General features: G+C 40.6%; 1 protein-coding gene and 1 long non-coding RNA gene across 5 annotated transcripts; both read right to left on the reverse strand.

The window, feature by feature from the left end:
* Nucleotides 1–836: 836 nt before the first annotated feature.
* LOC110889328 (conserved oligomeric Golgi complex subunit 3) lies at nucleotides 837–14,138 on the reverse strand. 4 transcript variants are annotated; one of them, XM_022136843.2, is made up of 27 exons: nucleotides 13,905–14,138; nucleotides 13,656–13,814; nucleotides 13,444–13,540; nucleotides 11,029–11,112; nucleotides 10,830–10,931; nucleotides 10,542–10,586; nucleotides 10,329–10,403; nucleotides 10,124–10,219; nucleotides 9,805–9,882; nucleotides 9,519–9,604; nucleotides 9,170–9,236; nucleotides 8,991–9,053; nucleotides 8,789–8,890; nucleotides 7,163–7,267; nucleotides 6,969–7,061; nucleotides 6,808–6,896; nucleotides 6,285–6,504; nucleotides 6,122–6,208; nucleotides 5,057–5,185; nucleotides 4,907–4,939; nucleotides 4,024–4,110; nucleotides 3,886–3,948; nucleotides 3,582–3,698; nucleotides 2,137–2,229; nucleotides 1,926–2,051; nucleotides 1,745–1,845; nucleotides 837–1,192 (listed from the first exon to the last, which is right to left on the reverse strand). In XM_022136843.2, exons 3-27 carry the CDS (start codon nucleotides 13,522–13,524, stop codon nucleotides 1,063–1,065), a joined length of 2,352 nt encoding a protein of 783 aa, XP_021992535.1. In that variant the 5' UTR covers nucleotides 13,525–13,540; nucleotides 13,656–13,814; nucleotides 13,905–14,138; the 3' UTR covers nucleotides 837–1,062. The 4 variants fall into 4 exon arrangements, with proteins under 4 accessions (XP_021992535.1, XP_021992532.1, XP_021992533.1 ...); XM_022136840.2 differs by having other exon boundaries at nucleotides 10,830–10,937; nucleotides 13,905–14,137; XM_022136841.2 differs by having other exon boundaries at nucleotides 10,830–10,937; nucleotides 14,025–14,131.
* Nucleotides 14,139–39,597: 25,459 nt separating this feature from the next.
* LOC110889329 lies at nucleotides 39,598–40,750 on the reverse strand. Its single transcript, XR_002563538.2, has 4 exons — nucleotides 40,433–40,750; nucleotides 40,077–40,167; nucleotides 39,903–39,995; nucleotides 39,598–39,820 (listed from the first exon to the last, which is right to left on the reverse strand). It is a non-coding gene; the product is annotated as an uncharacterized LOC110889329 (long non-coding RNA).
* Between the last annotated feature and the right edge of the window lie 31,339 nt (nucleotides 40,751–72,089).

Here is a 72,089-nt window from a genome sequence, read left to right on the forward strand (position 1 = left end):
CTTTGTGACGCTGCATACACCAACACTCGTGGATTTATGACTCCCTACCGTAATACGAGGTATTGGTTAGCCGATTTTCGACGACAACGTGCGTTAACTAAGGAAGAAAAATTCAATCATGCACACACACAACTGAGAAATGTTATTGAGCGCTCATATGGTGTTTTGAAGGCAAGATTCTCAATCTTAAAGCAAATGGCTCCATTTTCTTTTCCAATACAAAGAGACATAGTGATTGCTTGCTTCGCCGTCCATAATTTTATAAGGAAATGCAATATTCATGATCAATTATTTATGGCCTATGGTGAGAACACTTTGTTTTCCGAAATACAAAGTGGAGAAAATGATGGGCAGTTCGTTCAAGACATAGAATGGGGTTCACAAGGCATTGAGTATATGAATACCTTACGTAACCAGATTGCTAGTCAACTATGGTCAAATGGTTCAAATTAAAATTATACGCATAATATTAATTTCTATTTGGATTGTATTATGTTTCCATGAACTTTGAAGAATTTGTGTAACTTGAATTTTCTAGTATATTTTGTATTTTTTTAAGTTATTCATCGTTTAGTACAGAGAACTAAACAAACAGCTATATTTCATTCAGCACAAAGTAGTTCAGAGGGGTAAAAATGTCATTTTACACAGTCATTCAAAGGTGTAACCAAACAACACTTTACTGGTTCAGCACTTATTAGTTCAGAGCCTCTTACCCATTCAGACCTCTTATTCATTCAGCACTTATTGGTTCAAAGCACTTATTGGTTCAAATGTTGACAAACAGCCCCAAAGACTAACCAATACAAATTATTCTTATGTTGTCACCGTTCAAAAATCGGAACGTTTATACTATACGCTCTATATAAATTTCAAAAAATCAATAATGGTGACCATGTTCCAATACATATAGCTCCGCCCTGGTCTTTACTCACGTTAGAATCGACAAAGAAATCTATCAACATAGAAGAAAATAAGTTGATAAATTTAACTGATAACAGGAAACCGAAAATGACGACTTTTGGAACCCTAACAGTTAATGAGTTCCCAATTATCAAAACTTTATACGAGATTATTGAGTTGTGATTCTAGCTCCTGTATAGACACCATCTTAATGTTGGTTATCTCTTCCTCAGAGTAGTCTTGTTTTAGCAGTTTTAGTACTTGTTCATGGGCTTCTATGATATTTGTCCTGCATCATCACACAAAGAAAATTGGGTCAATCCGACCCCGCTTGTTTAGACCCAAATCAAATACTTTCATGTATATCTAATTGGTTTGAGTAAATTGCCATTTTCGTTCTTGAGGTTTGGCCAGTTTTGTGACTTTCGTCCATAGGTTTGTTTTTTCGCATCTGGATCCAAAAGGTTTGAAATCTTGCCATTATCATCTAGCTCGTTAACTCCGTCCATTTTTCTCCGTTAACTCAGAGGTATTTGACTATTTTCGTATATCAAGTGAAAAAGACCGAAGTGCCCTTTAAGTAAATACTTGTACATTATGTTAAATGCTTGTACATAAAGTGAAAAAGACTGAATTGCCCTTTAAGTTAACAAAAAAGACGAAAATACCCCCTGAATTAACGGAGAAAAATGGATGGAGTTAACGAGCTGGATGAAAAATGGCAAGATTTCAAACCTTTTGGATCCAGATGCGAAAAAACAAACCGTTGGACAAAATTGGCATTTTACTCAAATGGTTTTCTTGAGTTGAAAAATCAAGAGAATGTAGATAAACATCTTACTTGATTGGTTTGAAAAGTATTGTTCGGGTGGATGGATTTTGCAGATAAAGCTTCATTTTTTCCATAACTCTCGGCAACTCGTTCTGCATAGCTGCATTCACCTGTACAATAATATAACATTTGTAACACATTTTAAAATTTCTTTTATAAAGAAATTGGATCAATCATTTTAAGCATATACCTTTTGGACAATTTCTGCAACCTTATCTGGTGTAGCAAAAGCTTGATCCTTGAGTGGTTTTCCCATAGCTGACTCTAACTTCTGATTTTGAGCGCCTGACGACAATGCAACTTTGACAGCTGTCACCTTCAAGAAAAAAAAAACGATATTAATGAATTTTGAAGTCTTTTTTTTCAATATTTTCCGAATGAAAAAAGATGACTAAATTAACCTTTGTAACAAAGGATAGCATGGGATCTACAACTGATTTAGTTACTGACATGATGAACTCTTCACATGTGGCTTTGAGATTTTTCTCCAATTCCTGCATGCAAATATCAAAAACAGACATATTAGAAACTGAAAAAAAAATTAAGTGATATATATGTAGTTTACGATGTACATGTATGTAACCCGTCGATGTACATATAGTTTTTTCAATTTTCTTTTATTTAGGTAAAGATTAGCAACATATAAATAAAAGTAAGAAAAAAATTTAAAAATTTTGCTTAGTTGATAGTGGTTCTCTCGGTTCGCAAATCTCCCTTGGGTTCTCATTTGATCCTAATCCTATATATATAGGGAGAGGATCATGAGAATACTTAAATGTGAGAAAACTAAGAAACTACCAAAAAAGCTTAAAACATATTTTCTTTAAACATATTTTTGGCTGTAAGTCTAGCGTTTTTAAGATAAATTTTTTTTTTGAAAAAAAAAAATAAATTAGTATTAGGGTGGAGGGTATGATTCAAACACTTTAGGGTGTTTGAGTTACCGTCTAGCCAATCATCTCATGCCATGTCAACTCCCCCCCCCCCCCTTCACTCCCCATTTTCTACTCAAACACTAGGGATGATTCAAACACCTGGAGAGTGGTAAAAAAATTAAAAAAAAAATTATGATTGGTTGATAGGGGTTGGGACCCACCATTCACCCTCTCTCTCCCACCTCTCCTCTTCTTCACTGGTTCGGTGAGTATACACCGAAATTGCAAGTCCCCACTCACCATTCAAACACCAGCGATCATTCCCCCAGCGGCAAACTAGGTCCCCGATCCCACTCCCCGCAATCACTCCGACCCCCCTTACACATGTGCAACATATGTTATGTTGCACATGCAATTTAGCTTTAGGGTTTAGGTTTAGGTTTTCGGTTTTAGTTTAGCTTTTAAGGTTAGATTTTTGAGGAGTTTAGGTTTTAAGTGGGGTTAGGTTTTTCCGTAGTGTTACACATGTAATACTATTTTAAAAATGTAGATTTACAGCCAAAAAATGTAAAAAAAAAAAGTTTTGGCGTGTTTTTTTAAGCTTTTTTTGGGAGTTTTTTTAGTTTTCTCATGATCCATCCCCTATATATATTCTAGGGAAGGATAATAAGAAAACCCTATTGAGTTCAAAAAGCCTAGAAAACCAAATAAGAGTTATTGATTAGTTATGATCTATGATGAATATTAAATCACTTTTACTTTTTGGATAAAAATAGTTATCAGGTACAAAAAGGGTATATATCTGGATATTTTCTAAAAAACAAAGATTATAAAAAGTAAAAAGAAAAATAAATGGTAATTTAAGAACTGATTAAGACTGTTTAGCCAGTTATATCTTATCAGGAATACACACTAAATTAACCGATGATTGGTTTGGAAGCAATAATAATCAACTAAAAGAAATTGTATACCTTCTTTGCATCAATTTGACTTTCCAAAACTCGAGGGGACAGTGTCCTTGCCAAAGAAGTTGACCTTGACCAGTCGAATAGCGAGGTTTGACCTCTAAGAATTCGTCTCAGATGCTCCTGGGAACATAAAAATCAGTACAAGCTTCTAGATTCTTCTGTGGTGCATATATACAGCATAATAACTACAATAGATGTGATGAGCATTCCACAATAATTATGCAATCTTGCAATGTTATAATCCCTAATTTAATTAAAAAAAAATTAATCACATACGAATGAAAGAAAAGTTGAAGCAAATACTAACCAACAAATGGGAGAAATCCAGTTCCTTGTGTGTGACTGAGAATTCGATGTCAAAAGGTGCAATCTAAAAGTCATACACAAAACTTAGTACTAAGAAACTAATACGATAATATTTGGAAAAAAGGAGGTTGTTCAAGACCTGTTCTCTTAAGATAAGAAGATGCTTAATAAGAAAGAGTTGTCCATCCATTTGTGATGATCTTTTTGCAACAAGTTTGCTTGCTTTCTGTAGCAGATAAATTTAATGAGCACACAAAATCAATAAATAAATTTGAACTATCAGTATATGTAGTCACTAATTTTGAACAAAAAAGTGTTTCAGGTCAAATATAACCTAAAAAACTGGTCAAAGAGTTAAAAGTTGTCCAAAGTGGTACTTTCAATGCATAGAACCACCTAAATCGTTGTATTTAAAAATTAAATTTCAACTGAAATAATAAACTTTGTAACCGCATTTGCCACACTAGTTATATATAAGCAAAACCAAAATTATGGACAGTGTGTGTTTAGGATTATAGCCCAACTCAACCAGAAACGTTTTGACCAATACGATAAGTATCCGTCTTAGTTCTTAAACCATAACCCTACCTGCCCATTTTAGCTATAACTAGGGATGTCAATCGTATCGGGTTGGCGGGTTAACGGGTTGAAATGTGCAACCCGAACCCGACCCATATTATTATGTGTCAAAGATTTCAACCCTAACCTGCACACACATAGATTCGGGTCAACCTGAACATGACCCGTTTAACCCATTTTTAATGAGTCATACATGTTGACGCGTTATAAGCGAGTTGTTGGGTTGTAAGCAGGTTACCGTTAACGTGTTTAATGGCCTTTTTTTATACAGGTCAACCCGAACCTGAACTGTTTTTAATACGGGTCAACCCGAACCCAACCTGTTTTTTACGGGTCGTGTTAGTCGACCCAAAACATATTTTTTTCGTGTCGGGTACGCGTCGGGTCAAGAATTGCCTCCCCTAGCTATAACCATGCAAAGCTAAAGCAACTCAGTAACTTACTTGGATAGATACAGAGCAAAACTCAACCGCTTCCTGAAGGATGGAGAAAAAAAAAAAGCAATTGTCATTTTAATTAAAAATATATAGAATTTGAAAAATGTGGTGATGAAAAACATTCACATCACGAGACGCATAGGGGGTTGCTCATACCTGTGCTAATCCAGTAAAAACAGCTTGCTCCAGACAATTATACAATTTGGAAAGACAGGATACGGTTTTCTCAAGCGGAGGGTACCACGTCTTGAAAGCATCTAAACTCTGGTCGAGCAGCAAATTTACCTTTACATCAATTTAAAATTACTATTAAACAATAGAAAAAATAACAAACACTCTATGAAACAGAAGGTTGTGTGGTTTGGCAGGTACAGCTTCTAGTTATCAAGAGGTAGGCTGCGTCTATGAATTACCCCTTTTCTTTCCCTTTTTTAGAGTAAAGTACACGGATGGTCCCTATGGTTTACTAAAATTTTGGATTTCCCTAGCTTTCCAAAAGTACACAGATGGTCCTTGTGGTTTGCACTTTGTAACGCAGCAGTCCTAGTTTTTTTTTCCAAAAGTACATGGATTGTCCCTGTGGTTTGCACTTTGTACCGCATTTAGCCCCTAACTTAGATGTGCTAAAGCCTTTAGATTTGTTGGTTGGGGACTAAATGTGTTACAAAGTGCAAACCATAGGGACCATCTGTGTACTTTACTCCTTTTTTTAAATTCCTTGTTCCTTTGGTTATGATAAAATCAAATAATTTTGCGAGATAACTCGCTTTTCTTTTTCAGAATTTTCCTTTCTTTTCAACTCCTCTTGGTATGACAATATTAAAATAGTTTTGTAAGAAACTTTTTCGAAAAAAAATTATTACATAACTAAGGTTATATGTTTGAATAATCAAACCAATCTATCTGTATATCAATTTGAAAATAACTGAACAGTTAATGCTTTATTTTTCCTTCTCTGACCACCTAAAAAGTATAATTACAATTTTTTTTAATTACAATTTTTTTTACATATTTCCCCTTGTAAAAGTCATTTCTTACATATTTCCCCAATGGGATTTTTTTTCTTCATATATAATAATGCTAGGTGACTTGTTTATCATTTTATTCACTTGTTACCTACATCGATACTACTGTAAAAGTTGGGTTCACAAATTGTTTTTTTCTGAATATTTACTAATGTTAAGTGGGATAGATGTGGTAACATGAATTTAATAAACTTACAGAACTGGGATCAGATTTGGTCTCAGCGGATCGTTCCAGCTTTCCAGGGTAATCTAGATCTTCATCTACAGGCAGATAATTTGCTATCTGAGACAAGCACACACAAGAGTTCAAACAGCAGAAAACGTATCCAACCATATGAAATTATGAATATAAGACGTACCTCATCACGAATGTGAGTTCGAGCACGAAAGGTTAACCTTTCGTGAATATCTGCTAAAATTCTGTCTAACGTAGGACGTATTCCAGCCAAAGATTCACCCCGCCTGCTGAGTTGTTCTCCTATGACTTCTATTTTAAGAATATCCACAAGTTCACAAAGAATGTCCAAATTCATTTCATGAATAAGCTTCGGTCGTAGGGTATCATACAAGTAAGTACATCTGCAAAGCATTTACTAGCATAAGATTCCATGAACAGAGAAATATAATGCAGGTTTGCTAGACATTTGAACTTTATAACTTTATGAACAACATTTATTTAAAAATAGATTTTGATAGAGCCATATTACAAGTGAATCTACAGGTTATAATGGCATTGTTCTTCTAGATGAAACACTAAGTTTGTTACTAATTTTATAAATGAAAACCAAAGAGACGTAATTAAGTGCATAGGTCAACTGTAAAGTAATTAAGTGAAAGACATACAATACGCCAAAGAGACGTAGGTTATGCAATGGAACTTACAGAGGATCTACCAAAGGAGCCAAACTTGAGATATCCTCTGAAGTTGACGGAAAGAAATGGTCAAACAGTTGATGTTCCAGCTGGCAAACCTGTCAAAGAATTACGTACCATGTTATTCCTTTTGGCTTGCGAAAACAAAATATAAAGATCCTCACAATTACCTGCATCAAGTATGCACACCCAGATCTCGTTATTGAAGGTAATGTCTCCTTTTTGGAATATTCTGAAATCCTTTCCGATACTATGCCTTTTACCTACATGATATAAAACAGAGGAATAATCGTAATAGCATCAAACAGAGAAGACGTGATAAACTGACAAAAATAATACATAAACGAAAATTTTATCCACTGACCAAAGATAGCCGCTGTTCACAGTATATTTTGTGACATTCTGAAAGAAGTTGAACATACTCTTTCCTTGAAGATCTTCTCTCAATTTCCTCTAGTATTGGTTTAAGCTGCATATCTAACTAATATTAGGCTCATCCAAATGCAGTTAAAAATGAAGTTATGAGGTTTGTTTCACATTAGCAGACTCTCCTTTTCATTCCGACTGCATATAGACCACAACACAAAACTCAAATTGTACACTAGCACGAGCTTAGGTTCATCTTATATATATTAAAACTAGTTTTTTACACACGCCATGCGTTGCGGCGGCGCCGTACGCGAAATGATAATGTATAGACTACAATTGGCCAGACTTGTTTCCGAACTAAATTTGCTTCAAAACGTATGATAACTCAAATTTATATCGTTGAATTAAAACATATTACATGTGACCCGATTTGTTTCCAAACAAAATCTACGTCAAAACGTAGTCCAACTCAAAATGTACATAAACAACATTTTATGATTGACCCGACTCGTTTTCAAACAAAAATTACCTTAAAGCGTAGGCCATCGGGGGGCATATATGTGTGGTATGCGCATATAACGTATATATGTGTGGGCCATCGGGGTGCAAAAGTGAAAGTGCACTAATTTTAACGTTATTTTACTAATTTCGTGAAAATAACGTTAAAAGCGGGGGACGGTTAATCATGCATCATGTGGTGGCGTTGATAGCTGAAAGACAAAAGGGTACATGCACTAATCGGTCTTTGTCCCGATTGCTGAGTGTTATGCGCCTTATGTCCAAGGCTTGATGCAAAACTACTATCGAGCCGGGGTCTCACTGGAAGCAGCCTCTCTATTCCTATTGGGTAGAGGTAAGTCTGTCTACATCTTACCCTCCTCAAACCCTACCTTAGCTTTGCTATTGGTGGGATTTATTGAGTATGATGATGATGATGATGATGATGACGTCCATAAAAAAACGTAAGAAATTAGTTTTAAGGTAAGCCTGAAACTTTAGAAACTTGAGGGGTTAAAGTGACATTTAAAAAACTAGAGGGTTGCTTTTGAGATCATAGCAAAGTTTGGGGGTAGAATGGGTTACATGCCAAAAGTTTGAGGGTTAAAGAGAAGTTAGAAAGTATGAGGGCCTTTTTTGTCAAGTAAGTAAGAGGATCATTTTTGTCAAGTAAGTAAGAGGATCATTTTTGTCAAGTTAGAAATTTGAGGGGTGAATTTTGTTAATTTAGAAAAGTTAAGGGATGATTTTTGTCTAATCAGAAAGGTGGTCGGCACCGACCTTTCAATTTAAGATTTATGTAATACACAAAAATCATTCAAAATTTTATTCAAGTTATTCGCTAACGGCGATGCTAGAACTAAAGCAGAATCTCAGATAGATAAAGGTACCCGTGGTTAGAAGATACTTGGTAAAAAACCATATAATACACAGATGGAAAAGTTAGTTCAGAGCTTGAGATTTCCTAGCATGATAGCTTACATTTGTTTTTGTTCTTCTACCAAACATCAGATGGATATGATTTTTTTGTAAGGAGTTGCAAATATCTAAGGTTGATAAGCCCCTTATGCTGACATAAATTCTTGAGCCAATAGATAGGATCATACAGAAAGTAAGTGATTACCTCACTTGCAGCTGCCTTGAAGCGAACATAAATGATAGAAGCCTCAACACCCTCAGAAATAGCTGATTTGCTGCCACCGCTACCCCGAAGGGCTGTTTGGACCTGTCCAAAAAGGGAAATTATAATATTATCATATTAATAATAATAAACTTTGATTTTTTTCCATTACATTAAAGTAAAATCGATATGAGAGATATTTTACCTGAGAAGTGCTGCTTTTGAGAACAGATAGAACATGAGCACGTATCATTCCAAGAGCTCGAGACTGTAATTACATTAATTTGATATAATCTTAAGAATGTAAAAAACATAAAGCAAATTCAAGATTTCAAATTGGGGAATTAAGAGATACATTTATAGAAGAGAATGTGTGTTACATACTTGAAGTTGACGAAACTTGACTAGATAAACATTTGACTCTGCGTACTGTGGATTATTTTCAACATACCTAAAAGAGTATAAGTGAAGAGGAATTCAAATAAACTATAGCAGTATAATATTAATAGTTATATTTTGCTAGACATTCTATTTTAATTAGGATTAATTTAGTCTCTTACAAGAGAATTTTTTAGTTTCCATTTTTAGCTCTAGTTTTGTATATAAATAGATGAACCGCCTCACAAGTCACAATCAATTCATTTTTATTTTGGGGTTGACTAAATACATAATCAACTGATGCACAAGCTTATGCATAAGAACTGGTATCCTGACCATTGAGAAATTTACTTACGAGATGCAATCATCAAGCTTTTTAAGCTGTGGAAGAAAGTTTTCACTTGCAACATTTGTATTTGAAGAATAAAAGCTGGCAGCAACCTGCAATACGCAGAGTATGACCAAAATCGATGCCGTTAGCCATGTGTATGGATGAAGACTCGGTTTAAACAAATACTTTCTTAGAGTTGACTCGGCTATAAATAATATTTATACTATATTAGACATTGACTCACACAGACCTACGTTACAGAACACGGTGCTGACGGCTTACAAGAAGCACACATAGATTCATGACTTACGTTTTCTAATTCATCAAAATAACTGAGTTTACTTCGAAGAGAATCTGCAAACTCGATCAATCTTTGCTTCTCTATTACCTGCAATGTAGACATGAAAGTACAAGATGAATTAAAAGATTCTCTATTTTTCATTAAACTAAAAACACAAAAACATGAGTTTCGTAGTGAGGAAACTTAGCCTATGAGCTTGAGAGAGTGAGGAAAAAAGTTAATCTCACAAAATACTTATCAGTCACAAAAGTTTGCAATTTGCATTGTCACGCCCAAACAAAAAAAGTAAAGAAAAAACAAGCTTTAAAGGGGAGAAACAAGACCACACCATTCGATCGCATGCATCATGAAGAGTTTTGGTCTTCGTTGCTACAACTTGATGTTGCATTTGTAGCTCACTGAACAGATCAAGAGTTTCATCCACCTGAAAGTGTGGTGGTTAAGTTGACTGGTCAACTATGTTTTCCTAGCAAAAAATAGTGGTATATTCCACTTGGAAAATTAAAGAAATGAAGAGATTTATAGAAGTATACCTGCTGAAGAATACCATCACATGTTTGTATCCTCTCGGTTAAGGTGTTCACATATTGCTGATACTTCTCTTCTGTCTATGGAATAATACAGATCAGATTATAAGGGATAAGAATTCGGCCTATGAAATAACGTAAATCAGATAATAAGGGAAAGCCAGTGGTTGCTAAAAGACAAACAAGAACGCAGCATGCAAAAGAGAAAATGTTACTAACCTCTGATTTCATTGCTGCTTCAAGATCTGTAAACCACTTGTAAAACTGTATCAAGGTGAATGAGCATCCGTTAAGTCTTTATTGAAGTACCTTCACATTCGGTTTACGAATATAGCTTTTACAAGCTTTCTATACATCAGAATGAAATGGATATCTTTGTTCTCACACTACTAATCCAACAAGTTTTATTGTAAATAATTTACTATATAAATTTATATTCTTTGTCTAAGGGGATGCTGTTATTATACACATCAAGAATGAATAGCCGGTATGAGACGTGTTACATACCTGGTTTGTATTGACCAGAACACTATTTATTTCTCCGGATTCTTCCACAGTTCCAGGCTTTGTAGAAATAGTTAAGCCATTATTTTCTTTGGATATATTTTCCTGCGACTGTAAATCATTATATTGATTTCAGTGTGAAACAATTATGCTATAAACGTAATCCGCATCCAAGTAAAATTTTACACACGCAAAACCTTACCAATACGGAAGGAAATGGCCGCTCCACAACTGCATGAGAGAGTGCTATTATTGCTGCTTGTTGCTGCTCAGTCAGTGGAGCATTCTGTCCAATAAAAACAAGCATTGGGTAAGCACCAATAACCAAAGAAGTGGTGAGAGAGAATACGCTATCGCATACAGTCTATACATATACATACAATATCGCCAACAGAAACAAATATTCCAAACTCTATCTAGATTTGAGAGTTGACAAGCAGATATTTATCTCTGGATCAATGTGCAGCTATGTATGAAAGATGCTGTAAATTTAGAGGGATTTCCCATGCTCAATGTATAATGTATCAACAAGACAAGTAAACATATATATAAACACACATGCAGAAAGTCGAAAGCCTTATCCCCATAAACTATCTAAACATAATATGTCATGTTCCACTTCCCTCCTCTATCATCTACCAGTCAAAATGTGTAATAGAGTCGAGTGGGGTCCCAAACCCACCATAAACCGATTGTTTGTATATATTTATAACAGATAATCGACCCTTTAATTACATACGGTTCTGGTCCATGATTTTTACGGTTTGGGTCCAAGGTTCCGGTGGGTAAGAACCCAAAACGCTCACCCCTAGTTATGGATAAAATAAAATCTAACTGAAATTTTGACCCGTTAATAGGTTACCGATAATTTTGCGTCCATATGAATGATACATCACTAGGAGTCGCCATTTAGCTTGAAGATGGTTTATCAGCATCCTATACAAAGAATAATATTGGTAGCAGGCACAAGTGTGTGCAGGTATTATTGGCTGCTAAAAAATAAAATAAGTAAGTATACAGACAGGTTAATAAAATAAGTGTGTGCAGACATTTTTGGCTGCTAAAAAAACTATATAAAATAAGTAAACAGACAAATTTAATAGCATGTGAGTATATTGATGATCCTGATTGCTTCAACCATTATCTTGCATCTTGATTATGTTATTTATAGACATGTATTACCTTACTATTCCGGAGAGGAAGATGGTAAGTGTTTAATACTTATACCTCACAGTAAAAAATATGTAGCCCACACCAATAATCAATTCAGTTGATGCATGTCTAGCATATAACCAAAAACCTCTGTTGTCAAGGCTCACCCAGGCGCAGGCCTAGGCCCACTTTTCAGGCCCAGCGCACCCTTCTCGCTTCGCTTCAAAAAGCCCACTTTCAGGCCCTCAGGCGCATTTTTTAGGCCAAGTTCCAACGAAATTTGGCCAAAAATCGTCCGAACAGGCTTGAACAGGTCTGAAACAATTATATTAACCATTCCAACTTAAAACAACCTAAACTAGCCCTAAAGAAGCCTGCATGTTTAAAACCCCTAAAAACTGTAACTTTAGACTATACAACTTGCCTAAAAAAGCCCTTACTTTTTACGGCCCTTGCACTGAGGCCCAAGGCTCACCATTGTGCCTTGAGTGCGCCTTGTGCCTTTGAAAACTATGCCAAAAACCTCTCTCAAAGTTCCTTTGCAACAAAACCCTTAATTTTATGTTCCCATGCCAATGTACCATCACCAAGTTATCATGTTCTTCAGTTCTTCTATATACATGGGGTAATAGCATTTTTTCATTATGTTTCCTAGACCACCTCATTATTTGTAGAGGATCCGTAAACTTATATTGTGGAACCAAAAATATATTTATGAGCTCCTTATATTCTCAACCCTATACACAAATCTTCCAGACTTCCTACGAAACTCAACACTGAAATGTTAGCACTCTGCAGTTGTTAAATGTTATGACTAAGATAAAGTTCCCTAGGTAGTTGGAACAGATTGTGCTTATGCATTCCGACAACATATCCAATTATTCAAATGTTCTTCAACTTCAACTTCTAATAAGATATCACTGATGTTATACATTGTTAAGCTTCAGACTCCCCCCAAAAAGAAGGACACACAGTACTAGATTCCCACATGTTTACTAATTACAATTACATATCTAACCAATCTCTACAACTTCTGGAAACCGATGTTCAACTTCACAATTCCTCACTCCGCAGAAACTGATCATCAAAGAAACTGACCCGAAATGAAGGCCCATATACCGCCACTCCATCACAATCCAACTATCCTACTTCAACCACCTAAATACACATAACAAACTCACACCACCAAAATCCAAATCCTCGACGGTATATTCAGCCTGCCCAAACTCACACGCACTAAGCAACACTGACCGCGCACAACGGTTTCTATACATAAATCCAGTAAATCACCTCACCTACATAATTTCAGTAACCAGAGCAATATTCTATGCATAAATCTAGGAAAACAAACTCAAGTTCATGCATATAAACGTTACTAACACATCAATTTCAATTCAAAACCCTAAACTACACAAGTGTAACTTCAATAAACGATCAAATACAATGCAAATTGACAAGATCAAACCTGTTCCCACGTAGATGCGAAGTTGTAGCCTCTGGAAACAGCTTCTGAACTCGGAACACCTGATCTGGTGGCTGTAGTCATTTCCGTATTTGTTTACCTGATCAACATTATCGTCAACAGTGAGATTTGAGAGAAAAACATATGAAATGTTGAGAATTGCTCAAGTGTAACTGAAATTTCATGAAGAAGTCAATGAGATCTGTAGTAATCACCTAATTCGCGCACAAATCCGATTCCAGATCTCGGAAAAGATCGAGTTTCGCGGCCAGATTTCTTGATTTTCTTAGGGTTCTTTTTTTTTTTCCTTATGAAATTTAACTTGGTTAGCGTATATTAATCTCGTTAGCGTATGAAGTTACCGGAAGTCAGATCTGAGTATGACGACAAATTGTAAAAATTGTTGTATAATTGGTCTAGAATAAGTAGTTTCAAAATAAGTAGTTTCAAAGAAATTAACAAACCTGGAACTCGAATTGAAATTGTAAAGTTATGATAAAATCTGGATTAATTTCTAAATAGTATTTGCGGGTTACACGTAATGATTTATCTGATGAGACAGAGACCACTCTTGTGTGTATCACCTTCTGTACGAACACACAAAACCAGAAATGATTCTGTAATATTGAATGTGATATCCCCTTGTAACCGTATATGTTCCTTTTGTGTGTATCACCTTCTGTACGAACACACAAAACCAGAAGTCACAAAACCGTAATGAATTGAATAAACTTAGGGCATGTTTGGGTAAGCTTATTGAAATAACTTATTGACTTATTGGTTTCTTGGAAAAGTCAGGATTTTGTGACTTATTGACTTATTGGCTTTTCTCCCTCACATACACCCTATTTGCCAAACATCATTTTAGAGCTTATGACTTTTCAAAAAGCCAATAAGTCAATAAGTTGTTTTAAAAAGCTTACCCAAACATGCCCTTATTCTGTGATATTGTGTGTATCGAGTGAATAAAGTAAAATAGAAGTCACAAAACCACAATTTCAACAGCCTCGTTATTCAGTCATATTGGCACAAAAGACAAAACATTTAATGGGCTGACCATTATTAGTTAATGTGATGGACTTTTGATAACTTTTAGTATAATGACTTTAGTTTTAAAATAGTTAAGCCCAACACAAATATTAATTAACAAATTATATATTATATATTATATTATATATTATATATTATATAACTATATTAATTCATAACATAACTGAGGAACAGTGAAATAACGGTAACCTCGTTACATGAACTTTATGGTTTTACAACTTCACCCTGACACTCTCTCTGACTATTCATTACCTACAAAATAGAGGGACATAGATTTCTAGAGAGAGTAAAACAAAGTGATGGAAGAGAACCCAACCATGGCCTCCGGCGGGTCTCCTCACTTCGCCGGTTAACGTCACTCCAACACCGGAAAAAAACCGATGGTGGCTAGGGTTATGGTGAGAAGAAGCCGATGATTGTTAGGCACACCCTCTAACGTCGCACCACCACGAACGGGTTCTGATACCGACAACACCACCGTCGGTGTCGAGAGTTCAGGCTTCCAGTGGCGGCTACGCTCCTGCGCCTCCGCCAAACGCCTCGCCGTCGCTGGCGTTTCTGCACTCCAGTCACCTCCTTCCTTCCGACAGTTTTTGATTGTATTAAGTGATGGAAAAATTAATTTTTAAGACATATTAATAAAACTGAAACCTTTGGAGATCTTACTAAAACTACATAATATTATAACACATTATACAGAAAGAATAAGTTTCCAACCCATCTATGATTTGTCCTCCGCCACTACTTTCCAGCTAAATTTCTGTATAGTTTCAAAACACTTTTATACATTTACGTTATAGTGAACAAGAAGGAAGGAGTCACCGGCGGGAGACAAATGAAGACAGGACAGCGGTGGTTAGTTGGTGGTGGTGGTTTGGTGGTTGCGGTGGCAGTGCTTGAGGTTGTACAGAGAGAGAGAGAGTAATTAAGGTGCTTAAGTGATTTTTCTAATAGCGATGTGAGCTCATGTTTTCTATACAGAGAGAATATTGATGGTTTTATGCTAAGCACATGGTTTTGTTTAATTCAATAAAATTTCTTTTGATGGGTCTAATAAAAGCTGGTTTTGTGAAAGTGTGAAGCAGCTGTAACATGTAATTCTATTACTTAAAATGGTAATAGTCAAATACAATTTTAAGATCTAAACGAGTTGTTGGACTTGGTTACTAAAGGAAGTTGAACCATGCAAGCTTGCTAACTTTTGGTATTTGTACATAAGCAGCTAGCCTTTATACTTTATATATTAGAACTGATATATTGTTTATTCAAAATAATCTTTGACATAATACAAAGTTGTATTAAATTTGATATCGTTAGTTATATTGAATACTCGTACTTAGAGATGAGATTGGTACAGTACTTGTATCCGTACTCATTCCGATACCGAAAATACCAATACTGAATTTGAATAAAACTAAGTACCAAATACTGTACCGAATATATTGGTACGGTACGTGATGAAACAATGGTTAACCAGGCAGGATTAACTCACTGATCTCGTCAAGAAGGGTTAATCCCTTCCTCTCGAGGATCGCTGGCTGGATCACCGGTGGGTTGATCTCCTACACAAGGAAACAAACCGTGACTCGTAACAAGGAGGATGGGGTGGGGGGTGCTCCTTGTTACCACTCTCTGGCGTGAGAATCAGTAATCTGCTTGGGAAGCAAAGTATGGTAGTAGTAGTAGTGAGAGAGTTGTGAAGCGATACCTCAAACCTGGTTTGGGGTTGGTATTTATAGCCGAGGAGTGAAGGAGGAGGATGATGGACAGACTGACGACGTGCTGCACCTTTGCAGGTGTGTCAGGCTTGTCGGGTGTGGAGGTTACGCCACGTCAGTCTGTTACTTACGTAGCCCTGACAGATGACTGTCATCGGTGCTACTTGCACTGTGGTGTCAGTCCCACTTGTTGGGCGTATAGGATGCGGTGCGAGCCGCATCGCTGCCTGCGGTAACATCTGATGTTACCGCGTCCCTTGCATGTGATCAAGAAATACGCGAGACGCGGTGCCAGCCGCATCGTCGCCTGTGGTGACTGTTGCAGCTTCCTTGTATTGATAGAAGTGTTCACTGGACGCGGTGCCAGGCCGCATCGCTGTGAATACTTCTGTTTTCATACACCAGATGTGATGCTATGCCGCATCACCCTACCGTTCTCATATTCCAGGTAAGTCCTCCTCCATCACTGGACAGATTGGATTCAACCACTGTGTCGATGCGTTCCCGCACGGACATAAGTAGGTTGTTAGCTAGTGGGGGTTTTGACAAGGGTAATGGTCACTCGCGGTCGATGCTGACGCGAGATCTGGGACCATACCCCTTCAAGTCCCCCCAGTCTAGTGTTGCTGCCATATGCAAGTTGCATGTGGGAGGAGTACTGGACTATGGTGTTTAGAAGGTAGTTTGGAGTCTGGAGAAGATCCTAGACCAAGTGGACGGTCTTTGCTCTTTGTAAATCAAGCTGGAGGTCTGGAAGGGTCATTTGATGCCCCTTCCGTACCGATGAGAATGATTCGTATGATGTGAAATTCTCAGCCTCGGGTTGGGTGCCACCTGTTGGTGTGTCGAACCAACCTGAGACCTTGCTGGGCGTATGCACAAACTTCGAACCAATCTCTGAGATGGTGGTTGAAGGTGTGCACAAACTTCGAACCAACCTTTGAAGTGGTGAATGAAGAAGAGAGTTTTCTGATGTCATGATTGGACATCAAATGATGATCCCTTTTGTGGGGTATTCATGTTCTTCCAGTTAGCTCTCTAGTAACCGCACGTCTTTTGCGGTTACCTCATTGCTTGACATTGTTGGCCACGGTTGTGGGAACAACGTTGAGTAATTGCGTCATTGTTGGCCATGTTTGGTCGAACAATTTGATTCTGGATAATGGTCAAATAAAGATGGTCATAGGCATGGTAGTGCCCACCATTGTTTATTCTATCCATCTTACAAGTAGGGTAACAAAGTCATAAGCAGACTTGTTACCGCTTGTTCGATCGCTTGTTGTTCGACGAGATCTTGTATGATCATTGGGGATCTCGTCCGCATCTCTTCCTTAGGCACCTTCCTTCACGCTCCAATACCGAGGAGTTTTCCTTGAAGTAGTTTCGTTCCTCGATGTGAAGACTTAGTTGTGGCTCTTCCGTAGCAACCGTTTGCGGAAGCTATGGTTGTGTCCGCAGCGACTCATGAGTGTCTGCGGTTTTGTCACCCCATATTCGCTTGAAACGGGTGTGTTGCTCGGATGTGGCTCTTGAAGGATCAGGAGTCAGGATTGCTGATGTGCGTACGCGTACATTCCCTTCCTTCTTCTCGTTAAAGAAGTTGTTTATGCACCCTCTGTGGTTGTGAACCGGACAGGAGGGATTTGAAGCTTGAAGAGAATGAAGGCAAGGCGGTTTACCTGTTTCTGAGATGCGGTTCAGTCCAAAAAACAACGCTGGTTCTGAGTATCTGACACACCTGTACGGGCTCGTGTGTGTCATCTCCGCATATTCCACGTGTGCTCGTGGGTATGTGCGGTCATGTTTATACCCCTTAACCATGGAAAGATATAATTTTTTGGCTATTTTATGGGGTATGTAAAAAAAACGACATGTGGTATGGGTTATGGTACGGTATACCAGAAAAACCGCATGCCGCTTATAATTTGGATAATGTAGTCGCTTTTTGTTGCATACGTGGCTGATCACACGTGTGAGTTAGTGGAAGTTGGTGAGATCTTTCTGGCATGTGCTGAAATGAAAGGACATTTGCACTGCCCGAGGCATTAAATGCACTGTAGCAAGGAGTGTAAAGGTCTCTCTTGTCAGGCGCGTGGGCGGCCACACGCGCGTGGTAACCGTCAGCGGAAACGGCGTTTGACACGTGGTGCCGCGTAATTTGCTCTTTTTGAACGTGATGATTCAGTTTCTCCCTCCGCATTAATTGCGATGGGTATATAAGGGGAAACCGTTCGTGGTTTCCCCTCACTCATTCAAAAATTTGAAAATTTTCCGGTGAGAGAAAGAAAGTTACTTTGTCTTCTCCGATCACTTGTTTGAAGTTGCCGGTGAGGTTTTTTGAGTTTTTCGAACTCATTTTGTTTCTCTGTCTTCTTTCCTACATTCTGTTAATGGCTGAACCATCGGATGTTCACCATGCTGAGGGTGAAAACCCTGAATCCTCGCCGCCGGTGGTGGCGGAAGAAGAGGAAGGGGGGCTCCCGGTGGTGGTTTACCGGTGCTAAAGTGGCCAAGGTCGTCGTTTAATCGTCTGATCCTTGACGTCCAGATGCCCTCGGAATATGGGGCCCTTTATCCATCGGAGGGTGACACCGGTGCCGATGCTCCGGCCGGTTACATTACTATGTGGGCAGATTTTTTTGGTGACTGTAATTTTCGGTTACCGTTGACTGTTTTCGTTGTTGAGGTTTTGGAGTTGTACAAGATCCACATTTCCCAACTGGGTCCGTTTGGTATGATCCGGATTCGAAATTTTGAATCAACTTTTCGTGCTCTTGGCATAGAGCCTTCTGTTGGAGATTTCCGACGTTTTTATCAAATGACGGTATCCTTGGGGTTCTTTTCTTTCCGGCAACGGGATGGTAGCCCCAAACTGATGACTCATCCCAAGTGTATCACGAAGTGGAAAATGAAGTTCTTTTATATCAAGGCTGCTGCAGTTGTTGCGAATATGACGTTTCGGAATGTGACCGAGACGATCATAACGGAAACCATTGCAGTCCCTAGTGTAAAGACGGTGGAGTGGTTTCCGCAGTTGCAGACCATTGAGTGGGTGAAGCTGAACAACACACAGCTATGGGTGTTGCGCATGATGCTGACAAGGATGAACAAGAAGTCAAGGCCCGTGGTGCGGGAGAAAAGTGTTGTTTTGTTCGATTTTTCTTATTCCCTTATGCGTTACTGACTTGCAAGTTTGCTATCAGAGGATGCTGCCCTATGGAGGATGTTTGCTCCGGATTTCGAGGGCAAGGTTGAAACAGTTGCTTGTGCGGATGATGAGGATGGGTTTAATGTCATCATCCGAGATAACTTCCGGGTGCCTACTGAGGCCGCGTTGGCAGTTGAATTGCCGTGAGGCAAAGGTATATTAAGGATTCTCTTTACTTGTTATGACGAAAATGGTTTCACCGACCCACCTTTTGGATGGTTTCCGTGCAGGTGATCTTGGGGCCTTAGGGGATCCTGACGCGAAGGGTGTGCCCAAGAAACAGGTGGTGAAAGGTGTGCGCTTTCGCCAGAAGAAAATAACAGAGGTTACTGTTGTGCCTCATCTGGTGCCGCAGGCGGCAGGTATCTCTCGCTCTTCTTTCCGTAGATACATGGATTACGTGATAGTATCTGATACCCTTGAGGGTTTGGGTGCTCCAGGTGGTGGTGCAGCTACGGGTGGAACCTCTGCGGGTTCGCAGTCTGCAGGTGGGAAGAGGCAAGTAGAGGAGACGGCCGCTGGTGCCGGTGAACCGAAACGTCGGAGGTTGCAGTCCAAGAGGGCTGGTCCGACACCAAAGAAACCTGCGGTTACTGTTGGTAAGTGTTTTATAGCTTGTCTCAAGTGTTATGCACACTTGTTTTTTTGATAGTTATTGATTTTTTTCTTTCTTTTGCAGAGCCTCAAGATAAAGATTTTTCTATCTTTGACGCTCCTTCGTCTCCCCCGCATACCACGGGTGCGGGTGCGGGGGTGCCTAAGGAACCTTCGGCGCCTTTTGTCAAGGTGGTGCCTGATCCAACCGTGCAAGCGGAGAGGACTGCGGAGAAGGTAGCGACCCAGATTTTCGATACCGTTGATTCCTCCAACAATCTGATCTCTCCAAATGAGGGTGACAATTTGGATCTACGGTTTTCCGATTCTGGGAAGCAAAAGTCTGACGCAGAGCCGCAGAAAACTGATGCTGAGCCGCAGAAATCTTCTGCTGGTGAGAAGGTTACCGGTACATCTTTCGGTGGTGCGGGTTATAATGGGCCTCCGATTCAGCCTGGGGAGTCTGAATTGGAGTATTATTACCGCACCTATACACAGGGTCGAAGTACAGTTTATCACCGACCCCGCTGGACTGTTATGCAAGGGGATGATATTTCCAACGATCCCTCCGCGTGCAAGGAGATTCTGGGTGGTCTGGGCACCCCATTTGAAGTTGAACATGCCCGTTATGCACCCCGTGAGCTGCGCATCAACCAACTTTCTACCATGCTAGTAGGAAGTTCCATAGTGGCGAACGCCATTTTGGAAGATTACAAGGCGTTAGGCCGCAGGGAGGAGGAAGTTGCTCGTTTGTGGGCCGAAGCAGAAGAGTTGGTGAAGGCTGCTCGTGCGGGTGCGGAGCAGCTTGAGAGGGATAGGGCTGCCTTTGAGAAGCAGAAACAGACGGCAGAGTGGGCTGCAACTGCTGAGTTAAAACAGGTTCGTACTCTTGCCAAGTTACTTTCTGAAGAGCGCAAGAGTTGGCAAGAAACTCTTTCTAGTGAGCGTAAGTCGTGGAAAGAATCTTGGGCCAAGGTGAATGAATCACTGTTTCGTGTTCGTCAGGAGTTGACGAATGCCAAAGCCGCGAACGCTGTTTTGGGCAAGGAGAAGGCTGTGGCTGAGGTGATTGCGGTTAAAGCCCAACAGGCGGAGGCCCGGGCTGTAAAGGCACTTGAAGAGGCCAAAGAAGCGGGGGCTGGTGCTGCAAAGGCCCTTGAAGAGGCTAAAGAGAGGGAAAGCCATGATTCGAAGGCTCTTCAAGAGGCGAATGCCGAGCAGACCCGTTTAAAGCAGGTTGTTAGCAGCCTTCAGGTATGATTTGTTTTTCCTGTTTTGTTTTTCCTCTTGTCCTTTGAAAATGTTTACTGATTTCATGTAAACTATTTCTTGCTTTTGAAAGGCTGAGGTTTAGACCCGCGAGGGTAAGCTCGCGGATATCACTGCCCGCGCGACGGTAGCGGAAGAGCGGGCAAATGCAGCTGTCGAGGCGAGGGATGCCTTGACGTCTTCGTTTAACCAGCTTGAGGCTGATCGTGAGTGGATGCGGTGTCACGGCATTGCACGTGTAAGTACTCCATGCCTTTGTGTTTACTTGGATTAGCATGTGAGTCTTATCATTCTTTTGTTGCAGATTGTTCAGGCTATCATGGATGCACCTGAGACCGCAACTGGTTTGGACTTGGTCAAGGAACGTGCCCGCGATGCCGGTTTTAAAGCTGGTTACAGCCGCTGTATCGGTCACATAAACGTCATGTCTAAAGGCGGTTATACTGAAGAGCGGTCCGGGTTTCGTGACGTGGACACCGAAGCGCTCCTTAACGCGGCTGTTGCCTCCTTTTACGATACGTCCCTCTCTTGCGTGGAGAAGCTGGACGAATGTTTAGAAGCTGCGGATTATGTAGACCGGTTGCGGATGCTGTATGCCGATGCAGAAGAGGAGAATCCTGCTGGTGGCGGCCAAGATGGCGCGGGTACCAGTGGTTCAAAATAGGGTTTAGGTTTGCATGTGTGCCCCTTTTTTGTTTTCCTCTTGTATATGTTGGAAACTTTATGTAAATCCGTTATGCACTGCGTGGGTGCCTGAATTTTTTGAATATAAAGTTTAACTGCTGCTCAATTTATACAAGTGTTTTTTCTTCTTGCATGTTTGAACGTATGTATGCGGAACTCTACCCATTGTGAATGGGGTTGAGTATACTCTATACCTTTGTCGTATAAGTATGCGTCAATTCCGTCATTTGCCCCCATTAGGGTTTTAGAATTGTGTAAGTTTTGTAAAAACTTGTATATCCGGAACTCTACCCATTTGTGAATGGGGTCAAGTATACTCTATACCTTTGTCGTATGAGTATGCGTCAATTCCATTGTTTACCTTTTTAGGGTTTAGGAATTGTGTAAGTTTTGTAAAAACTTGTCTATCCGGCCGGATAGACACTTAATATTCTGCCTTTTGCTGGCCTATTACAATATTTGTGTGTGGTTGGCACTTTGTGTGGGTATCGCGAATGAAGATTTTGCCAATCTGTTTTTGCGGATACCGCAAAGTGGAACACGCATTTGTAATAGTAGTAACAAACAATATTGCATTGAATTGCTCGTTTATTTAATTGCAAATGGCCTGCGGCCCGATAGGTTACATGAAAATGTAAAAACATGGCTTACATGTAACAGCGTCTAAGCTGTTGTGCATTCCATGTACGTGCGATAGGTTCGCCTTCTAACGTTTGCAACTTGTACGCGCCTTTTCCCGAGACCTCATTGATGAGGTAGGGTCCTTCCCACTTGGGGGTAAGTTTTCCTGGGCGTTCAGCATTAGATGCTTCATTGTCACGGAGGACGTAGTCTCCCGGGTTGAAAGTACAAACGCGGACACGCGAGTTGTAGTACTTTTCCGTTTGGATTTGTACTTAGCCTCATTGATGGCAGCGTTTTCACGCCTTTCTTCCAAGAGGTCTAAGTCAATCCTGCGTTCCATACTGTTGTCTATTTTTTCAATAGCCAACATTCTGGGTGAAGGGAGGCCTACTTCCGCGGGGATCACCGCTTCTGAGCCATAAACTAGGCTGAAAGGTGTCTCCCCATTGCTCGTTTTTGGGCTTGTGCGGTGAGCCCATAAGATACTTGGGAGTTCATCGACCCAGCCACGCCTGGCTGTTCCCAACCTTGCTTTGATGCCTTCGACTAGACTTTTGTTGATACTCTCAACTTGGCCGTTTCCTTGCGGATGTGCCACGGATGAGAATATATGTTCAATGTGTAGTTCTTCTAGCCATTTTTGAAATTCGTCGACAGCAAAGTTGGTGCCGTTATCGGTAACGATGCACATTGGTAGACCGAAACGGCAAATGATGTGTTCCCATATGAATTTCCGTGTTATCATAGCAGTGGTTGAGGCGAGCGGTTTCGCCTCTACCCATTTTGTGAAGTAATCAACCGCTACTATGATAAATTTGACCACGCCTGGTGCATCTGGGAAGGGTCCGACCACGTCGATTGCCCATTTCTGAAAGGGCCAGGCAGTGGTGACCAGGACCAAGTTGTTCTTGGGGCGCAATGTTTTTGGAGCGTGTCGCTGACAGTTAACACATTTGCGCAACTCTTTGACGGCGTCCAGGTGCATGCCGGGCCAGTAATACCCAGCATTCATGATTTTGGCCACTACCATGCGTGGTCCTGCGTGTATGCCGCACATACCCTCGTGTATCTCTCTGATGAGGTATGTGGCATCCTGGGGGTTGACGCATCGTAGGAGTGGCCCTAGGTATGATTTGCGGTATAAGATACCGTCTCCCATTTGATAATGGCATGCTTTATATTGTAGCTTGCGTGCCTCTGACTTGCTTTCGGGAGTCACACCTGATTGCAAATATGCAATAATTGGTGTCATCCAAGATGTTGTGCCGTGTTGGATGACATTGACCTAGCGCAGGGGTACTGAAGGATTTTGTAGAATTTCGATGCGTATCTCCTTTGCCAGGTGTTGGAAGCTGGTGGATGCAAGTTTTGAGAGTGCATCCGCGGATTTGTTTTTACTTCTGTTAATATGTCGGATATTAAATGAAGTGAACTTTGATGTTAGTTGCAGGGCTTGCTCGAGGTAGAGGATCATGATATCCCCCTTTGCGGCATAGTCCCCGCGTCTCTGTCCTGCAACCAACAAAGAGTCGACGTGTGCTTCCAGATGTTGCACGCCGAGTTTGACTGCTAAACGTAGTCCTGCCAGTAGGGCCTCATATTCTGCCTCGTTATTTGTGCTTTTGAAATCGAGGCGGATTGCATATGTAAGTTCTTGGCCATCATGGCTGACGAGTCGCAGACCTGCGCCTGCGCCTTCCTCGTTGGAGGCACCATCTGTAAAGAGTGCCCAAATCTCCGAGGAAGCTGGTGTTGGCGTAGGATTTTGTGCTGCTTCGCATTCTTGAATGCGATCGGCCGGTACCTCGGCGGCGAAATCAGCTAAGACTTGGCCTTTAATCGCGGGGCGCGGTCTATAGTTCAGCGTGTGGGCGCCCAGCTCAATTGCCCATTTTGCTAACCTCCCAGAAATGTCAGGTTTGGATAGGATCGGGCCGATCCTGTAATTGGCTAGCACCGTGATGACATGGTTCGCGAAGTAGCGTCGCAACCGTCTTGATGCGTGCACTAGTGCCAATACCAATTTCTCCATTATTGAATACCTTGTTTCTGGGTCGTTGAGCATCTTGCTGATGTAATAGATGGGCGTTTGAACTCCCTCCCGCTCCACTATTAGTACCGCACCTACTGCGTTGTCTGCGGCAGATAGGTATAGTATGAGTGGTTCATCCTTGCGTGGTGCGGTTAAAGTTGAGAGTTGCATCAAACACTCCTTCATTTCTCGGAAAGTGTTCTCCGCCTCTGCGGTCCATTGGAATTGTTCTTTCTTTAAAAAGTTCCGCAGGGTCTTGATGAAGGGATAGGACTTAGCTGCATGGTTGGCTAAGAAACTATTTAGTGCGGCTAGCCTGCCGGCCAGCCGTTGCATGTCTTTCATCGTTGAAGGCGATGGCATGCGCTCGATCGCCTGAACTTTCTCCGGGTTTACGTTGAATCCATCTTTAGTCACGATGAATCCAAGGAATTTGCCTTCTTCCATTCCAAACGAGCATTTCCCTGAATTGAGCTTTATGTTAACGCTTCGCAGAGTCTGGAATGTTCTTTCGATATCTGTGAGCATGGTATCTTCCTCCATGCTCATGACGACTAGGTCGTCCATGTAGATTTCGACACTTTTGCTTATTTGCCCGCGGAAAGTGTCGTTAATCAGTTTTTGGTAGGTTGCGCCCACGTTGCGCAACCCAAACGGCATTTTTGTATAACAGTAATTCCCGGTAGGAGTGCGGAATGCCGTTTTATCTTCATCCTCGATTGCCATTTGTACCTGGTGGTAACCTTTGTAGCAATCGAGGAAACACTTCCATTTGAATGGTGCGAGATTATCGACCTTTTCGTCGATTTCTGGAAGTGCGTAACAATCCTTGGGACAGGCTTTGTTGAGATCTTTGTAATCGACGCACATGCGCCAGCTCCCGGATGGTTTTTCTACCATGACTGGGTTGGACAACCAAGTCTGGTATTTAACTTCCCGCAGGATGCCTGCGGAGAGCAGTTCTTCCACCTGCTCTTGCATCGCCTGGTTTTTAGCGGATCCAAGGTGGCGTTGGCCTTGGATCACCGGCTTGATACCTGGCAAGGTATTCAAATGATGTTGCGCGATATCACGTGGGACCCCTGTCATGTCTGCGGGTGTCCTCGCAAAAATGTCTTGGTTCCTGAAGAGAAGCTGCTTCAGGTGCGCTTTGGTGGTCGGGGACAAGGCGTGACTCAATGTAACCTTTTGTTCTGGGTATCTCGCGTTGAGAACCCATTTTTTTGGTTGGTTGCTGGGGGTGGGCCTTGCGACCTTGGTTGGACGCATTTCGTCCGACATCATGACGTCTCTGCGTGCGTAGATTATCGCGATCCCCGATTCGGTTGGGAAACCGACCGCAGAGTGGGGGACGGACGTAATCATATTGAAATCGCCTTGGGATTCCCTCCCAAGGAGTACGTCATATCTGGAGGTGTGAGGTAAACCCATAAAGTTTACCTCTTCTGTTCGTGTGTGCCTTCCGCTGGTAAGACGCACAGGAAAGGTTATCTGGCCCAGGGGAAAGACAGTTTCCCCTGCGAACCCGGCCAACGGGTAATCTACTGCTTGCAACCGATCTTTGTCCTCCTGGTCGAACTGGTTGAAGCATTGTTCGTAGATTATATCAGAAGTACTGCCCGGGTCGATGAATAGCCGCTTGGTGCAGTAATGCGCCAGTTGGCCTGTAATAACGACGGCGCGCCTGTCGCGCGGTCCGCCTCGGACTTTTGGAAAGACGACTTGCTCGTCTTTCCAGTCATTGTCCGGTCTTCTCGCCGCCTTACGCGGCCTACCTTTACCTCCGTTGATCATGTGGGTTGAGGCCACATACATGGTCTTCTTCCCTGAGGAGGTGCATTCGCATGAGGGGTGATGCGCTTGGTGGGTTTCTGCCCACCCGGCAAAAGATGTTGTAGTTTCCCCTCTTTTAAGGCTCGCTCAATCTCCAGCCAGAGACTGATGCAGTTGTTTGTGGTGTGGCCCGAGTCCTTGTGATACTCACAATAGAGTGTGAGATCCTGATTTTTCTTGGACTTCATCGGTTGGGCCGGTCGCAAGAGCTGTGCGTCCGTAAGAAGGACTTCGCTTGGCGACACAGTGATCTCGGTCCAGTTGCGGTCCCGAGAATCTTTCTTTGGTGCCCGGTTGTCCCGTTGGGGGTTGTAGTTCCTTGGGTCAAACGGGGTGGTCCGCGGGAAGTATGGTTTGGAAATATCGCGATTTCCAACGTCCCGGTTGCGTTTATTGTTACGCTTGGACCCTTGGTGGGAGGTTTCAGCTTGGGGCTGTGCCTTTGCCACATGCGGTTCAAGAAACCGCTGCGTCTGGGCGTATGTCTTGACCGCGGCCATGACATCTTCCCATTTTTTAGGCAAGCCCTCCTTGCCAGAGATGGTCATGACCATCTGCCTGTCCCTAACGGCCTTGATGAAATGGTTCCGTGCCATCTGGTCTTGCACGTCACCTATCTCTAGGCACTCTTTATTGTACCGGACGACAATTGCTCTAGAGATTCGTCGTCCCTGCGCCAGATATTCATGATGTCTAACGAATCACGTACGTGACGTCGTTGCTGGCTGAAGTGAGCGAGGAACTTTGCATGCAGATCCTCGAATGAGGCCAGTGATCCCACTGGCAAAGAATCGAACCAAGCCCTGGCCAAACCCGTAAGGGTCTGGGGGAAAAAATTGCACCAAGTGGGTTCATCCCATAGGCCGTTGCACCCTGCGCCCATGGAAACATTCATGTGGTCGTCCGGGTCGGACGAACCGTTGTATTTCCCGACGTTGAATGAGAATTTTGTTGTGGTGACATGGGCGTGGGCAATTCGTGGGGCGAATTTGGAGTTTTCGGCCGCAGCTTTCGGCCTGTATGGCTGGTTCTCAGGGCGTTTTGCGGCCCTGAGGTATGTGTTGCGGGGGTGAGTGGGAGGGACATAGTTGCGTCCTCTCGGTCTGCTGTTGGTGTCATGCGAATCCTCGATATATGTATGGTCGTCCGGGTCGGTACGACCATATCCTTCGGTATACGGTTGCGGGCCCAACCGGCTCTGAATTCCAGAGCCATGTCGGGATGCGGACCGTCGCCTGTCCTCACCGTAAGGACCTAGGCGGGTATGTACTGGCCCCTGGTGTGGGATCCATACGAGGAATCGTCCTCGTTTATTGTGCGGACCTCACAGTAAGATGATCCGCGGTCTTCACGTCTGCTTCTCGAAGCTGGACGTGAATGTACCCTGCCTTCGTATTGTAGAATACGATCGGCAGGGGTGTGCAGTGCTGGGGTAGGCCCAGCTTGTATTTGTGATGTGCGTGAAGTGTGTTATTATTTTGATGATTATTTAAGCCCTTTTTACAATTTTAGCCAAGTTTTAAATTCATAAAACACGATATTCACTAACACTAAACACACATATGGGCAAGTGCACCCATCGTGGACGTAGTATAGTGTTGGTAAGATACCGAGGTCGTCCAAGGACACAAGAGCTTTTAATACCGGTTTATCCTCAACGTCTAATCAAATCAAAAAGTTAGAAAAATGTTTTAAACTAAGAAAAATAAAAACTAACTAAATGCTGAAAAATAAAAATAAAATAAAAATAGATAGACAAGATGAATCACTTGGATCCGACACGTGTATTAGTATAACCTTTGATTATTTTCGCACTTTTGCACTTGTTTAAGAGATTATCTTAGTTATTGTAGTAGGCCCCTCTTTTGAAGGCGACGTTACCCTCAACCCAGTAGTTTGAGTCAGCAAGGATACAATCCTAAAGGGTCGGATTATTGAAAGATAATGAATTAAGTTATTAATGCAAATTATGGTAGGCCCCGCTTTTGGCGGTGACGTTACCCTCGGCTAAGTAGTCTGAGTCAGCAGGGATACAGTCCTAAATAGCCGGGTTATAGTATTAATAGTAGTTAACTTATGAGGGGGTCAAAGAGTTTGGATCCCCGCCATCCAATACCTATGGGCATTGAAGGAGATCCTACTAAATTTGACCCAGGTCCCAAGCAGGACCTCTAAACGCTGAACAAGGGCAAGACCCTTACCAAACCGTTCCCTTAACCCCCGACCAGGTAGCCAACATACCTCCATATAGACCGTGGAGATATGAATGGTGAAAATCTTTTATTTTATATAGACAGTAAAATAATGCCAAGACACCACGGACAAACGATAAGGAAAGATCACCTTCAACATAAGTAACTAGTTATTAAAGTCATTAATACAAAACCAAATAAAAAGTGCAAAAGATTAAAAATAAAAAGTATTATACTAAACACTTGTCTTCACCAAGTGATGTAAGAGACTTAGGCAAACATGGCCTTGATTGTCAAGAACTCTTACGATCAATCTTGGATCCCGAGACGACTCACACACTCTACGATGGACAATGGATGATGGTGGTGGATGATGGTGTTATGGTGGTGGTGGGTGGTGGATGAAGTGTGAGAGAGGTGGTGTGCCAAGGGATGAGAGAGAATGAAGCCAAGCTCCTCTATTTATAGGCTGAACAGAAGGCTGGACACGGCCCCGTGTCCGCTGGACACGGCCCCGTGCCCGTCTGACACTCTCTCTCTTCATTAATTGTAATTGCGAATTACAATTAATGCGCCTGCTGTATTTTCACCACGCCCCCGTGCTCGCTGGACACGGCCCTGTGGTGGGCAATGGAAGCTTCTACTGGTTTGTCTTTTCTGCTGCTTCCTGGGCACGCCCCCGTGTTCGCTGGACACGGGGCGTGTTCAGACTCTGTTTCTTCTCCTTTGCCTTGGGAGATGCCGTTGAGGGTCCGGGCAGTCCACTTTTGTTCCTTTTCTTGTATTTATGGTAGAATTAGCTGTCTTTTTGCTTCTTTTGTGATTTTGAGCTCATTTCATCCTGAAAATACAAAAGGAAGACAAAAACACTATTTTTCCAACATTAGTACTTAAAAAGGGTTAGTTTTATGCCTTAATTGATGTGTTTTATATGTTGCATTTTACACACATCAAATACCCCCACACTTGAACTTTTGCTTGTCCTCAAGCAAAACTCTTTAAATGTGGCTTACACTCCCAAATGGAATAGGTAGAAGAGAAGTTTTTTAGCTTGTCCTAGAGTGTCGGGAATCCAAGGTTTTTATAGGTTTTATTTTTATTTATTTAGAATCCTATTCGTTATGATTTATTTTGAACTTTTCATAAGACAAATTACTTATTTGGGCATAGCATGCCTTATTAAAATTCCATTTATATACAAGTTCACATACCTCACGGGAGATCACTCAACACTCGGCCGAAGGTGTATATTTTAGTGAATCACTCGAGAGCGGCACGGAACTTACGTCTTCCATAGGCTTGCCAAGCAATCAATCCTCCTCCTTTTTAACTTTTTACCTTTGTAAATATCAAGAGGACTTTTTGGGTGAAGGCTTGGGTTTAAAGGTGGGTGGTTGGTTAGTGGTTAGTAAAAAGGGCGAAAATCGTAACAAGCGTCGGTTTTCGTGAAGTACCTTATTTTTAGTGACTTTTTTTTTTATTTTGAAGTATTTCTCCAAACAAGCTTTTATAGCTTTTGTTTGTTTTTGACTTCATCATTTTTTTTTCATCTTCACATAAAAAGGTGATGTTTACGAAAAAGCGAACTTGTTACTAAAATAAAAATAAAAAATAAAAAGGTTTTTGGTGGGTAAAAAGGGTTTTGGGGTAATGAAATGAAAGGTTTAGGCTCAAAGGGGTTATCTAGGGGGATTTTGGGTAGGTAAAAAAAATGAAAAATAATGGTTTTGAAAGAAAAAATGGTTAGTCCTAATGCCTCCATCATTTACTTACTTGGGTTTAAGTTGGTAAGGACCGGGAATGTATCGTCGTGGCAAGTTCTAGATTTGTAAGGACCGAGCGGCTATTCACACAAGAAACGAAAAATGAGCATTTAATCTAAATATGTGTATTTTTATGCTCAATAAAGGCTCAAAACTCACTTTTGTGGGAATGGGTTTTTAATGTGACCAAGCATATATAATCGAATTTTTAACTAGACATGTTATACCGTTTCATAATTTTCTTATGTTGGTTCTTTTTTTATCACGACGCTATCGGTTGTAAACTTGTAAAAATAATACCTTTTTAGAACTTGTTATTCCCAACTTAAACTAAGACAAGTAAATAAAAAAAATGAAAAAGTTTTTAAAAAAATTTGGGGTGTTTAGCGGTTCCAATAGAGTTTTGTGTAAGGCTTGTGTTTAGGATTTTGCAAAATTTCAAGGGTTTTAGCATCCCCCCCACACTTAAATTATACATTGTCCTCAATGTGTCCAAAATAATGTTTTTGGTTGATTAGAATGTATAAAAGTGGGTTAAAAAGCAAAGATTTATGTTACTGGCATCCTGGACACGGCCCCGTGTTCACCGGGCACGGCCCCGTGGTCAAGTGCCAGTAACAAAAATTACAGAATTGAAACAGAAGCCTGGACACGGGGGCGTGTCCGCTGAACACGGCCCGTGTCCAGTTACCTGAACTGGGTGATTTTCTGCAGGGGCTCAGCACGGGGCCGTGTTGGTTGGGCACGGCCCGTGTTGAGCCTTCTGTGATGGAGATTTTTGTCGGGTTGCTCTGTTCTTCGTGCATGGTTCCATTTTTCTCGTTCCCTTTTTCATCCACTACCACCATGAGTGTGTTTTATTCTCAAAACAACCATCAATCTTAAAAACCATCATAACATTGCTAATTATAGAGAGACATTACATTAAGTTAGCTAAATAACTAGGGGGTACATAAGGTTATCATAAAGGTTCTACTTATTTAAGAAAATTTCGGGAATAGCTTCCCGATGTAGTAACTCTCTCTAGCCGATGGCTCCTCGGTTGTCATTCAAAGCCATTCTTCTATCTCACTTGGGAGGTAAAAGGTAGCTTCATTCTCTTCGGTGTCTCGAGGAGGAACGCTCACCGGGATTCCTTGCACCACCCTCGGTTGAGGTACTTGGTGCATGGCGTGCCATTCTGCTGGAATGATAACCTCGGGTACTACATTCCACGCCCTTTGGGTTATCACCGGGACCAAAGGCGGGGAAGCGAGAAGGTTTAATCTCTGGTGCAGGAGATTTACTTCTCGTAGGCAGCCCTCCAAACCTACCGTCAGATGATTAATACGATCCACCAAAGCTTCTTCTACTCCCGTCATCTCGTCTATGGCTTCCCTCAAAGCGTAAACGTAGTTTACTAGGGAATCCTCTGCCGTAGACGACCTCCTTCCATTTCGGTTATTTCTCGAAGATGTTCCGCTGTTTCTGCTGGCCATTTTCTGCGAAATAATCCGAAGATAACTAAACTTTTGCAAAACAGTACCTCGAACACGGCCCCGTGCTCAGTGAGCACGGCCCCGTGTTCAGCTATCTGCAGAATTTTTGTCTAACGACTCCAGGTTTTTAAATTATTTTAATACACTTTTATTGTGTTTTAAGCTTAGATAATTTAAAACAAAGTTATAGAACTAACTTTAGACAAGAATCCTTAGCAAAAACTCCTACAAACCTTTCATAGAAGGTTGGAATCATGGGTTTCCAAGCTTCCATGGAGGTAAGGTTTGAAAAATTTTTGGAAGAAGGAGAAATGAACAAAAGTGGAAAAGACAAGATGGTCCTTAGGAACCTTCTTTTAGCACTTACCTAGGATGGTATATGTGAAGATCCCAGGAATCTCTGCTTGGTGAAGTGGTCAAAAATGAGCAGGATTCAGGCTGCATTTAAAGAAAACGACAGCACACTGGACACGGCCCCGTGTCCGCTGGACACGGCCCCGTGTGCAGAGAAAATCCTGACACATTTTGTCCGTATTCTGACAGAATCAGCAGAGAATCTTCTGAGTGAACACGGGGGCGTGTTGACCGGGCACGGTCCCGTGTCGGCAGGCTGTTTTATGGAGTTTTGTTTCTTACTAAGGAGCTAATCTATATCGGGTGGCTCTTGACTTGTTGGAACAACCCCAAAGTGCCTAAGATACCTTAATTGTCCTATACTAAGGCGAGAACGCAAGAGGTTGTCGGTGAGGGTAATTCCTATTTTCATTCTAGGTGGACAAGTCCAACCCTTTCCTGGGCTCTCGTTAAAGAAGGTGTATGCCGAATCGCTCAGGTCTATGTATGCATCGAACGAAGTCGATGGGGAGTCCTTCACGGCACAATCGGCACAGGGACGACTATCGTCCGCGTCTTTTCTAGGTAAGAAGGTATTTTCGGGAGCAACGAGGTTGTCGGAATGCGGTTCCAACATTTCCTCATGGTCATCATCTTGGGATGGATCTAAAAAATCCTTCCTAAGTTCTTTTGACCAATTGAGAAGTAGTTCTTCTAGTTGAAATAACTCATCAAGGAGCATTTCTCCTAGAATATCTGGTTGGGCGCATTCGAGGGAGAAATAGTGCCTATTTTTACTTTCGCCCCTCTTAAGGTTACAAGGAATCGGTGGGTCTATATAGTGGGGCCTATAAGTGAGGAAAAAACATTTTAATTCCTCATGTTCGCCTCCACATATTCGACACCACAAACCATAAGAGTGCCGAAAGTAAAAAGAATTACTATCACTCATGTTTGTGTCAGAAATTACCAACCGCCGGGATCTAACGGTTCTGTTTTCAACTGAATCTTGGGCACGGGGGCGTGTTGAGTGGACACGGCCCCGTGTTCAGCCTACTGTCTGACTTAAAACAGGATTGCCAGTTCCAATGATTGAGCACGGGGCGTGTTCAGCGGGCACCGCCCCGTGTTGAGCTCTGCAGAAGCTAAAAATCTAAGAAAAATCCTAAAAAATTAAAGAAAAATAAAAATATGATTAGGCCGTTGATTCCTAACTTTCTTAAAATCCTTGTGTCCCCGGCAGCGGCGCCAAAAACTTGATGTGCGTGAAGTGTGTTATTATTTTGATGATTATTTAAGCCCTTTTTACACTTTTAGCCAAGTTTTAAATTTATAAAACACGATATTCACTAACACTAAACACACATATGGGCAAGTGCACCCATCGTGGACGTAGTATAGTGTTGGTAAGATACCGAGGTCGTCCAAGGACACAAGAGCTTTTAATACCGGTTTATCCTCAACGTCTAATCAAATCAAAAAGTTAGAAAAATGTTTTAAACTAAGAAAAATAAAAACTAACTAAATGCTGAAAAATAAAAATAAAATAAAAATAGATAGACAAGATGAATCACTTGGATCCGACACGTGTATTAGTATAACCTTTGATTATTTTCGCACTTTTGCACTTGTTTAAGAGATTATCTTAGTTATTGTAGTAGGCCCCTCTTTTGAAGGCGACGTTACCCTCAACCCAGTAGTTTGAGTCAGCAAGGATACAATCCTAAAGGGTCGGATTATTGAAAGATAATGAATTAAGTTATTAATGCAAATTATGGTAGGCCCCGCTTTTGGCGGTGACGTTACCCTCGGCTAAGTAGTCTGAGTCAGCAGGGATACAGTTCTAAATAGCCGGGTTATAGTATTAATAGTAGTTAACTTATGAGGGGGTCAAAGAGTTTGGATCCCCGCCATCCAATACCTATGGGCATTGAAGGAGATCCTACTAAATTTGACCCAGGTCCCAAGCAGGACCTCTAAACGCTGAACAAGGGCAAGACCCTTACCAAACCGTTCCCTTAACCCCCGACCAGGTAGCCAACATACCTCCATATAGACCGTGGAGATATGAATGGTGAAAATCTTTTATTTTATATAGACAGTAAAATAATGCCAAGACACCACGGACAAACGATAAGGAAAGATCACCTTCAACATAAGTAACTAGTTATTAAAGTCATTAATACAAAACCAAATAAAAAGTGCAAAAGATTAAAAATAAAAAGTATTATACTAAACACTTGTCTTCACCAAGTGATGTAAGAGACTTAGGCAAACATGGCCTTGATTGTCAAGAACTCTTACGATCAATCTTGGATCCCGAGACGACTCACACACTCTACGATGGACAATGGATGATGGTGGTGGATGATGGTGTTATGGTGATGGTGGGTGGTGGATGAAGTGTGAGAGAGGTGGTGTGCCAAGGGATGAGAGAGAATGAAGCCAAGCTCCTCTATTTATAGGCTGAACAGAAGGCTGGACACGGCCCCGTGTCCGCTGGACACGGCCCCGTGCCCGTCTGACACTCTCTCTCTTCATTAATTGTAATTGCGAATTACAATTAATGCGCCTGCTGTACTTTCACCACGCCCCCGTGCTCGCTGGACATGGCCCTGTGGTGGGCAATGGAAGCTTCTACTGGTTTGTCTTTTCTGCTGCTTCCTGGGCACGCCCCCGTGTTCGCTGGACACGGGGCGTGTTCAGACTCTGTTTCTTCTCCTTTGCCTTGGGAGATGCCGTTGAGGGTCTGGGCAGTCCACTTTTGTTCCTTTTCTTGTATTTATGGTAGAATTAGCTGTCTTTTTGCTTCTTTTGTGATTTTGAGCTCATTTCATCCTGAAAATACAAAAGGAAGACAAAAACACTATTTTTCCAACATTAGTACTTAAAAAAGGTTAGTTTTATGCCTTAATTGATGTGTTTTATATGTTGCATTTTACACACATCAATTTGCGCTTCCGCACAAGTGCGGTTTTATGTTGCAGTCAGCAGGGCTGCCTGCTGGTCATACCAGGTATGAAGGTACGTGCCTGGTGGGATCACAGATGAGTACTGTGATAAGTCATGTCCGAACGTAAGGGATGGGCCCCTTTGCGTCGACGTGCCGATGTGTCCGGGTTGCGAGGTTGAGGGATTGACCCCTACCGGACCTAGGTTTGTGGGATTTTGGTTATCCCCAGTGTTGTTTTGGTGATCAGTCATGATCTTGTGAGAGGGAAAAGGATGATTTAAAAAGTGCTAAGAGTAGCGGTGGGCGCCAATGATGAAACAATGGTTAACCAGGCAGGGTTAACTCACTGATCTCGTCAAGAAGGGTTAATCCCTTCCTCTCGAAGATGGCTGGCTGGATCACCGGTGGGTTGATCTCCTGCACAAGGAAACAAACCGTGACTCGTAACAACGAGGATGGGGTGGGGGGTGCTCCTTGTTACCACTCTCCGGCGTGAGAATCAGTAATCTGCTTGGGAAGCAAAGTATGATAGTAGTAGTAGTGAGAGAGCTGTGAAGCGATACCTCAAACCTGGTTTGGGGTTGGTATTTATAGCCGAGGAGTGAAGGAGGAGGATGATGGACAGACTGACGACGTGCTACACCTTTGCAGGTGTGTCAGGCTTGTCGGGTGTGGAGGTTACGCCACGTCAGTCTGTTACTTACGTAGCCCTGACAGATGACTGTCATCGGTGCTACTTGCACTGTGGTGTCAGTCCCACTTGTTGGGCGTATAGGATGCGGTGCGAGCCGCATCGCTGCCTGCGGTAACATCTGATGTTACCGCGTCCCTTGCTTGTGATCAAGAAATACGCGAGACGCGGTGCCAGCCGCATCGTCGCCTGTGGTGACTGTTGCAGCTTCCTTGTATTGATAGAAGTGTTCACTGGACGCGGTGCCAGGCCGCATCGCTGTGAATACTTCCGTTTTCATACACCAGATGTGATGCTATGCCGCATCACCCTACCATTCTCATATTCCAGGTAAGTCCTCCTCCATCACTGGACAGATTGGATTCAACCACTGTGTCGATGCGTTCCCGCACGGACATAAGTAGGTTGTTAGCTAGTGGGGGTTTTGACAAGGGTAATGGTCACTCGCGGTCGATGCTGACGCAAGATCTGGGGCCATACCCCTTCAGTACGGATATTTCGGTTCAGTACCATTTTGTTTTTATTTTATTTTGTGAGTACTCGTACAGGTACTAAATAGGTATAATCGACACAAGTACCAACACGATACGAGTACCAAATAGGTAAAATCTACACGAGTAGCAATACGATACGGGCACCAAATAGGTAAAATCGATACGAGTAACAAAAATACCATAATATGAAATAAAACATAATATAAAAAACTTTTAAGGTTCAATATAAAATTCGGTACCAGTACCCGTTTTGCCCGTACCGACACCGAAAGTACCGAATAGCAAAATCAATAAAACTGGGTACCGATACATGTACCAAATACCTAAAATCGGTAAGGGTATAGATACGAGTACGGGTATGGGTATTTGAGAAAAAAAAACCCATCTCTACCGGTACTATACACGTGTTGTAGTGAACCTAACCGATACCTATTGAAACTGAATTCATATAACGCGCGCGAAGCGCGCAAGGATACCACTAGTTAATAATTAAAATAACAAGGCCCAAATAACATTCGTGTTAAACGAGTCCACACTCCCGCGTCACCTAACTCGAATAATCACCGATGTTATTATCTCGATCGGCAAGTTAATCCAATACCCTAAAATCCGTTGATAACACTAAAATTACCAACAAAAATAAGTGTAAACTAGGGTGTTACCCCGCGCTTCGCGGTGGGGCGACCCGATTTTTGATCTGATACAAAAGTATGTCGACACGTGTCTTAAATCAACTGAAAAACTCGATTAGAAAAGTATTTACAAAGCAAAAAGGTTGTCGGTGTGAATGCTGAAACTTGAGAAAAGACAAAAAAAATTATGTCGAAATATAAATTAACTTAAGTTTATAGCGACATGTAAATAAAAATAAAGACGTAAAAGTTGATTAAAAAGTATTTAGAAAGTTAGGAGGTTGTAAGAGTCAATGTTGAAAATTAATGGTTATAAGTAAAACAAACAAAACTACAAGAAAGAAAGAAAAAAAGAAAGAAAAAAATTGTGCAAGGGGTAAAAGCGTAAAGTTTAAACGTTGACAAAAACTGTAAATAAAAGAACTTGGTATTTAAAAAACAACAAACAAAGCATAAGGGGCGAAAACGTACGTTATAAGAGATGGGGAAAAATACGTAAAAAAAAACAAAACCACAAAAAATTAGTGCAAGGGGTAAAAACGTAAAGTTAAAAGTTGATGAAAACTGTAAATTGCAAAAGAAGTTGGTATTTAAGAAATAAAACACAAAGCATAAGGGCCTAAAATGTAAATTTAAAAAAAACCTCAAAAGTTGGCAGGAAAAGACAAAAAAAACTTCAAAAGTTGTTAGGAAAAGACAAAAAAAAAAAGAAAAATAAATAAAAAAACAAAAAACCACCGACATAGCCTTTTTATAATTAGTACTAGTGGGTTGCCCCGCGCGATGCAGCGGGTACGCCACCTCTAATCTAAAGCTACCATATGCAATCTAAAGAAGAAAAGACTCGGTTGTAGAAATCGATGATCACATTGAATACTATTGATTGCGATGGAGAAAACTTACAACCTTAGACTAGAGGGTATGGAGAGCCCCGTCCTCAAGAGGATGGGCCGCCACATCACGCCACGTAGGAAGGGCTTGAGGGTGATGGACCTAGGGGGTGGGGGATGAACCTCTTTATATATATATGTATGTGTGTATAGGTATATGTGAGAGAAGGAGAGAGGAGAGAGGCCCGTCGACTTCGTCTGTGGGGAGCCGGATACGTCGGCACGGAAGCAGAGGGCGCGGTGTGGGGGACCGGCGCCGGGCCTCGCCGAGCCTAAGCCGGTCCCCATACCGCTTAGTCTTAGAGTGATCCTCCATTTAATGGGTGGCAACCTTTGGCGTGTCCAGAAAGTGAGGCTTCTAAACTGATGGGTGAAGGAGGGGCAGGATTGGAAAAAAAAGGTAAAAAAAATTAGAGATTTCAACAAAGACTCTTGGTATTTGTTCATGAGTCTTTCTATATGCTGTCTTAAATGCTAAAGCTAGGTAGAAAACCCTTCATTTTGAGAAAACCCTAGAAAACCCAACCTCCCGACTTTTTTTTTTTTTTTTGAAAAAAAAATAACACATGTAATATACATGTTTTTAAGAGTTTTGGGCCAAAAAAAAAAACAAAAAAAGCGCCGAAGGAATGTTTTAAAAAAAAAACAAATTTCAGCAAGTTCAGCCTTTTTTGCCTAACACATGTTAGTCACCCGGACATTGCTGAAATTTGTTTATTTTTTTTTTAAACATCCCTTCGGCGCTTTCTTGTTTTTTTGGCCCAAAACTCTTAAAAACATGTATATTACATGTGTTATTTTTTTTCAAAAAAAAAAAAAAAATGTCGGGAGGTTGGGTAAAAATGGGGGGAGTTTTGAGTTTCCAGAGTTTTCTAAAAACATAAGGGTTTTCTATATAACCCTTCCCCTGTCTTAAAATTGTTAAAAATTACAGAAAGGGTAAAAAAACCCAGTTATCTTAATAAGGTATAGTGGGTATATCAGTTATCTTAAAAAAACCCAGTTATCTTAATAAGGTATAGTGGGTATATCCGCGCTTAGCGGCGGGTGTCCTAACTAATATCAAATTCAATTATTCAATTATAATGTCCATTACAAATTACAAATATCGACGTTAAAGCATGCTGTTTATTAAATACAATACCTGGTCATCACTCTAAGACCACCCGTAGTGGGGCGGTTTTTGGGCATTATTTTCAAAAAAAAAAAAAAAACGCCCCCCCCCCCACCCCAATTACATAGGGCGTTTTTGGGCATTATTTTTGAAAAAAAATTGGATTGGCGTGTTTAAAAAAACGCCTAAAAGGGATTGTGGAAGGGTTGACTGACCAATGGGGAAACTTTTGCATTATTTAATTTAAAAAAAAATATTGTGTAATTAATGAAAGGGCCGTTTTTGGGCATTATTCTCACTACGCCACTTTTGCAATAACCCCCAATAATGCCCCATCCTGACTGGACTTCCACGTGTCGCAAAACGCCCCATGGTGGGGGCATTATTGAGCTAAACCACTACACATGGTCTAACCTTACAAAATATCATTTTTGTAGTTTTTTTGGATGTACAACTCGTCTTCAAACAATCATTCGTCGCCCTATAGGTGAGGGTCTAGTGTGTCGGATGTTTCGCCAATCCTCTTTGAGACTTTGGTGGTGTATTGAAGACGCCAGTCCAAAAAGTTATAACAAAGGGATTCAAGTAAAACATGAAAATGCAGCTATAAAACAAAAGTCAAATATGGTAATTAGGAATTTATCTACAAGTATTACATGCATTCTCGTCCAGAATCTGCAACTTGTATTTTTTTTACAAATTCTTCAAAGACAATTACATTCATAAAACTCAAAAATAATCACATGAAGTTGTCAACAAGAATGGCTACTTCAAATGCCAACAGAGGAAGGAAGACAATTTGCAAGCTTACAGGTGGAGGCTTAGAAACTGCACAAATTAAATAAATGAAAATAAAATTTGAACCTAGAGTGAGCACAATATGCATAAAGCAAACTGAATACGTGAATACCAATGTATAATAGCTATTCTCTAGAAAGATACAAAGAACAAGTTCAAATGCAATAAGCAAAGGTGTGGCAACAACTGAATGGCATGGTGCCCACTGCACAAAGATGAAAAACAAACATTCCGTGATGGATACTGTAAACGGTAACAAAAAATATGTAAAACGAAGATAGTATACCTCACGGCCATGGGGAACTGATGGAGCGAGTAGCGAGAATCTTCCTCGCGCAACAACAGCATGAAATAGGAAAAGAGGGAAGAAAATGACCCTGCATCAGTGCATCGTATATCAACAACTGTAAGTTGAGAACTTATTTTCTTACCAAGCCTATTATATTGTCACTAATAGCAAAGCTGGCGATCAAATTTAAAACCAGACCACAACGCCCTAAAAAAATTGAAATCGTTCTTAGAAAAAGAAGACGAAGCCGGTGATTACAAAGCTTCGGAGAACCCCAGATCTCAAATCCAAACATCAAAACGGGTTATAACTAAGAACAATTATTAGGGTTTCTCGCACTACCAAATACTAACCTTTTAGAATCGGGATTTGCGAGATCGGTTAGAGTTCCATCAGCTATCGGGTGGATGAATGGCAAGAAGAAAGGAAGAGAGGCTGAAGAAGACGAATGGATTTTGCGAAATATTCAGAGATTAGTTTTTTTGTATTGGGGGTTTTGGGTACGCTGATGCTGCAATGATACGAGAGGTTTTAAACCCAATTATGATCATCGAGCATTTCTCGCAGGTTCATAAAAGGGATGACTGATCATCTGCTTCTCAGGGAAAAAGAGGAAAATCCTGGGGGCGGTTTATAAAGTAAGGAAGTCGGTGACATCAAGCCACTCTCTCGTTTGTATGGATAAGAGAAAGGGATGAAAAAAGGGATCTAAAAGCATCCAGTCCCCTAAAATTATACATACATTTCACTAAAAAAACAATTCATATATCAATATATTTCTACTAAAAACAAATATTTTTTCTCTCTCCTTTTCAATTAAATAATACTAGGTTAGAACCCCGTGTATTACACGGGTTGAATAAATGTAAGTTTATATACTAAATAAAAAAACAATGTATTTTTAAAAACCTCATTTATTACCCGTGTTGAGTAAATATAATTTTATGTATTAAATAATAAAAAGTTATATATTTAAGAACCTCGTTTATTGTGCGGGTTGAATAAATGTAATTTTATATACCAAACAATAAAAAATTATATTTAAAAAAAACCCTATGTATTCACGGGTGGAAGAAATGTAATTTTTAATACTAAATAATAAAAAAGTTATATTTAAAAAAAAACTCTGTGTGTTATTATTTTTTAAATTAGGTTAATTCTTTTTTAAATTTTTTGTTTGATTAATAAGTTGTTTATTATAAGTTCTCATAGTTAACAATAACCAAACTATAAATTAGCAACTTTTTGTTGTTTTAATAGTTGTAACATATGTATTGGGTGTTTTCCAAAAAAAATGTTTTTTTAACTTTTAACCCAAAGGTTTTTATTTTCTCATTTTAAAACCCTTTGACTTGTTAGTTTTAACCCAATGCTTTTCAAATTTTTAATTTAACCCCAACACTTTCTTATTTTCAACTTTGTCCCTTATAATAAATAACATTAACTGAAACAATTCTTTTTAGTTTAAATAAGACTTTACGATTTAAATTTAAGTTTATGCCAATAATTTAGAGTTGATAAGATTTATATTAATTTAATTAATATTTAATAATTTAAATTAAATAATAATTAGCTACAATTAAGGATGCTCTAGAATAATGACAAGTGTCCCTTTATTGGTTTCTTTTATTATATAGTATAGAATTTTATACCTTTATCATTACATTTTTCTCTTTCCTTCACTCACAACCACTTTCAATATATATTAAAAAATTATAGTGGGTGAACAGTGTCCCCCCAAATATACAGATGAACAGTAACATTTTCTCTCTCCTCCACTCACAACCATTTTTATACTCTTTATATTTTAAAAACCCCACACTCACAATTTAGTTCTTTGGATGTGAATGCTCTAAGGCCATGGGGTATGGGGCTTAGGTTGGGGTGTGTGTTGGCTGAAAACGCCCAAGTCACCATCCCGGGGGCTTGGGTTGGGCGTAGGTTTTGGGCGTGGCCCCCATTGGCGTGGGTTTGAAGCCGGGCGTGGGGCGGGCTAGTAAGTGACATGGCAGGCTCTCAATGGCCAAACCAAACTTATGCCCCCCAACCCAAGCCCCACCATACCCCATGGGCGTGGGTTTGAGTGGTGGGGGGCTCCCATTCCACGTGCTGCAATGTTGGGGCTTGGGTTGGGGCATTTGTTGACACGTGGAATGGGAGCCCCCCACCACTCAAACCCACACCCATGGGGTATGGTGGGGCTTGGGTTAGGGGCATGATTTTGGTTTGGCCATTGAGAGCCTGCCATGTAGGGCTGTTCAAATTGCTCGTCGCTCGCTCGACGCTCGTTCGAAAATTGCTCGGAAAATGCTCGTTCGATTTGACGCTCGGTTGTAAACGAGCCGCTCTGCTCGGTTCGGTTTGTAAACGAGCAAATGTCCGCTCGGCTCGGTTCGGTTCGGTTCGAATTATTATTTTTAATTAGTATATCTACATATACATATACACTTACATATATAATAAACATGCATATACACACATATATGTACACAAATATAAATTATACATATATATACACACACCTAAATATATACACACATTACACATACATATATACTTAAATATAAATTAAATTTAGAGTTTTATATATACCAATCTATTAGATTTTGGTCCACTATATACAAATTTACAACAATATCTATACGTACTAGCCCAACCGGGCCGATAAAAAAATTAATATCAAATCTAAAAGTTAAACCCTAAACTGATAAACGATAGTCTGTTCATCGCCTCAATGTTTCATGTCGTTATCCTAAGTCGATCGTCTCATGCTCTCAACGTAATTGTTCATGCAATATAATCATCGCCTCGTCGGCCACAACATTGTTATTCATAAGAAAAATATTATGCCATGAAATGTGCATGTTTTTAAAGACATAAAAACTTGAGACCCAACATTGTCACAATCGCTCTCAGCAAATTTAAATTGGGCGACACGGTTGTCCAAATCGCTCGAACTTCGCTCGACGCTCGCTCGGAAATTTTACCGCTCGAAAAATGCTCGCTTGATTTGAGGCTCGATTCTAAATGAGCCGCTCCGCTCGGTTCGGTTTGTAAACGAGCCAAGCACGAGCAAAGGTCCGCTCGGTTCGACTCGGCTCGTGAACAACTCTACTGCCATGTCATTTACTACCCCGCCCCACGCTCGGCTTCAAACCCACGCCAATGAGGCTACGCCCCAAACCCACGCCCCAACCCTGTGACAACCGTCAATTTTGCATGCATCCGTACAATTAATTAATTTTAATTATGAGCTTAATGACTGTGCTTGATTACAACTGACACTTTAAACTGCTTACTGATTTAGATTACAAACATACATGTGCATTCTTACATACAGTCACTTCAATTATTTCATACAGACTCTTAGTGACAACCTGATGCACAAAGCACAGTTAGTACAGTGAGCGAATAACTCAGACACATGCTGACAATGCCAGCACATAGACAGACACTATTTTTAGGCCAGTATGGGCCAGGGATAAAACACTACACCAGTATGGAGTGTAGGGAAGTGAGGACCATAAGACTATGTCACTAGGTGATAGTTTGAGTGCCGGAAAGTGCCTAAAACGCAATTTAATTACAGAATTCCACATTTTTAATAACAATTCAGTTTTTAACACGCTCATATTATTCATAATGTTGACTAAGTAGTCCTGGACACTTTCCTAAGTGTTGGAATTAATTCCGTTACAAAAAGATGCACAAAAGACGCTTTACGGGTCAATTAAACGCTTTAACGGAACGATGCGAAACCGAACAACCAGACATTACCCGGGACATGAAAATATTGTTAGAAATATTATTTTAGTATTTTAAATTAATCATGGTCACAAAAATCCCTATGCACCATGTAAACATGACATACACCCACTATACTTGTAAATACCATTAACCTTCTAATAGTTACCTACTAATTACCAAATATTTACACATTACCCCCCCCCCCAACCGAATTTCCAGCAAAATGATTACCAAAATATTTTGTTTAGATTTAGTTTATATTCTCTTGATCATTGATTGGCTAAGAATTAACTAATGATGACTATAGGGTTAGGGTGGCCTTTGATTTCCAAGAAATATGCCATCATTCCTCAAGATTACTACTCCTCTCTCCCTCCTCCTTCTAAAAATCGGCCAACATACCCTTCTCCTCTCATCACAACTGATTTTCATCTTCTCATACCTTCACAACTCCATCTCTTTCACTAGTAATCTCCATTCCAAGCTCCAAGATCCTCCATAGAAGTAAGAAGTTGAAGTGCTCTCAAGAAACTTTGATCAAGGCCTTTCTCACCATCATTTCTTGTCATCTCATCCTAAGAATACAACCCTAGCCTTGTGCTAGTAGTAAGTCCATTCATACTCTTGCCTCACTTCGATTCTTGTTCGATTGTTGATTGTTTTGCTCACACAAAAACTCAAACAGCTTGCTGAGTTGGATTTCCAGCCAACTTCAACAGGCTGTAACGGGATCATTTTAAGTCGAAAAGTGGATTTTCTAAAGCCTAAAATGAGTATTTTGGAATAACTTAACAAATGGCACTGGAATCATAATTTTTCGATACCGTTTACTATTTTTAAAAGATTATTTTTGGACAGCAGCTCAAGCTGCATTTTTGTTTCAGAAAAAGTATGACATTTTCGTAGTCACAACTTAAGACCTGAATAAAATCAACCCATGAAATTTTTACAGAAGATGGACACCGTTGTCAGGACGACCCTCCAACTGGAATTTCGTCAAACGGACTTACGGTTGATTTTTAGTGAATATTTCCGTAAACTGTGATCAGAAGGTAGCAAATCTGATTGCAGTCAAGAAAATGAAATTTTATAAAATATGGGTAACGAATTGGACTTTGATATTTTTACACAATAAATTTTGGAACATATGTCATATTCTGTAAAAATTTGAGAATTTTTAGAAAAGGTTAACTATTTTATAAAAATCCTCGAAAACAGACCGGTTTTGAGTAGTAAAGCTGAAATAAAGTAAGTAATGTTCTGTTTGTCGATATGTCGGTTTGATTATTGAATATGAACTATTGGATATATATAAAAGAAAATGATATGCTATTTAAGCATGGACACCTCTATTTACAGAGGAGACTCTGCCGAAATCTTCCGAAAATCCTAACACTTAGTAAATATTTTCTAGACAAGAGCTTACTAGTATATTTTCGACTAAGTTTTCCAAAGATAAAACTCGTCATAATATTTATCACAAAATACGAATTACCGGAGGTTGGTTTCATACATGAACATGGTTAAATATATATTTCCAGCATCCCATCCTTGGGAAGGAAACGCATATATAAGGTACTTTAGAAGTATTGATACTAGAATATGGAACAAACAAATATTCCAACACGACATATGATTAAGTTGAAATACTAATTGTTTTGACAAATAATTATCACACGAAATAATATAAGAAACGTAACCCAAAGACATAAATATTAAGACAAGGCACGATCCGTTCGTCTAATAGACGTTAGACCATTGTAGGTAGTCGTGTTTGCTGAGGAGATTCGGGTTACGAGTACCGAAGACGCAATACTGTGAGTTCATGTCCCCCTTTTCTCTTAACCGTTTTCAGTTTTATACTTCGGGGGTGAAATACATGTTACAATTATTACAGACATTTACAGACTTCTACAGACATTTACAGACATTTACAGACTTTTACAGACATTTACAGACATTTACAGACTTTTACAGACATTTTTATACATGGTATGATTAGCTAAGGAACTTACTGTTAGATCACGTGAATGGATAGGCTATTATCGTAAGACCATTAATCCTTGTATAAGGACCGAGAGGCATGAGTGATAGATCTATTGGGTGTTGCGAGCCCCACACATGGGCCAGCGTGTGGCTGCATGTGGTGACTATGTCGTTCCGCCGGAAGGACCGGTATGAAATACGCGTTACAGGTTTGAGTGCTTCCTAGACCATGTCACTTATTAATGTATTAGCTACACATTAATTGATCTGTTTTTCCTTATTGCTACATACCAAGGACATACATTTATATAGACATATTTCACAATCTATACAGACACACATTAATGTTTTATACAGACTCACATACACATGAACTCGCTCAACTTTTGTTGATGTTTTCCAAACTACATGTATTTCAGGAAATTAAGTATGGATCTGGCGGGCGTTGGAATTTCAAGTCATGTTAAGTATAAAGATGTCATCCATGGTTTTTTTGGGTTTGGCCAGTGTGTCTTAATCCTGGACGAGACACGTCTTCCAAATTTGGATTACAACTATTATCTTTGGCGAGTCCTTAGCAAACTTTTATACAATTCATCTGGTTTGTAAAACTTAAATTTTGAAGTCTACGTTTTAGACAATGTTGTTATGTTTTAAACTCATTTTATGGATGACAAATCTTTGGTATTATCATATAGATTGTTTGATATGGTTGAATGCAATGATAACAAGTAAGTCACCCCATAATCACGCTTCCGCAAAAGTCAGGGTGTGACAGCTTGGTATCAGAGCTTCGATCGTAGCGAACTAGGATTCATTCTCGAGTCTAGACTACGATCAATAGGGCTCTCACGAAAACGCTTTTACAAACATGTTTTCATTGCATACACAAAACGCCCAGATCCAGGGAACAAACATTTTTACAAACAAAAGGCACAAATACACATTCCAAAATATATGTTTATAATTCAGTCTTAGAGACTGAGGGATTCAATCTTAGAGATTGAGGGAGGTTTAGCCTTAGAGTCTGGGGAGGTTCAGTCTTAGAGACTGAGGGGTTCAATCTTAGAGATTGAGGGAGGTTTAGCCTTAGAGGCTGGGGAGGTTCAGTCTTAGAGACTGAGGGGTTCAATCTTAGAGATTGAGGAGGTTCAGTCTTAGAGGCTGGGGAAAAATTTGGTCTTAGAGACCAGGGAATTGGTCTTAGAGACCAGGGAGTTGGTCTTAGAGACCAGAGAATTGGTCTTAGAGACCAGGGAGTTGGTCTTAGAGACCAGGGAGTTAGTCTGAGTGACTAGGGAGTTCGGTCTAAGAGACTGGGTGAGATAGTCTAGGGAAGACTAGGATGATTACTTACTTACATTGTTATCGCATACATGCTTAATTGTTGATTATTGATAAACGTGCATATGTGGAAACTGTTTTAATACATGCTATGACTACCATGCACCGATACACATGTCGCCTTAATCAAAAAACGAGTTGTCAAGCATTGACGACCCTACCGCCACCGCCACAGATGATGAGACCGTACCTGCGCCAGAGATATTTACGTCAGACCCTGAGAGTGACCCTGACATGTTGACCAAGAACGAGGACGACTGCCAACCATCCGCGCTGCCAGACTCTGGTGATGAATTACCCTTGCTGATGGCCTCCTTGACAAGAAACTTCCTGTCATCCTTGTTTCGGTCCACGACCACCTCATCATTTGGACACTTCGATGACGCGCACATCGTGGCTCCGATTCTCGACACCGTACCCCTTATGATTATTTTCCCCAAGAATCCACCTCTTTGACAAATTGTGTGATGAAGACGTTAATTTGCTTATTGATGATCCTTCCGTTGATACCCAGGATGATGGAAAGTTAGATGAGGACGTTGTTACTAACTCTATGTTTTGAGATCCCTATCATCAAACTATCCTCTGATTCTAGTATACACTCGATTTCAGACTCCTTTGGGTCTGCGACATTTACGACTTTACAAACAGGCAGGTTACCGCTTTTTGCTCCCGACACGGACGACGCCGCCGCTTTGACTACTGCACTAACACTTGCTCAAGATCACATGCCCTCACACTCCACAGGACCTGCCCCTGATGCAACTCCAGTTCCTTGCGGGCCAGCTTGATGTTGCACCTGATGAACCTGTTTAAACGTGATATTATATCCTTTGGACTACTATACCTTGCACTCCTCTTACCAGACCCAGTACCTACGCCTATTGAATCTCCTTTTGTTGAGACATTTCTACCGCACCTGCACCCGCTGATGTTGCATCTATGAAGACCGACGTCCATTGCACCGACATGCCTACCGCTCTCTTTCAAGACATACCCGCACCCCGAGAAGGCGCTCCAGGTCAGCACCCGCATAACGATTCTTCTGCTACGGCAACATTTTTCCTAAACATAACAAGACGCACCGTTTGCTACATTCACCTCTACAACGCTGGACAAGTCATTTCGATGGATTCCTATGCTACACTATGTTGATTTAGACCCTTGTCATCCCTCACATTATGGAGGCTACACACGGGATGAGTACACCTGAGGATATAAGTCGCAGAATGTTGAGCTGGAGTTGGCACCACAACCTCCACCCTGTTTATTGCCAGTATACTTTGATCCTCCACAATTATCAAAGACTTCCTTTGCGCTCTCATCTGCTGCTATGACGCCTTTTCTAGGTTTTTGATGCTCATTTCTTTACTATCGAGCAGCAGAGCAGACAATTACTTCGACGTGTACACAAGCCCGAGGAGGAAGTCCACGCGTGTTGACGGTTTACTTTCTTTTCCTCCTCTTCCTCAGTCACCCGTATAGTTGGTTTCTGGATTCATGCAGATTGCATTACACTTTGGTAATAAACACTAATGATAAGTCGGGTTGTGGAGACTTTAAAGACCACTTCTGACTACGTAATTTTGATGCACTAATATACTTGTTGGACAAGGGTAGGGTGACCCTGCGTTCCTTCTGATCTGATACGTTTTGTAAAACACAGTGATTGTGGTCGGAGGATGACGAAAGCCCAATCATCTTTAAACATGCGACAATACTTAAGACTAATAACTAATGAAAAACTCGGTCGCTATATTCCCACTAAGCACGCTGTTGATCAACATATTTGTGCTACAACTATAAAGCTACATGTTTACTTGTTACGTTCCTATTTACAAGTTGTGCAATAATTGTGATGATACGTGATTGAATGTTACAACGACTGCGTATATATATATATATATATATATATATATATATGTAATATACCTCTAAGGACCTATTCGTTAAATAGCGACTTGTGTACTCGTGTCCTTAACAAGACCTGACCTAACCAACATTCTTCTAGGAAGATGTCGACTCAAGGGAACACCAATATCAGCAACCCTCTGCCAACGACAGAGGCGGAATTTCAAGAACGCCTCTTACAGGTTATCGCACAGTATGAGGCCCTTCGCTCTGAGCGCAGCGGAGGTACCTCGGGAAATAACCCAGCCAACGGCTGTACCTACAAGCAGTTCTTAGGCTGTCAGCCCCTACTTTTCGACGGCACTGGGGGTGCCGTAGCTTTCGTGCGCTGGGTTGAGAAAACGGACACTGTTTTGCGTGCGAGCAAATGTGCCCCAGAGCACCAGGTCACGTACATTTCCGGACTGTTCCAAGATGGGGCTCTGTCATGGTGGAAACTCCAGGTTCAGACGATGGGCGAGACTACTGCGTATGCTTTATCATGGGACGAGCTGAAAGAGCTAATGCATAAAAAGTACTGTTCGAGAACAGAAAGCCAGAAGGTGGAAACTGAGTTCTGGAACTTGAAGATGGAAGGTCCAAAAATAGCTGAGTATGTGGAGAAGTTCCAAGTCCTGTCGCGTATCGTTCCTTACATGGTAGACCCAGAGTTTAAGAAGATTGAGCGTTTCATTTGGGGATTGGCACCCCAAATCATGAGCATGGTGACGACATCGAAGCCTACAACGATCGCTGAAGCCATTAATCTAAGTGTGGCCTTGACTGAAGAGGCAATCAGGATGAACAAATTTTCAACCTCTGAGGAGAAGAAGGAGACTCATGTAGAGTCATCTGGAGATAACAAGAGGAAGTTCGCAAACTTCAAGCAGAGTACTCAGACGAATAGCAACAACAAGGTCAAAAAGAGAAAAGAGTACATGGGTAAACTACCTAAATGCGACAGGTGCCGACGTCATCATACCGGGCGATGTAAAAATGGGAAGTGTGACAGCTGTGGCAAAGTGGGACACAACAGGGAAACGTGTTGGAGTGAGACGAAGCATGGAAAGAAAGGAAAGGGGAAAGATAAAGGATGTTATACCTGTGGGGATATGAGGCACTTTAGGAAAGATTGCCCAAGGGAGATTAAGCAAAATCATGGGAAAGATGTCTAACACCGGAGCCAGAGAAGCACGCCAGGAATCCAAGCATGGATATCGGTACGTCCCATACTACTCAATGTTATGCATCTGTATTGCCAAATACTGTTGCAAATTCTACGATTCGCACCTCTAGAGTTCGAGAGAATAATTGGTTTAAGCAACGAGTAAGTAGATATTCCAATACCCATTAGAACTAGCTTAGGGGAAGCTAGTGGAAGCCAACACAGTAACTGGAATCGGCAAGATAGAACACGGGAAGCGTAAGATTACACTTGATCTACTGCCAATGAATTGGGAGACTTCAACAAGGTAGTTGGAGGGATTGGTTGACAAATGATCAATAGGAGATTGATATCCGCACCATGATGGCGAACGAAGAAGTGATCTTGACTCATGAAGCAGGATACGCCTCTGCAAATTACAAATCGCTTGAAGGCACAAAGAATGTTACGAAAAGGATGGGTTGTTTTATGGCTCATGTCGGGGACGAGGGAGCCGAAGAACTAAAACTCGAAGATGTCCCTGTGATAAAAGAATAACCTGAAGCCATCCCCGAAAACTTGCCAGAATTATCTACTCAGTGACAAGTCGAATTTTTGCATCGATTTGATTTCCAGGCGCCGCGCTTGCAGCCAATTTACCTTGGCAATTTACACCTTCAGACATGCAAGGATCGACAGTGTAGCTTCAGTAGCTGATAGAGAAGGAAGATAACAGACCAAGTTTCCCATTTTGGGTAACCCAACTCTGCTCATCAAGAAGAAGGATGTGACTTTCAAATGAGCATCAATTACTAGGAGCCAAACGAGCTAACCCACGAGAGTCGGTGACTCTCGCTAAGGATTGACGAATTACGTATTTAACTAACTGTGAGGATCCAACTACTATTACACGACTGTTTGACGATCGAGTGTTGTTAGCGATGAATTCAGGAAGAAGGTATACCGGGGAAATCGTGGGACGATAACTTGTCTTTAGACGCACACAAGATGGTGTTTCCTACACAATGCACAAAATCGAGTTACACAGAACACGAAACCTTGAGGATCTAGAAATCATATGATTAGGACCCTTGGGAACCCAGGTCCAAACTTGTAAAGGTTGTTACTTAGACACCATATCTGTTAACTCAATCGAACACCATTAACTTGACATATATGCCATTTCAGTTAACAGAACAGAAAGTACTTGAAATTCTTTCGTTTAAATCTTCACTTTTGCTTCTAGCCGAGTAGATGTTTGCATCTCTACTCCCCTTAAAGTAGTTGCATCGCTTTGATTTTCTTCGCTGAGAGCGAACACACATTTGCTTCGATACTTGGTCATTACCTCATACTCATTGTCTCATCACTTGAAAACTCACATGTTACGCGTGCACCATCTGCTACGCATACGGTTTCATTTCGAACGCTTCATTAAAATTCAAATATGATGTTGCTAAATCTAAATACTGGTTCGTGATTCGGATGGCCTACATTATTGTAACGGTTGACTCTTTGCTATCAAGTCAACACACTTTCTTGAAAACTTCTTTTGTTTCAAGATACATTCATGGTTTATTTTTGTAACCATGTTGGGATTTCCCTTGTTGATACATACGTTTATTGTCGGGTGACGCTGGAAATAAGTTCAATTGCTTGAACTTATCCATTTCGCATATCTGGTTTAAGATGTCATGTGATGTATTGGGAACATCACATTCAAATATTCTTGCAAAGGTTCTTTTGTTTCGAGACATAGTGGACTCGATTGGCCTACGACTCCACTAAATCATATGTTGATTTCGATACCTTGCGGTGATACTTTCACGGAATTGAAGCTTGTGCTAAGTTCGTTACGCACCTCATACACGGATTTGATCATTTATTGACTTGCACTAAATCCGTTTTGTTTATCATGATTAAAGCAGTCTCAACACAGTTGTGTGTTAAGGCAATGGTACATAGATTCATTTCATAAGCCCAATGTACCTCCTGACGATACTTTCATTGACAAATCGAATACCTTGTGGTATTTAATATTTTTTTTCACCTTCGATCAAAAACAGTGGCTCTTTGATATTCTTTGTTCAACTGGAAACTTTACGACATTGTGTAAATCAAACCTTCGGGTTGTCTTTGTACACTTTCATTTGATTTCAGGCACGATGAACTTGTTCAGTCACCATTATTATCTCTCGTCATTTCAACACCTTGTGGTGTCATTGCAAATTTGCAGCTTGTGCTAATCATGGTCGATCGTTTTACACAAAACTACATATACTTTTGTTTGAACTAAGTCATTTAAACATTCCTGATGCAACTACGAATCAAGACAATGATACACCAGATTCACTTGTATTTCATTCAGTGTATTTTCGCAATTCGAGAATGTCAGCACACAAATTCTTATCATTTACTCATTCGAAAGCTGACAGGTCATTTTCATCTCCAAGTTGTTGATTTTGAGTTCATGTAGCGGATGCTATGGTTTGTGAAAATTTGCATACAATAACCAATCATTTGAGAATCCTATTGGACAAAACTCCTCTTTTGTGGAACACCTGTAACTGGATTACACTAGACTACACGTCAATACGACTTATGCCTTTGACATTAAATGCTAAAAGCACATACCTTTTAACCATTGGATTCGTGATATTATATATGTTCTTGGACTCACTTGATGTGAATAGGGTTTGATTCGATTTGGTGATTATCTACCTCGGTACTATTCATATGCATACATACATAATGAAACACTAAGGAGTTAAGGTAGTACAAATTTCGAGGACGAAATTTTCTTAACGGGGGGAGAATGTGACAACCGTCAATTTTGCATGCATCCGTACAATTAATTAATTTTAATTATGAGCTTAATGACTGTGCTTGATTACAACTGACACTTTAAACTGCTTACTGATTTAGATTACAAACATACATGTGCATTCTTACATACAGTCACTTCAATTATTTCATACAGACTCTTAGTGACAACCTGATGCACAAAGCACAGTTAGTACAGTGAGCGAATAACTCAGACACATGCTGACAATGCCAGCACATAGACAGACACTATTTTTAGGCCAGTATGGGCCAGGGATAAAACACTACACCAGTATGGAGTGTAGGGAAGTGAGGACCATAAGACTATGTCACTAGGTGATAGTTTGAGTGCCGGAAAGTGCCTAAAACGCAATTTAATTACAGAATTCCACATTTTTAATAACAATTCAGTTTTTAACACGCTCATATTATTCATAATGTTGACTAAGTAGTCCTGGACACTTTCCTAAGTGTTGGAATTAATTCCGTTACAAAAAGATGCACAAAAGACGCTTTACGGGTCAATTAAACGCTTTAACGGAACGATGCGAAACCGAACAACCAGACATTACCCGGGACATGAAAATATTGTTAGAAATATTATTTTAGTATTTTAAATTAATCATGGTCACAAAAATCCCTATGCACCATGTAAACATGACATACACCCACTATACTTGTAAATACCATTAACCTTCTAATAGTTACCTACTAATTACCAAATATTTACACATTACCCCCCCCCCCAACCGAATTTCCAGCAAAATGATTACCAAAATATTTTGTTTAGATTTAGTTTATATTCTCTTGATCATTGATTGGCTAAGAATTAACTAATGATGACTATAGGGTTAGGGTGGCCTTTGATTTCCAAGAAATATGCCATCATTCCTCAAGATTACTACTCCTCTCTCCCTCCTCCTTCTAAAAATCGGCCAACATACCCTTCTCCTCTCATCACAACTGATTTTCATCTTCTCATACCTTCACAACTCCATCTCTTTCACTAGTAATCTCCATTCCAAGCTCCAAGATCCTCCATAGAAGTAAGAAGTTGAAGTGCTCTCAAGAAACTTTGATCAAGGCCTTTCTCACCATCATTTCTTGTCATCTCATCCTAAGAATACAACCCTAGCCTTGTGCTAGTAGTAAGTCCATTCATACTCTTGCCTCACTTCGATTCTTGTTCGATTGTTGATTGTTTTGCTCACACAAAAACTCAAACAGCTTGCTGAGTTGGATTTCCAGCCAACTTCAACAGGCTGTAACGGGATCATTTTAAGTCGAAAAGTGGATTTTCTAAAGCCTAAAATGAGTATTTTGGAATAACTTAACAAATGGCACTGGAATCATAATTTTTCGATACCGTTTACTATTTTTAAAAGATTATTTTTGGACAGCAGCTCAAGCTGCATTTTTGTTTCAGAAAAAGTATGACATTTTCGTAGTCACAACTTAAGACCTGAATAAAATCAACCCATGAAATTTTTACAGAAGATGGACACCGTTGTCAGGACGACCCTCCAACTGGAATTTCGTCAAACGGACTTACGGTTGATTTTTAGTGAATATTTCCGTAAACTGTGATCAGAAGGTAGCAAATCTGATTGCAGTCAAGAAAATGAAATTTTATAAAATATGGGTAACGAATTGGACTTTGATATTTTTACACAATAAATTTTGGAACATATGTCATATTCTGTAAAAATTTGAGAATTTTTAGAAAAGGTTAACTATTTTATAAAAATCCTCGAAAACAGACCGGTTTTGAGTAGTAAAGCTGAAATAAAGTAAGTAATGTTCTGTTTGTCGATATGTCGGTTTGATTATTGAATATGAACTATTGGATATATATAAAAGAAAATGATATGCTATTTAAGCATGGACACCTCTATTTACAGAGGAGACTCTGCCGAAATCTTCCGAAAATCCTAACACTTAGTAAATATTTTCTAGACAAGAGCTTACTAGTATATTTTCGACTAAGTTTTCCAAAGATAAAACTCGTCATAATATTTATCACAAAATACGAATTACCGGAGGTTGGTTTCATACATGAACATGGTTAAATATATATTTCCAGCATCCCATCCTTGGGAAGGAAACGCATATATAAGGTACTTTAGAAGTATTGATACTAGAATATGGAACAAACAAATATTCCAACACGACATATGATTAAGTTGAAATACTAATTGTTTTGACAAATAATTATCACACGAAATAATATAAGAAACGTAACCCAAAGACATAAATATTAAGACAAGGCACGATCCGTTCGTCTAATAGACGTTAGACCATTGTAGGTAGTCGTGTTTGCTGAGGAGATTCGGGTTACGAGTACCGAAGACGCAATACTGTGAGTTCATGTCCCCCTTTTCTCTTAACCGTTTTCAGTTTTATACTTCGGGGGTGAAATACATGTTACAATTATTACAGACATTTACTGACTTCTACAGACATTTACAGACATTTACAGACTTTTACAGACATTTACAGACATTTACAGACTTTTACAGACATTTTTATACATGGTATGATTAGCTAAGGAACTTACTGTTAGATCACGTGAATGGATAGGCTATTATCGTAAGACCATTAATCCTTGTATAAGGACCGAGAGGCATGAGTGATAGATCTATTGGGTGTTGCGAGCCCCACACATGGGCCAGCGTGTGGCTGCATGTGGTGACTATGTCGTTCCGCCGGAAGGACCGGTATGAAATACGCGTTACAGGTTTGAGTGCTTCCTAGACCATGTCACTTATTAATGTATTAGCTACACATTAATTGATCTGTTTTTCCTTATTGCTACATACCAAGGACATACATTTATATAGACATATTTCACAATCTATACAGACACACATTAATGTTTTATACAGACTCACATACACATGAACTCGCTCAACTTTTGTTGATGTTTTCCAAACTACATGTATTTCAGGAAATTAAGTATGGATCTGGCGGGCGTTGGAATTTCAAGTCATGTTAAGTATAAAGATGTCATCCATGGTTTTTTTGGGTTTGGCCAGTGTGTCTTAATCCTGGACGAGACACGTCTTCCAAATTTGGATTACAACTATTATCTTTGGCGAGTCCTTAGCAAACTTTTATACAATTCATCTGGTTTGTAAAACTTAAATTTTGAAGTCTACGTTTTAGACAATGTTGTTATGTTTTAAACTCATTTTATGGATGACAAATCTTTGGTATTATCATATAGATTGTTTGATATGGTTGAATGCAATGATAACAAGTAAGTCACCCCATAATCACGCTTCCGCAAAAGTCAGGGTGTGACAGCTTGGTATCAGAGCTTCGATCGTAGCGAACTAGGATTCATTCTCGAGTCTAGACTACGATCAATAGGGCTCTCACGAAAACGCTTTTACAAACATGTTTTCATTGCATACACAAAACGCCCAGATCCAGGGAACAAACATTTTTACAAACAAAAGGCACAAATACACATTCCAAAATATATGTTTATAATTCAGTCTTAGAGACTGAGGGATTCAATCTTAGAGATTGAGGGAGGTTTAGCCTTAGAGTCTGGGGAGGTTCAGTCTTAGAGACTGAGGGGTTCAATCTTAGAGATTGAGGGAGGTTTAGCCTTAGAGGCTGGGGAGGTTCAGTCTTAGAGACTGAGGGGTTCAATCTTAGAGATTGAGGAGGTTCAGTCTTAGAGGCTGGGGAAAAATTTGGTCTTAGAGACCAGGGAATTGGTCTTAGAGACCAGGGAGTTGGTCTTAGAGACCAGAGAATTGGTCTTAGAGACCAGGGAGTTGGTCTTAGAGACCAGGGAGTTAGTCTGAGTGACTAGGGAGTTCGGTCTAAGAGACTGGGTGAGATAGTCTAGGGAAGACTAGGATGATTACTTACTTACATTGTTATCGCATACATGCTTAATTGTTGATTATTGATAAACGTGCATATGTGGAAACTGTTTTAATACATGCTATGACTACCATGCACCGATACACATGTCGCCTTAATCAAAAAACGAGTTGTCAAGCATTGACGACCCTACCGCCACCGCCACAGATGATGAGACCGTACCTGCGCCAGAGATATTTACGTCAGACCCTGAGAGTGACCCTGACATGTTGACCAAGAACGAGGACGACTGCCAACCATCCGCGCTGCCAGACTCTGGTGATGAATTACCCTTGCTGATGGCCTCCTTGACAAGAAACTTCCTGTCATCCTTGTTTCGGTCCACGACCACCTCATCATTTGGACACTTCGATGACGCGCACATCGTGGCTCCTTGCTGTACCTGTACTCTAGTTCCTTAGCACCTTGCTAAGGTTTCTGTTTGTTTGTTTACTTAATAATAATAACTAGTAGATGCCCCGCCTGCGTTGCGGGTCGATGGCCGAATAATTCTTAATCAATTAAAAAAAAGACTACTATAATTTGCTATGAAAAAAAAAACGATGATAAGACCGTCATTTTGGGCTCAGGGCAAAATTGTATTTTTCAGGATTAATGAGCTAGTGTTAGGCAACTAGAGTTATGCGCCGCCCGCGTTGCGGGACGCTAAACCGAGTATTTCTTAGGTTAATAACATGTACGCCTTTATGTCGGTTAGTTATACATGCTACCTATAACACGATATCAAAAAAGATACATCAAGTTAACCAATTAAAGAAAAACAGTACCGTAGTTATGATAAAAAAAAATTTAACTAAAACGATGACAAGCGTGTAATTTAGAGTTGGGGGCAAAACAATAACTTGTCAGGACCAATTAGCGAGTGCTAGGCAGCTATTTGGCATGAATAAAAACAAAATTAAGTCAACAAAGTAAAATAAAACACTACCATGGTTTTGCCAAAGAAAAAAAACGACGACAAGATTGCAATTTTTAGCGGAGGTAAAATCGTAATTTTAAAATGGAGGCAAAATAATATTTTGAACTGAGGGCAAAACTATATTTTTATTTTGAAATGGGGGCAAAATCGTAATATTTTAGCTGCGGGCAAAATCGTAATTTTTAGCTAGGGGAAAAATCGTAATTTTAAACTGGGAACCAAATCGTAATTTGGCAGGACTCTAGCTGAGGGCAAAACCATAATTTTATTTTGAACTGGGGACAAAATTGTATTTTTTACTGAGGGCAAAATCATAAATTTAAGCAAGGGGCAAAAAAAACTTTCATTTTGAATCGAAGGCGAAATCGTAATTTTACCCCTGGGATAAAACTATAACTTGACATCAGTCCATCACCTATAAATAACTATTATATGAAAAAAGAAAAAAAAAACAAAAGTCAAAGTTGCCGCCACTTTGACCAACCAATTCACAAAGCTATTCCTCGCTGACGTCATGAGCTTGGAAATGTTAAGACTAAAGGGTATGGAGAGGATGGGCTTGGAGGGGATGAGCCGCCACGTCGACGCCACGTAGGAATGGCTCGGAGGGGATGGACCTAGGGGGGTGGGGGATGAACCCCTTTATGTATATATATGTATGTATGTATAGGTATATGTGAGAGGCAAGAGAAGAAAGTGGGAGCGGCTACCCCGGCTGTGGGGTGCCGGGTGTGCCGAGCCGAGCCCAGGGGGGCGGTGTGGGGGACCGGCGCCGGTCCTAGCCGGGCCTCAGCCGGCCCCCATACCTTCCAGTCTAATATGTATAATACCGCCCATTATTTAAAAAAAAAACGAATGGTGGCATCATGAATCACATTAATTGCTTTCAATTGATTGCTTCATGATTTCAATAAGAGGTTTTGTAACTGATGAATTCTTCGATTGTGCAATTGGAGAGGGTTATTGATTGTGCTGTGAGAGGGTGAGCTCTAATTGGTCGATGTAGACAAGGAGGCCTTTGGTTTCATAATTTAATTTCTACATTGACACTTTATTCCCGGGTCTCATTTAAAAGGGGAAGAGGAGAGAAAAGAGATGAAAATATAAAAAACCATGTTCCTGAGTTTTATTTAACAGGGGGAGGGGAGGGAAAAAGAGAGAAAAGGGAAGAAAATATGACCAAATATGACCATATATTCATTCTCCCAAATTGAAGAGATTAGGAGAGAAAATTTTCCTTCCCCTCCTCCTGTTAAATGAGACTCGGGAACATAAGCAGCCTTTAAGGTCATTTCATTTTAAAGTTAATTTGATTAACTGATGGCGATGAAGACTGGATCAAGGGTGCCAAAATCACTAAAATACCTCTAGAGTGTCTTAAATTTTTAGATAATTGGCAAGTTTATCCCCTTTAAAATAGTTTGGCTCTCTTGTATAAGTTGTTTGAAGATGTGTACACAATGTAAAGGGTAAATTACACTTTTCGTCCTTTATGTTTGTACCGGATTACAATGGATAGACTTTAACTTTGATAATTACAGTCACAGTCCTTTATTTGTAAAAACCATTACATTGTACGTCCTTTAGCACTAACCAAGTTAAATTTATCAGTTTTGTCTGGTCATATGCACTGCACATGAGGGCAATTTAGACATTTTACCTATTTACATATAATAATAAAAAAACCTTAATTTAAAGGATTAAAAAAACTAATTACTAAATTACCCTATATTTATACTCTACCATATCTCTCTCTCTCCTCGAAACACAACAGCACCAGTCAACTATCACCATCAGTTCCCTACCACCCACCCCACAACAACAACAACAAGACGACCACCCACTACACCACCGCACCACCTCCTTCACCACCGCGCCGCACCACGCCACCCCACCACACCCATGGACTGCACAACATCTCCTTACTTTATCTCTCTAGAACTGTTTCTCTCTCTAGAAACCCCTAAAATATAAGAGATTTTTGATGAAATTTTCGAATTAGAAGGTGTTTTTCAGTTCGATATCGATCTGTTTATCTTCTTCTTCTTTCAATTTATGGTTCGATTGAATCACTCTACAACCCTTTCTCTCTCTAGGAAAACCTAAAATACGAGAGGTACAGAGAGATATTGATGAAATCTTGTTAGTAAAAAGGGCTTTGTTGTACAATTCGAGAGATGCAGAGATTGGTGAAATCTTGTTAGTAGAAAGGGTTTTGTTGAAATATTGTTGGTAGAAACCCCCAAATTTTATCTGTTCTTTTTGTTTAAGATTTTTGTTGTTCGAATGGGAAGGTAACAAAATTTGTATAATTATCTGCTGTTTTATGCATAATTTTTCAGTAGAAAGAGTTTTGGTAACAATGTATGGTGGCTGTGGTTTATGGTGGTGGGGTTGACGGTTTCTGGTGGTGTTGTTGTGGTGGTAACAAAAGGATAAGGTTTTACTTATAAATATACTTTAAATAAAAGGGTAACGTAAAATGACTGAAATACCCTCATGTTCCTTATACATGACCAGACAAAACTGATAAATTTAACTTGGTTAGTGCTAAAGGACGTACAGTGTAATGGTTTTTACAAATAAAGGACTGTGACTGTAATTATTGAAGTTAAAGGCTATCCGTTGCAATCCGGTACAAACATAAAGGACGAAAAGTGTAATTTATCCCAATGTAAAATTACCAAATGGGTAGAAATCCTAGTTCTCTTAGTAAGGTAGTATATATATAATGTTAAAAAAAAATTCAAAACAAAACAAAAACATACCAGGTTACTTCATAGCAGCAGGTGTTCCGGTTATAGGGGTAGAAACCGGGTTTTTTTACAACCGATTTTGGGTACATTCGGGTTTTTGACCAGGTTTTGACCGGGTTTTTTTGGGTTTTGACTAGGAGTCCGGGTTTTGACCGGGGTAGAGGTGGAACCGGTTCTGGTTTGGTTACTTTATCTAAACCAGGTTTGGAGCGGTATGTTCCTACGGGTTGGGTAGGGTAAGAACCAGTTCAAGGTCGTGTCCGAAATCGGGTTTTTTTTTGTGCACAGTAAGGCCCGGTTAGTGTCCAATTTCCGAATTTTTTTTCCGTTAGCAAACCAACATAAAAGCTAGGGTAGCCCAATGTTTTTATTTGGATGGGCCGGATATGAGGGGGTGTGGGATAGGCATAGAAGCCCATCTTCGGATGCTTGGGCTTGTATGGAAAAGTAGTGATTCTGACCCCATTTGTGTAGCCACTGTTACTTATTGTTAATGAGTAAGATTGGGGAAAACCAAGGTTTTAACAAACGGTTCATACTGGCCGGTTAAACTGGATGTCGGAAGTTTGGCCGGCACGAATCATACCGGTAAACTAAGGGAACGACAAAAAAGTTTTACCGTCACTAAATTGGGTTACCGGGCTAAATGTTAAAATTTTGACTTTTAATCTTTTATGGACCCAAAGGGGTGACGTTTTATCTTCTTAGTAAATCAAGCGTCCCAAAAGGTACCAATAGTGAATTTTTGGATTATGGATTAACTTTTGGGATTTTTTATTATGGAACGACGTAGTTTTAAATTATTTTTTGAGTTGAAATTGTATTTTATGGATTTATAAGATTAATTAGTTAACCCGGTTGAACAACCCGGTACAACCCGATTCAACTGGTCGAATCATTAGCCTAACCTGGTACGAGTTAAAAACCGGTTTTTAAAACATTAAGGAAAACAATAAATGGGTTCTTTTGAACAATAGGCCTTATCGAATGAGGAGTTGGTATTCTGAACGTTTGATGTGGTAGATGCGGGTTAGCGAAAGGGTTTACTCTTCCCCTCATGTTTCAATGTTGTCACTTCTGCTCTCCACTTTCTAAAAAGTTTATACATTATCTTTTTAACATCGTCCACGTTTTAATACATGTTGGTATAAGTTCGAATTCATTTATGTTTACATCAGGTGGGCCACTTAAATTCGTGTATTTTTATGCCTTGTCCCGTTTTTGTCTGAACGCTGCAACGCAGCGAGATCAATTCTCGTTAAAACTATTATTAAAAATGCTTTCAGTAAATTTTGGTAATAATAATATTAAGTATCCTCACGTTGCGATGAGGGCGTAAAACTGTGATAAATAGCACCAATGTCACACCACCGCCAGCGACCACCAACACTGAAGTTACGGCGTGTTAATGGTGAGAAATTAGAGCGAAACGTAAAACATAGAAAATAATAACTAAGTCGAGTTAGGACCCCCGGCGTTGCGACGAACCTGTCAAACGAGTTAAATAAATAAACGACGTTGAACCACACACGCACATTACGTCATGTTAACTCGCAAAATTTAGAACAAAACGCGAAACGAAAATTTTGCGAAATATGAAAAGTATAGGGGACCAAAGTTGAAAGTAAAAAATTGTGATGTTAAATCGGAAAAGATGAAAACTTTTGGATTAAAAGTAAAAAATCAAGTAACTTTGGGACCAAAAGTGAAATATCATTTTTTTAAACCTCCCTATCCATAAAGTACAACACCTCTATGCATTAAAATATTGCTAATTTACAATAGTTAAATTAGATAAAAGTGATCAATCATTTGGCTAAATACAAGTCTTGCAATGTTATTAAAGTGTATCAATCAATCATACCCAGTAAAATCCCACCAATAGCTAAGCTATTAGTAGGGTCTCGGGAGGGTGGGATGTAGGCGAACCTTACATTTATCCATGGGATAGAGAGATTGCTTTCAGAGAGACCCCCAACTCAACTTAAATAACAGACAAAACAAACAAACAACTAAATATAAGGATCAACAGACTAGTAAGAAAATGAACACAAGCAACATTGATGGAAGAGTAATAAAGAATAAGTAGGAGCATGTTATGACATTATAAAACATATAGGCATAAATACGACTATACAAGGTTCTTTGAAATATATATTTTAACTAGTATTAAGTTCCCCGCGTTGAGGCGGGGGGCGTAGAATTGTGCCACGTAACACAAATGCCATAACATCGTTAGCGACCACCAACCAAAACCGAAAAAACTCGTAAAATAAAAGAAATGGAAACCAAAAAAAAATAATATCGAACGAAAAGTAGACGTAAAAACGTCGAACCACACACGCGAAACATAAAACATAGAGAACAATAATTAAGTCGATCTAGGATCCGCGTATTGTGACGGGTTAGTTAAACGGAAAAAATAGACGTAAACGTGGAACCAATCACAAAACTTATGTGATAAACGACAAATTTATCCTTCCGTACACTTGATAACTATTTAATTATACAATTTCGTTCATTAGACTTAATTACAATGTGTTTAAGTCTCGTAAGTCTTGAAATCTCCAGGAATATATTTCATTTGCATGTTACATGATTTTATTCGACATGTAGCGAAACAATACAAACTAAGCACAAAGACTATTGGTAGATTGTCCGGCTAGACTAGTCATGTCAGCATGGTTCCGGTACTCACCTAAACGACAAGTATAGGACTTAGAATTTGGTCCAACATCAAGGTTATACCAAACCCCAAGTGGGAAAACAAGTATACAGGTAAAGACTTTCCGAAAAATATACAAACACCAAAAATTGTCAGATCTGAATCATGAAATAACAATTTCCACCAAACTAGTAACAAAATTCAACATTGTATGGTAAATATAAGACCATAAATGATGTTAAACAACATCAAAGATATTTAATATATCATAAGTATATATAAACATCAATTACCATACAAGTTACATAAGTTATCTTAGTATTCAAAAAAAGTTACTATTAACGGGCATTTCATTCTCTTTTATTTGAGTAGACTATTGCTATAGTTTTCTTAGTATTCAAAAAAAAAAAATTACAAGCTATAAAGTTACATGATAGCGTAACGTTATGTGATTATGTTGCAGTACGTAATTACGTACCGGAACATATTCAATGAATACCTAAATCACGTATCATATGTGCAAGCAGTGCAAATTCTCAATGTAAACACTATGTCCATAGTCACGTACCAAATGATTAATGAATACCTAAATCACGTACCAGATAATCAATGTATACTTAAATCTTGAATCAAGTACCATGTGTGCAAAAGAAATAACAAATGGTCGGTGTAATCACAAACCATGTAATAATCACTTACCATGTGTGCAAAAGCAATAACAAAACCTCAATGTAACACTACATCTATAATCACGTAACGACTTATATTACATATCTAATCACGTAATATCATAAAACAATTAAGTTTTCATTATATTGAATGTATAATCATGAATTAAACACAACTTTAGCAAAAGAAACATTATACAATAAAAAAACTATAATAACATATTACGTGCTGATACATAATCATATGTCATTACACTTGTTACATATGGTACATGATTATAAATGTGGGGTCACATTGAATATTTGTTAGTGCTTGCACATATAGTACAATTACGTCCTGAAACATAATCACGTAACTTTATAGCTTGTAAAATATTTTTTTTTTAAATTTAAAAAACTATAGCAACAGTCTGCTCAAATTAAAGAGAATTAAATGCTTATTGATGTGGTGTAATTCTTTTAAGAGTTAATTGCCCGGATAGTCCCTGTCGTTTCATGTTTTTTCACGTTTAGTCCCCACCTTTTGGAAATAGCAGATATGCTCCCTGTGGTTTGTTATTTTGTTACTCGGATAGTCCCCCGAGTGAATGTCAGTTAGTTTGGTCAGTTAAGTTGGTCTGAAATTACTAAATTGTCCTTACTAAACATAAAAATCTGATTTGATATTTAATAAATAATTTAGGTAGGGCCCATTTTTATTTATAAAATAAAACCTCTCTTTCTTTCTACCTCACCATCTTCCTCCCCACATCCTCTGCTGTAACACCCCGTGTTTTCGAATGTCGAAGTCAAAGTCCAAGTCCAAGTCAACTTTGACTTTCTTTGACTGTAGATAGTCTATTTTATGTTTTAGTTGTATTATGTGGAGTAAGTGTTGTAATCAGCAAGAATCGAAGTAATCGAATGTTTAATCAATGCGACCGATCTACAACTGTGAATGATAGGAAGTAACAATGCGATAAAGTTAACTAATCAACAATCAAACCGATCTAACAATCATCGAACTCGAGACTCGAATTATGCGAATTGTGGTATTGTTATACGTGTGTGTGTGCCTTATGTGTTACTTGTGCATGTTTACTTTATGTTTGGTGTGGTATTCAAGCAAATCAATCGAAACCGACATCGAAACGTGACTTATAGAAGATTGTATGTTAGATATAGTCCCAACTACTGAAAGTAATTTGACTAGGAACTCTATCATATTCGTGTCATCGTCCATCGAAATCGAAACGTCGAAAATCGTCGCGAAATACTCAAAGTGTGTCGCGGATCGAACAGGAGGCATCCTGATCGAACAGGCCAGCCGATCGGCTAGCATCTTGCCAGCCGATCGAGCAGCCCACTCGATCGGAACTCCTGGCCGATCGGCTGCCACTTTCCCCTTTTGGAAGCCTATAAATAGGGCTGTCCTTGTCTTCATTTCCACTTTTGGAAAGTTCTGACCGGCCAGCTCCTATTCTTCATCTTTTCTCAGATTTCTCTCAATCCCGGTAAGTTTTCACTCTAATTCTTGTACGATCTTGATCATTCCTTGATTCTACACCTTTCTATCTTTCAAAACTTGGATTCTAACCGTGAAATCACCAAGATCTAAGTGTTCTTGGGTGATGTCATCATGGTGTTCTTGAAGAACATCAAACTTTGGCGTCATCCAACCATGAATAGCTTAGATCTAACCGATTTCCACATAAACAAGTTAAGATCTATCAAAGATCTAAACATCCACAAGTTGTGAAGGATTGGAAGAAGGAATCCCAACTTTCTTTCAACTCTTTTACACTCAATGCCTTCAAACTGCTAGAAACGGAGCTTGAACCGGCTAACTAATCATTTTAACAAGTTAAAAGGGTCAAGATTCGGATTCTATATACAAGGTTCACCGATTTTGGGTTAGACTCTAAACCAACGTTCCGAACCGTTCACCGGCCGGACTTGGGTGATTCCTGTCCGAACCGGAGAGACGGGTAAGAACGAAGGTATCATAGTTCAACTCGTTATCAAACTACCTCGATATAATGACAAGTAACCAGACGACCAAGTGTTAGACGAAAGGCCGACCAGGTCAGACTTGCTGGCCGAACGGCTAGGCTGATCGAACAGCCCAGCCGATCGGACACACCAGCCGATCGACCGGGCCAGCCGATCGGCTAGCACATGGCGTCTCACTTTTCCAAACTTTTGAGGTATAGTATTGACGAAGTAGTGTTCGATCGAATATGGCACTCGACTGGTGAACATTACTGTTCAGATCATGAGATACTATGCTTCAACACTTAATCGTTTTCGTAACTCGTTCGTAGTAGGGAATGCCAGCCGATCGAACAGACTATTCGATCGAGTGACCTTCAGTTGAGGACTAATTCTGAAGTTCCTAGCCAATCGAGTGAGCTAGCCGATCGAGTGAGCTAGCCGATCGAGCGAACCGCTCGATCGATCGACTTGAAAGGTAGGAACACTTCAGTGTTCTCATATACTACAACGAAAACTTACAAAGTTCAAATCCTCAAACACAAACACACCAGAGGAAGAAACAATCCACTCGAATGGCCCAGCCGATAGAGCCTACCGGTCGGTCGAACAGAACTGTCCAACCGGACACACCAGCCGACCGAACAGCCCGTTCGATCGAACCTGCCGTTCGATCGACCAGCCCATTCGATCCATTCACACTTGTTTACTTTTCTGCGTTACTTATCGTTATGCTATCGAACTATTCAGGCTAATCTTACTCTCAGCGCTCCCTTCAATCCACAATCAATCACTGTGAGTATACTCGATCCCTTTTTGCTTTTGGCACTTTTGGGTGTTACATACGTTACCTATCAAATCACAATCAAACACAAACTATTTGAACGCTAACCAAATTGCATATGCTACTTGACTAAATGAATGTTGTTTATTATGTTTACACGTGGAGTGCTATCTACCTGCCTTAGCAACATAGTACTATAGTTTGGACTCAGCACCCGTTCACACGGGGGTTGTTAAGGACAATTTACTTGCATGGATTACGGTGGTAATCATGTATTGCGAACCGTCTCGGACGGTCAACCCGCAGTCGTTGGTATCGATGGTCCCTTGTCGATAATTAACATGCATCGTTTTCCTCTGTGTACGTGCCTGGTTATGCGTAAACTATTCGAACTCTATATGCTATTATCAAACTTGTGTGCTCACCTTTACATTATATGTATTGACTTTATTTTAACGTATGTGACAGGTGCTTAAGTTGCTAGGATGCTTAGGCGCATGGTGATGAAATCGAGGCTAGGGAGTCTAGAAATAAGAAACAATTGTCTGTAATAATAATTGAATCTGAGTTGTCGGAACGGAATTAATTGCCTCGTTGCTTTCTATGATAACTTGTTATTTATTTAGGACACGGTATGGGACGTGTCATTTAAACTGAATTTATATAATAGTTGTTGTGGAAACTTCTGGACAATCTGTTTCGCTCAGTGCCGCGCCCCGATGATTCCGCCATCGGTTGGGGTGTGACAGATTGGTATCAGAGCCATAACTATAGGGAATTAGGCAGACACGACCTAGTCCGGGTCGCTGCCTTAGAAACCTAGACTATAGTTAGGAACCATCAGACCCAGTTTATGTGCCTTGTTCTGCAATTCTTCACTATCACTGCACTCAAATTTTCAACTAAAGTCAGGCGATTCAGTCAGGAATAGGTGTGAAAAACCGCAAACTCCCGACTAAATTTCCTGACTTATGGGGATTTTACTCCTTCATCTCGACATTTTGCCAATAAACGAGGAGAATTATACCAAAACAGGTGTGAAACCCCCATTTTGATGAAAAATCTCCTCGATTTTAGCTAAAACAAGGAAGAGATTGCTAAGCCAAGGGGTGAAACCCTAACCTTGGCAGTTTGTTCTGGACTTTATTCCTCTCACCAAGACCTCGACGGACTCCAACGACCTGAACTCACGAGTATGACCTAGGAAGCGCGTGTGGAATGCCCAAGAATCGAGGCAGAAACACAACCACTAGAGTCGAAAGTGATGATAAGTCTACTGTGAATAGTCGAGTTGTCTTGGGTAGTCGATGTCTAGTAGCCGCAGACAATCTATCTCTCGATTTTATGTGTTTCGATTCTGAGAACCGCAACCGCGTACTCTGATGACTCGTTGATTTTATGTGTTTATGTGCGCTCTCTCTGTTTTGTGTTTATATTTTGGGATGTTATTCGATTCTGCTATCATTTTTAATTGACACACACGACTTGTACTGTTATCCTATCCCTGATCGATCCTCAGTTGCTGCAATCTAGATGATATTACGGTGTGTTATGCTATACGACTAAGTTAGACTATACTATACGATGCTATTCAATACGATATTCAAACGACACGCGAACTTTGAAGGATAGGTTTCTGTTTTCTGACTGCTTCAGTGATTAAGTGCCTAGGAATTTACGTGTCTCTATGTTTTGTGCTCTAAGTACTTACGTGCTTCTGTGACCTACGTGCTTATGTGCTTCTGTGCTTATGTGTATCTGTGGTTATGTGCTGATGTGTCTATGTGATACGAGTTTCGACGTGATTCTAAGCTTTAGATAGTAGTAGACGTGTGAGGTGACATTCGAATTCGTTGTGTTGAGTCTCGTGATGATGTCTAATGCAGACCATGTCATCGTCTGGATCCCGACACCGAACCCCACTTACTCGTCAAGAAAAGAGAGACCGACGCCTCGCTGCTATCATCTCCAAAACCGTAGCGAAAGCTGTGAGTGAGGTGTATGAAAATGCTAGCAAGTCGTCAGAAGAATCTCGAGCTGAAAACCCTAAGGATTCAAGCAAGGCTGCTTTCAGCTTCAAGCAGTTCAAAGCATGCGGACCAAAAGAGTTCACTGGCGAAGATGGTCCAACAGCCATGTTTCACTGGTTCGACTCAGTCGAAGTCACTCTGCGCCAGAGCGGATGTCCTAAACATCTCCGCACTCTCAATGCTACAGGCGTCTTCCAGTCTCGTGCTCTAGACTGGTGGACGGCCGAACGAAACAAGCGCGGAAATGATGCAGCTTACGGGCTAACATGGAAGGAGTTGAAGGCAATTATGATCGAAGAATTCTGCCCTCCTCATGAACGCCAAAAGCTGGAGGACGAGTTCTGGGGAATCAAGCAGAAGGATGGAGACAACGCTGCTCTCACTGCTCGCTTCAAGCAGCTTAGCGTCATCTGTCCTGATCAAGTCAAGACCTCAGATCAAGCCATCAAGAAGTACATTCGAGCCCTGCCCGATTGCGTAGCCGACTTTGTTCACGCCGCCAAGCCAGCAACTATCGAAGAAACCTACCTACTTGCCGCTGAGATCAATGATAAGTGAGTAAAGTCTGGTTTTTGGGATAAGCCAACCAAGTCTCTGCACCAAGCCACCGCAACACCCACCGACTCATCTGCTCAATCCTCCAAGTCATCAAGAAGGAAGAAGAAGAACAACAGCTCCAGCAACAAGAACTGTGCTATGACAACCACTGCTGCTCCTCTACCAGCTGTACCAGCCCAACAGCAGCAGCACCCTCGCTCAGCTCCAGTGATCAATGCACCGCCAGCGAAGCGTGCATACACAGGCCCTCACCCACTCTGCCCGACATGCTCTTATCATCACCCAGTGGGTCTAGCTTGCCATTTTTGCGCTCACTGCAACCTGTACGGTCATTTCACTGCGAACTGTCGCTATGGTCCCCGTCAAGCCCCAGTTCAAGCCACTGTCAACCAAGCTCTACTCCCCGCCCCTCAAGGCCAACAAGCAGCTCAAGCACCAGCAGCTAATGCTCAAGTCTGCTTTGCATGTGGTGACCCTAACCACTTTGCAAACAGGTGCCCGAACAGGGTGGTTAACCAAGAGCCCCAGCAGCAACAACAGCAGCAGCAACAACAGCAGCCTCAGCAACAGCAGCAAGCAGCCCATGCCCGAACCTTCAACATCAATGCCCGTCAGGCTCTGGCAGATAACAACGTGGTTAATGGTACAATCCATGTGAATGGTATTTATGCATCATGTTTGTTTGATACTGGAGCCGATAACTGCTTTGTGTCGTTTGAATTCGAGAAGCTCCTTAGTCGTAAGCGCTCCTATCTATCCTCGTCATTCGAAGTCAAAGTCGCTACAGGAAGAACTATTACCGTTAATTCAATACTCCATGATTCTACTCTCGAACTCAACAATCACATCTTCCCAATCGATCTTATTCCGATGCAACTCGGAAGCTTTGACGTCATAATAGGCATGGACTTTCTTCGTGAAAACCATGCTGAAGTTGTGTGCTTTGAAAAGATGATTCGATTCTCGCTCGCGAATGGTGATTTATTGTGTGTGTACGGTGAAACAACGTCGAAAGGTCTTAAGCTTATGTCGTGTATTCAAGCCAGCAAGTATCTCCGCAAGGAATACCGAGCCTTCTTGGCCAACATTGTAGTAGCGGAGAAGGGAAAGAAAAAGAAAGTTGAAGTTAAAGATGTTCCAGTGGTTCGTGAATTTTCTCAGGTGTTCCCTGACGATCTTCCCGGACTACCACCGAGTCGTGATATCGACTTTCGTATCGACCTCATTCCTGGAGCTAACCCCGTTGCCAAAGCCCCTTACCGACTCACTCCATCCGAAATGAGGGAACTCTCGAACCAACTCCAGGAATTACTCGAAAAAGGCTTTATTCGCCCAAGCACCTCTCCTTGGGGCGCGCCAGTCCTTTTTGTCAAAAAGAAGGATGGGTCGTTCCGGATGTGCATCGATTATCGGGAATTGAATAAGCTAACCATCAAGAACCGATACCCCTTGCCCCGAATTGACGATTTGTTTGATCAGCTACAAGGTGCAACATGCTTCTCTAAGATCGATCTACGTTCAGGATATCATCAGCTACGGATTCAAGAAGAAGACATTCCCAAAACCGCTTTTCGAACCCGTTACGGCCATTACGAATTTGTAGTTATGCCCTTTGGTCTAACCAATGCACCCGCGGTTTTTATGGACCTGATGAATCGTGTGTGTAAGCCTTATCTTGACCATTTCGTCATCGTGTTCATCGACGATGTCTTGATTTATTCCAAATCGAAAGCCGAACACGCGCAACATCTACGTTTGGTTCTCGAGTTACTCCAGGGGAACCAACTCTATGCCAAGTTCTCCAAGTGCGAATTCTAGTTGGAGGAGGTTCAATTTCTGGGTCACATAGTGAATAGTCAGGGTATCCATGTCGATCCTGCGAAGATTGAAGCTGTCAAAAGCTGGATTGCGCCTAAGAACCCGTCAGAAGTTCGTTCTTTTCTCGGACTAGCGGGCTATTATCGACGATTCATTGAGGGATTCTCCAAGATCGCTGTGCCACTTACTGCTCTTACGCATAAGGACAAGCCTTTTGTGTGGGGAAACGCACAAGAGACTGCCTTTCAAACCCTCAAGCATATGTTGTGCAACGCACCGATTCTTACGCTGCCCGACGGAAGCGACAACTTCATTGTCTACTGTGATGCCTCTAACCTTGGTCTCGGCTGGGTTCTCATGCAGCGAGACAAGGTTATAGCCTACGCATCTCGTCAGCTCAAAATCCACGAGAAGAACTATACAACCCATGACCTCGAGCTAGGAGCGGTTGTCTTTGCATTGAAGGTTTGGCGACACTACCTGTATGGCACTAAGTGTACGATCTACACTGATCACAGGAGTTTACAACACATCTTTAATCAGAGAGAGCTTAATATGCGTCAACGCCGATGGGTAGAACTTCTCAACGATTACGACTATGAGATACGTTATCACCCAGGCAAGGCAAATGTGGTTGCTGACGCGCTCAGCAGAAAAAGTTACGTGCTCAGTACCCGAAACATCCAAGCCCAACACAACCTCGAAACCCTTATTCGCGAAGCTCAGCATGCTTGCTTTAACGAGCGTACATTGAAGAAAGAGAGGATCTATCATGATGGAGCTCAGTTAGTAAGCAAATCAGATGGGATATTCTATTATCTGGACCGAATTTGGATCCCTAAGCGAACCGACTTGCGAAAGATTATTATGAATGAAGCCCACAAGTCCCGATATTCTATTCATCCCGGTGCAGACAAGATGTACCAGGATCTTCGTTATAAGTACTGGTGGCCGGGTATGAAAAGGGATATCGCTCTGTACGTTGGAAGCTGTTTAACTTGTGCAAG

Source organism: Helianthus annuus, chromosome 16 (assembly GCF_002127325.2).
Source record: "Helianthus annuus cultivar XRQ/B chromosome 16, HanXRQr2.0-SUNRISE, whole genome shotgun sequence".
NCBI classification, from domain to species: Eukaryota; Viridiplantae; Streptophyta; class Magnoliopsida; order Asterales; family Asteraceae; genus Helianthus; species Helianthus annuus.

What these genes read in the sequence shown, in the direction of transcription:
- LOC110889328 (XM_022136840.2), bottom strand. Translation starts at nt 13,524, where the DNA reads ATGACTACAGCCACCAGATCAGGTGTTCCGAGTTCAGAAGCTGTTTCC. An exon ending in TTCTTATCTTAAGAGAACAG is followed by an intron (nt 3,949 to 4,023) that starts GTCTTGAACAAC and finishes TATGACTTTTAG; the next exon opens with ATTGCACCTTTTGACATCGA. An exon ending in ATACTTTTCAAACCAATCAA is followed by an intron (nt 1,193 to 1,744) that starts GTAAGATGTTTA and finishes GTGATGATGCAG; the next exon opens with GACAAATATCATAGAAGCCC.